The sequence below is a fragment of the Larimichthys crocea genome, chromosome XVI, assembly GCF_000972845.2.
Source record: "Larimichthys crocea isolate SSNF chromosome XVI, L_crocea_2.0, whole genome shotgun sequence".
Lineage (NCBI taxonomy): Eukaryota > Metazoa > Chordata > Actinopteri > Sciaenidae > Larimichthys > Larimichthys crocea.
In genome coordinates, this window is record NC_040026.1 from 4,451,225 (window position 1) to 4,519,977 (window position 68,753).

Genomic DNA, 68,753 nt, shown 5'->3' on the forward strand with positions numbered 1-68,753 from the left:
ATATATCATTGTAGAAAGATTAACATGTCAAAGATCGATGAAGACTACATGTTTGACATGTTGTTGTATTGATGACAGCCATCACTCATCGCATTTGAACTGTTTTCTGCAAAAGAAACACATAATATCTCACCCGCTCTCTCACAACGTCAGGCATCGTAGCAAGGTCCTCTGATGTCACTTCCTGTCTGTCAGGTAAAATGATCACCTTTACATCCTCCTCATACTGCTCCTGCTCCACATCAAAACCTCCTTCAATCCCTGGACAGACCAGAAACAAGAGGGGACATAGACTGACCTGTCAGTCTAAAAAAAAAAAAAACACAACCCCCTGTATACTCTGTGTTTGTGTCATCTCGTGCTCTCACCTATCGCCAATCTGGTGGGCTTTTTCTTAGGTGGGTGTCCAGATCCGGAGTTGTTGTCATCTTCCTTCTGTGAAAACAACACAGGATATCAGTTGTGTGACAAACATGGTTTAGACATGTGTGACGCCTTAAGGAAAATAAACCATAAAGCAGAATAAAGTCTCCACCTTGGCCTTGCGAGTCCGGGTGATGTGGAAGTAAGCCCTCTGGCCAGACCGAGCATGATGCCTGTCCACATACTGACTGCCAAAACCCAGGAAGCTGTTCATGCACACATACAGGCCTCCTTCACTCTCCTGTAAACAAGACACAAGACATGTTAACTCTCTCTCCATCGTGTCACATCACTGAGAAGTTAAGCTCTTAACCATGTCACATTATCTGTGTATTTTTTTAGCCAACTAGCTCTCCATCCAGGCTGCTAAAGCACTGGTTCAATGTTATCTGTCCATTATGGGACAACTAAGTTAAAAAGGCACAAACAGGCGAGGAAGCCACTGGCTCGCTAGCTGCTTTGACAGCATACCCAGTTACACAAACGCAGCTAGCTTGAAGAAGCTAGAGCAGCTAAGTTTCCATTACAGTGCATTATTAGCTTAGCTTGACGCTAGCTCGCTAGTTAGTTTAAATGTAGGAAGCCAGCGCGTCAAAGCAGGACAAAACGTCACGTTAGACAAAGACAAGGGAGGCTGGAAAACAATCAGAAATCATTGTAAACACTGTTTGCGGGCTGTCGTTTTGATTCGTAAAGGGGGGAAGATGGCTCACCGGCGAGGAAAATGACAAGGCGCATTCGTCTTTGTGGACACGGTCCCCGGGCTTCGGAACCCGAATTGTGGACAAAACCGACATCAAAACCTCACCAACGTCCGCCATGGCGAGCTCGCTAGTTCCTCCTTTTCAGTGGGACACTTGCTCCTCTTTAGTTTGGACCCCCCAGCCTCTTGATTTCCCCCGGCTCGGATGAGTGTCCGTTGTCTTTAGCCCGTCTTCTGCTGTCGGTGTTTGGCTGAATGAATCATGAGGCCGAGCGAACTCAGTCTGCGGCTCGTTACCGTAATCTTCAGAATATCGCCACCCCCCGTTTTGTGATTTTATGCGGTGAATTTACATTAAGTGTATCTATCGAAGTGAAGTCGCTGCTTAAACAACGTCTGCGTGTGAGGATTTGAACGAGTAATGACTAACACGTTTACAGACAACTGATAATGTCTAATTTCCGTTCACACTGCGTGTTTCTGTGTCTGTATTTACGGTAACGTCCGTTGAACTCAACCAACGGCTTCCTCTCGTGGCTGCATAGAAGCATTGCAACTTGACTCGCGACCGTTAAACACGTAGTTAGCATTAATTAGCTCAAAACAAGGCATCTTTTTTTAACATTTATCCAGGTTTAAACAAGCACCATTACCAACTGGAGTCAGTGAATACATGATATGCCCCAAACTTTCCTCAAATGAGAGGAAACTTTCCACCTTCAAGCGTTCCCCCCTGGTAGTCCCTCCTCTTCTCCCAACTCCCGTCTCCTCCGTGGGGTTTGTTTCTGGGACCATGGCGCTCCGCTCTGGTTGTACCTCTGTATACGTGGCGTTTTATTTTGTTTTTACAACATCAGTTAACTTCACTTTAGTAACCCCAGTCAGTGTCAGCGCCAATGCTCTGTCACTGCTGCAGCCGTATGATTTTTTGTATTACAGTGGAGTACGTGCATATTTTGGTGGGGAGTGGGGGAAGGCTGCGGAGCTGCTGGAGAAATCCGTGACCACCAAGGAGTCACTGTTCAGAGTCCGCAGACAGTGTTATGATGAGTGTGTGGCAGCAGGGAAAGAGGCGCTTTACAAACTCGGTAAGTCATGATTGATGCAATATTGTGTGTTTTGAGATTGAGTGGGTGTCAGGGGTGTGCCATATTTATTATGGTCTTCTTCATGTCTACATGAACAATGAATGAATACAATGATACACAGACATGCAACATGTTCATTAAATGTAATACTTTCATTACCTCTCCATATCCTACTTGTTGATATGGAAAATCATGTTTACTTAAGACCCCTCATATCATGAGCCTGAGTGTGTACATCATGTGTCAGCACAGCACTTTAACCAGAGAGTGACTTTTTCCTGCTCAAATTGTGTCCTTTGAAGAATAATTAGAGGCCTGAAGAAAGGTGAAAGCAATCAGTGTTGCTGGAGAAAAGGGCAACAGTTAAAGAAAAGTCAATAGATATAATTCTGTGTAGCAAAAATACTGTCATTTCCTTTTTTCATCTTGTGACTCATCACATTTATCTTGGGACCCCTTGAACCTACAGGATAGATGCATTTATTAACATATTCATGAATTAATAAAAAAAAAAACAATTACAACATTTTACCTTAAGTATCACATTTGGCTTTTATTGTTGTTTTAATAGCTAATTTAACACATGGCCGAAGGGCATCAGTTGGGGCAAATTTAGCTTCAAACACGGTTCCATTTAATTACAGTGATGTTTTAATTAAAGTGAAAATTAATAAATAAATAGGAAGGTTTTCCTTCACTTTTTTTTACTGGAATTAGGCCAGTTAGCCAAACTACGTGCGCTGGATAAAACTTAATTACAGGAGGGAAACTATGAGATTACTATGAATTCACTGGCAGCTTCCCTGACTCTCAGTTTCTCAGTGTGTGAGTCTCAAACATGAGACTGACCTGAAGAGCAGAAAAAGGGTGTGTTACAAAATCAAAAAAGGAGAAGAAAAACATAAATATGATTGTTTTTATTTGTCAATTAATTATCATTGTAGAGAACATAGCAGTAAAACACAAGATAGGGCTGATATATGTACAAATAGTGATTGTGAACAATGTTCAATGGTGTATTTCACTTCCAAAAATGATTCATGTTTTTTGTATTGTTAGACTCTGAAGAGGGGAGTCTGTGGGACCTCTGGGCCTTGGATTGGATGCAGCAGAAAGCTGAATGTATGAGGTTCTGCATCGGACGCTCTGTTACACCTGCAGGGCAGCTCCCTGTTTCTACAGACATAGAGTATGAATTTGGCAGTCGCAACCCATACAACTTTCTGCAGGTCACATACTACAAGGTAAGCTATTCTTCAGGTAGCCATGAACGACTCTATGACATAATAATTGTCAATTTGTCATCGCTGCTGATAGACTTGCATATTGCACTCCTGTCTGTCTATGACGAGCTTCATTCACTCTCTTCCTCTTCTTGCACTTCAGTTGGGAAAGCTGCAGAAGGCGGCATCTGCAGCTCATACCTACTTTGTGGCCAACCCCAGTCACCTGGAGATGAGGAACAACATTGAGAAGTACAGACGGATGGAAGGAGTGACTGAGGAGGCCTTCCAGGACAGAGAGATTGAGAATGAGAAACACTGGGTGAGAAGGGAGGGTTTATGTCTTTGTAGAGGAGAGGGGGATTTAGTTTGTACTTTGACTGCTGCAGTAGGTACACATCCATACCCTGAAGTGTAATGTTCATAAACTGCACTGGTTTGCTTATTCATATACCAATTAATGCTAAAGACTACTTAGTCATCAGACCATGAATGTGGAAAGACAGCCATGGCCTGAGGGACTAAATTCCTCTCTCACCTTCACTTTTTTCCCTTACCCAACCATGAAATCCAAACCTGATTTTACTTATTGAAGACTTCTGCCTGAGCTACTCTCTCTGTATATTCTGACATGCACGTTATGACATGATTAGGCTTGTTTCAAATAGGCTTAAGTTAGTGATGGCATGCAATCATGTCTCAAACTTCTCAAACATGTCTCATACTTTTATTTTCTTAATCCAAAAGCCAGTATAGCAGCATCTTCTTCTTTCTCTCCTTTACTCACCATCAAAACTAGGTCCTGTATGATTCTGCAGTTCAGCATGAGGCCTCCTCTGACTGGGCACAAGCAGCAGAGAAATGGAAAGCATGTGTGAATGAAACACTGCGGCAGACAGATGAGTGCAGGTTACAGTGTGAGGTGGCTTTCCAACGGCTGCCTGAGGACAGGGGAGTGGACACTGTTGACGGCGCATATGAGAAGGCTGCAGGTAAAAAAACAAAACAAACCCCCTCAGACTGAAGATTGACTTCTCTGTTTTAAATCAGATAGAAAAAGAATGAAGTACAACATGAAGTTTTTCTTTTCTGTCTAGATCTTTCCCTCTCCCTGCTCTCGTGCCGACAGTACTGTGTGACTCAGATAGCCACAAGACCCGGAAGGATTTCAGCTCAGGAGGACTTCCTGCCCTCACAGCTGGAGCATCTGCATATTGCACAGTTTAAAGGTCAGGATTAGGAGTCAAACTGAAGATCATTCAAGCTGTATAACATGTAATGATGCAGTGTACCTCATTAATTTTAAATCCTAAAGTACCACTTATTTTGCATCCCCGCCTTCCCACAGCTGGTGATATTAGTGGAGCAGTACAGACTCTTCGCTCTCTTCTCCTGTTTTACCCTTCTGACAAGGACTCTTTAGACAACCTGCAGCTCTACTCTGAGACACTAGGAGGAGTCACAGAGTCACAGGGCCTACAGCCTGCGCAGGTACCACTTAATGTCCATTACATTAAAATCACCACTGTGGTTTTAATAAGTTCTTTTTGTGATTTTATTTAATCCATAAACAAGGATTATTTCTTACTTGTGTTCATGTTTGTCTTTATTTGTCATGCAGGAGATTGTCAGGTACGTCAGTCGCTCTTTGCAGGAGAAGAAGCTGCTGTACTTTGGGATGGAGAACCTTGACTTCAGTTTTATCGACCCAGTAAGTACTGAGGAAAATATACATGATTGTGATCCACATACATGCATCCACAAATTCAATAATTGCTTTCCATTTAGGATCTTTGGACTCCAGAAGATGTTGTACCTGAATCATTGAGGAAAATCTGGAGGTGAGAAAGACTGAAGGGAATCAGTTCAGTGCCAAGGGTTTTTGTAAAGATTAATGTGAAGTCAACTGTTTTTGTTTGTGTTTAACTGTCAGAGCTGAAAAAGAGAAAATGAATGATAAATTGAAAACGGGAGAGCAGCAGGAGGACGTGGATGACAGTGGATTTTTTGCAGGTAAGATCACTCTCTTGTTTTTGTCTGTGGTGCTTAAGGTTGCAACCAGTTAATTCTCTCATTGTTTCTTATTTGTCCTCTCTCTAGGTGGTGCGGTCCCTCAGGTGGGTGTGACCATCACCATGGATGACGTGGTTCTGAACGGGACCAATCGCGTAGTACTCGACGGAGTCATGACTGAGAAGGAGTGTGGCAAAATACTGCAGTTAGCAGCAGTAAGTTCAGATTGTTAAAGAGTCTTCTCAGTTAGAAACAGCAACGCTCACCTACCATCTCATCTCTGATAGGCTGCAGCATCTGCCGGAGACGGTTACCGGGGACGACGGTCTCCGCACACGCCGCATGAGACGTTTGAGGGTCTGACTGTCCTCAGGGCTGTGAAGGTGGGTAACAGGAGAAATATGACATGTTTTGAGTCAACATAAATAACCTGTACTCAAAATGAATGAAGTAAACTGAGTATCATATTATCATATTATGTGTGTGCAGTCGGGATCTCGTGCTTCATCATAATCGTAACTTTTTTTGCAGTTGGCTCAGGATGGCATGGTGAACCAATCAGATGCCAAGTTGTTACATGAGCTGGGCGAAAGAGTGAGAGTCCTGCTGCACTCCTACTTCAGGAGTCCCTCGGGACTCTTCATCTCTTTCACACACCTGGTCTGCCGCAGTGCGATCGCAGGTACTGACAACATTATTCATATCTCTCATGGGGGAGATCATTATTACTTGTTGTGAGGGCTGACCAGGTGGAACTACAGCTACATGTTTTACAGATTTCTAACTTTTATTTTGCGAGCTCAAGCTTGTCGTATTGGAAAATATTTTTTTATGCCCTTAGGCGACCAGGAGGGCAGACTGGATCTGTCTCATCCTGTCCATGTTGACAATTGTCTCCTTGAGCCGGAGACCAAGCAGTGCTGGAAGGAACCACCAGCATTTGTACACAGAGATCTCAGGTACAACAAGAATAATCAGTAAAAGAAAGGGCAGGGACACAGCAGGGAAAAAGAGAAATTGTTTTAGTAATGCTACACAAAACTATAGCGATATCATTAAAATCTATCTAAGTAAGTAGTAGATCATTTAAATTCACAGCTTAACTGGCATAGAGCATAATGGTTAGTTTTTATGCCTAGGTGACCTCTTTTTTTTTCTCTCACAGTGCCGTTCTCTACCTGAATGACAACTTTGACGGTGGAGAATTATTCTTCACTAACAGGGATGCAAAGACAATAACAGTAAGTCACATTTTAACCTCAGGTCTTAGTGATTTTTAAACCTGCTTTATTGGACTTTGTGACCCTTTTCATTGTCCCCAGGCTCGAGTAAAGCCCAGCTGCGGTCGACTGGTGGGTTTCTCCTCAGGTCCAGTAAATCCACATGGTGTTACTGCAGTGACCAGTGGCCGGCGGTGCGCGCTGGCCCTCTGGTTCACAAAAGAGAAGCTCTACAGAGACATGGTGAGCACTGTGACAATAGCACACAGCAATGACCTCCCCCTTAGGTCGGACCTGTCCTCTGCAGTCATGTGGTTGTTGATGTCGTGCCACCGGTGTTGGATAACAAGACCAGCTGCAATGCAAATCTGTTTTTTTGTTTGGGCATTCGCAAAGCCCGCTCTGTGATTGTATCACATCATTTCACGTTAGGTTTGAGATATTTGCTTGGATAAAAGTTTGTGAACAAGGATGTTTAAAAATTATAATATAGTGTATAGTGTATCGCAATTAGTTAAATTATTATATAAATAATAATAACTGAGATTACTGAGTTAGTACTGATTTTGTTTCTCTACCTCATGTTTTCATATTTATAATTATCCTACAGTTGTTCAGCCAAAGCTACAGAGGAGGGCCAATTCAATATTACTTCCATAAATCAATATTTGATCTGTTATTTGCTTTTGTTTGTCTTCCTCAGGAGCGAGAGGAGGCGGAGGACATATGGGCTGCAGACGGGCAGAGCGTGGTGAAAAAGGACAAGGAGGAGGGAGAGGGCAGCCCCGCTCGGAACGCCCGGAGCCAAGCACCGAAGGAGAGGAGCAGAGGGAGAGGCACAGTGACAGGGGGCAGAGATGAGCTGTAAGAGCCAGAATAAACCTGACAGACTGAACCAACCAAAAATGGAGTAATATTCCCATTTGCGTCCACTCTAATGTACTGTACCACTCAGTCATCCCATAACAGGACCATCACAACAACCACAGACACATCTATGTTTAGATTTCTTTTGTTTTTATCGACACAGTCGCTCTTCATCTTGCTGCCTTCTTATATAAAACTGCTTGCATGTGTGTATATGCTGTATTTATACTATATGATGAAGGTAAGTGAGGGAAACACTGTCCTTTCCTCTGTCCTCTGTTTGAAGAGATTAAAAGACAAAATAAATGTGACTCTTTACTAGTGTTGAATGAGTACTCCATATCTACTAGTAGGGCCTAGAAGAGACAAACCGAGTGAGAAAGGGGGGCAGAAAATTCAAACAAGGCTGTGTAATCTATTAAATGATACAAGAACAACTAGATGGTTAATACTTTTCACTTTAACTTAACTTTTTATACTTTTAATACTTTTATCAGTCTGTTCCTGTCTGTTAAGAATGTGATAAGATATGCGATTAGACAGCAACACAGTAGGTAACTGTAAAAGTAGCATAGTACGTCAGAAGCTACATTTGGAGGCAGTAAAAGGTAGAAAAGGGAACAGAGCGTCAGAGAGAGAGAGGTGCACAGGGGAAAAAAGGATAGAAATAGAGAGATTACTGTTAATCCCTCATAAATGAGTGCATTTGTTTATGAAGCTTAAAAAATCTCCCATTTAGAATATGGAATAGTAATCCAGCGAGAGATCATTTAATCATTCATGTCCAGTGGAGCGACACTCGACCACCCACTTGCCTCTTATCCTTCCCATTACAACCAGTGCCTTCCTTTCAGACCCCTCCCCTGCTTTCATCTAGTGCATTAGGTACTGAGTCAAGCACTGTTTATGGCCCATATTAACACTCTCACTCCCCCCCGTGTTATAATCCGCCACCGCTGCAGAATTGGGTCGGCAGGCCCGTTTAATGGAGCCTTGATTTTAACCTTTTCCCTCCCTCACACGCTGAAACCATGCAGTACCCTAAAAGTCTGCATTAATCTTCCCTTAAGTAGGTGTTATGTCTATATAATACATCTTAGATATCCTCATACTAAGTGCCCCGGGCTGTCTACTGTTCCAATTACACACTTGGCAGAAAAGCATGAAATTTACAGCTGTGTGATGTCATCTTTCTATATTTTATATGGTTATCAGAAATTATGTAAGGCGTAATTATAAAACTGAAATTACAGCACCCTGTTATCATTAGAACTGAGTGCTGCGTCTAGTCAGTAGTTGACGTCACTCATCCCTTATGTTGCACTTCCATGCATTAGTTATCCTACTATTTGTGGCTCAAACAACTAATCAGGTGTCTGCTGATGATTGACTGACCTGTCCTTCCTGTCTGGTGCTTTACGTCAAGGCTCAGTTTTGAGGCTCAAAATTCATGCTTTTACCCTACATTCATGTCACAATAGATGTTTGTGACTGACTGATATGTCATTTAATCCGGTAACCCCACCCCTCTCCACACACTTACCCCATTTATTCAAAACAAGGTTGACCCTTGTCAGGCATTATAGACTAAAAAAAAACTCTCTTAACAATGACTTTAAAAATACCAGACGAATTAAAGCAATGCTAGTTATAATCTAAGCTACAAATAGTAAAATAAAAGATTTTATAGTAGGGATCATGCAAGATAACCCAAAATAACTCCCTCTCTCTGTCTGTCTTTATCCTGGTCTGCGCCTGTTCGCCTGTTAACAAATCCTTTTTTTTCTCATTTTGTTACACTCCATCTCACAGCCTGCAGTGCACCGTCTCCATTTCTCCACAATCCAGGGTCAGTGTGGCCCGCTCAGGCTCAGTCAGTCTGCTTCTGTCGTCATCGTGCTTGAGTGACCAGAGGTCAACACTTTTAAAAGACAGAACTGTGTTTCTCCACAGAAAGTAGGCCTTTTCTCGGTTGTGTGCGTAGGTGTATGCAAATGTGTAAACACACAAACACAAGTATGTGATCCTTGTAGGGAGCTCTCATTTACTTTTGCTCCTCTTCTACAAAGATGTCAAAGGTCATGATCGGCATCTCATTTCATCTCATTTAAATGTGTTTTCTTCAGTTTTCCACATATCATCTGGCATCTGCAGGAGGCAGAATTAACTCCAGTATACCAATGAAGTCAAAATATTAGCAATATGTAAAATACATGAACTCTATTAACATTTTCATCACTTGTTTCACCCTATGTTTGTTCCCAGCACGCTGTTACTATGTATTCTAGACAGTATCCACATCACATTATACAATAAGTAAACATAGCTGCTAACTCATTCTCCTGACTGCCAAAGGATCCATGTGAAAACGCAGCTTTTTTCATAAAGCCGAAATGTCGTCTCATGAAAGTGAGTGCAACCTGTGCTGTTTCATAACCAATACAGGTGAGTTACATTGTTAGATAATGCGCAACAGCTGTGACATGCACACCCTCTAATAGGCAAGAGCGGAAATTGAAACAAGAACCAGGAAGTTTAGAGGCCTCCTTTTGTAACAGGGCAGTATTTAGGCCAAACAGAGTGCTCCTTAGAGGTGACGTTAGGTGAAAAATGAGCAAGGAAAAGAGAGATTTTGACATGGACTATACTGCACACGTCCTGTACACAAGTATATGTCCATGCCTGGTGGTATTGTTCGCATAGTAAGAATGAACCAGAAAGACCCCTCTCCTGGATTCTGCAGTTATTCTCTATATCACCACTGTACCCTGCCTGATATCTGCTCTGCCAATCTCCCTCTCTGCCCATAAACTTTCTAATATTAGCTTCACCTCAGGTTTACAAAACACAAACCCTCCTGCCAGTCAGAGATCTTTTAAAGACTACCTCAACACCATAAAAAGTCATGTTCCCAGGTCCTCTATTTATCTTCTTTCCCCTCCCCTCCATTATTTCCATCCCTTAGTTTTTGATTTGGATGTCTTGTGACCCCATAACCACGCTCTGCACCTTGTTTGCCCCCCCCCACACTGTCTACTCTCGCTTTCTGTCTCTTTCACCACCACCGCACACCACTCACCCCCCTGGCCTCCCTCCCTCCACCCCTCTTTCTGTCCATCCCAGGGTTTATCCCCTCATCGCTGATCTCCCTTCATCCCTCCAATCCTCATCTGTTCCTCATAGGAGCAGTGGAGAGAGTGAGTGACGGAGGAATATCCCACTGTGTGTGATACTAGAAGTGAATGAGCGGGAGAAAGTGTACTAACAGGCGTGCTGAACTTATGACAACGACCAGAGGGAGACCGCTGGAGGAAGACTGATTAAAGATCTGCCAAAACACCTTGAGAAGAGTCTCCTAATTGGTGAGTAGATGGTTGTGTTTCTGTCTACTTTTGTTTGTGGACGTGAAGTTGTGCCATGCTGCTCAAATCATGGATCAGATTCACATAAAAACTGCGCTCAAGGCTGAAAAGACATTTATCAGCTTTAATAATTTGACATGCTTGAAATAATATTTTTGACTAAATTTGCTGTTTTCATTTACAATATCATATACTTGTGATCTTTCAGTTTATAGGACGTTTTTTAAAACAAATATTCAGATATATCAAATATGGAAATATTTTTCAAAATGTTACAGATAAGGTAAACACAACAGAGAAACATGACATTTACATAGGATCAGTATAAAATGCTCTGTAATCTGTCAGACATAATCTGCATGATATAAACCATGTTAAATTGTTGTTCACATTGATGTAGCAAGCATGTGTCAAAGTTAGAGTCAACGTGGTTAGAAATTTGTGACTTTTACTTACTTTTAAGACGAGCTTTTCAGTTTAGACTAGGCTTGGGCCTCCATTACAATATATGTAATGTTATATTGGCAATATGATATTTGTGATTATAGAGGAATGTCTATTGAGAAGGTGAATATAGATAAAAGACCGGTCTGTTTTGGCTAATCCAGTTGCTTAATAGAAGAGGTATCATCCTCACAGTGAATGCAAAAATCACCTAAAAATACAATATTACCATGAACCAGTCCTGTTTATTAATACACAGCAACAGTCTTATACACCCAAAGATGATAAACAGCTATACAAATGTATTCTGTCTCACAGTATACAGTCATATTGTCCCACTCTAGCACAGATGCTAGTTTAGTGTCTGTGCGAGGTGTTAGTTTAGTGTTTTGGGAAATATAAGGAGCTACTACACAAATGGCATCATTCTACAATCATTTTAATCAAATAAACAAGAGCCATAATCTAAGATCATGCTTTGCAAGTAGCAAGACTTTCAGATGTAACTAATCAGGAGTTTTCAGCTGAGGTAATGATGCAGACTGCAGAGCATCGCCGGTCAGACTCAGGTTCATAGGCCCAGTGCCACAGACAACCCACCACCTTTCACAGGCACCCATTCTCACATCCACCTCCTCCATCTGCCCCCTCCCTTATTTTCATCCCACTATCTGCCCCTCCTCTCCCTCCAACCCCATCCCTTTCTCCATCTCTTATCCAGATGCAAAGAGCAGTCAGTAATCGGATGAGAGCAGATTTGATTCAAAAGGCTTCCCTTAAAATCTCAGCCAGTAGGATTTAAAACTCACTCTCCTGCCTCGCCTCTTACCCACCACCCTCCCTCCCTTCCTCCCCTCTCTCCCCTCCCTCCCTCCCTCTTCTCTCTAGCTGTGTTAATGCACTTCACCATCCAGCAACCCCCTAGCAGTCATTTAATCACATGGAACAATGGCAGGGTCCCAGGAACAGAATGGCAAAAGGGTAATAGCATGACTAAAACACTCAAGCATTCATTACAACACTCATTATCAAAGCAATTTCCCATCTGGAACAAAGGCCTAAAATCCCCTGTTACCAACTTCAGGGACAATGTAGCCATCAGTAGTTTAAGGCAGGGGACCCATACTGTTGCTTCTGAGGTGCTTGGAGCACTGCACTACTATAAAGGCCATAAATCAGCACTCTAATTTCATTTTAAAACATCTTCAATTCATTTTTAAGCATTTCAGATGGATAAAAGACAGAACCTAGTGGCGAACAATTAAAGCAAATCTTGTTCTTTTACAGAGTCACTCCCTCCTTCACTCCCTTTCTCTCCTTTCACGTCAAACAAATTAGAGGCAAATCCACTTGGTCAGGTGTTTTGACAGGGACACTCATTCAAATAGTGAAAGCGAGAGAGAGATTGCTGCAGGGACACATGCGATAAGATCAACGCAAGAATTCCTTCATATCACCTTTCAAGGTAAGATAAAGGAAATAGCGTTGTGACTGCACAACGGGGAAAAGGTCATCTGTAGTATCTGCATGTGTAGAGCAGAAGGGAGCAGAGTGTTATTGATTAAGTTAGTTACTGAAGTTATCGTCATGTGTCGTGTCTCTTTGAACTACTCTGTGTCCGTGACTCCGCCTTTTAACTTGTGCCTTGATTACATTTGTCACACTGTATGACTTTGTCCATTAGGTGATTGGGTTATTGCTAAACATTGCTCTTTTAATCATGACATTACCAAATTCAATAGCCATAAAACATTAGGTGGGAGCTCACTGGAGTGTTAAATGGCACAAACCACCTGTTAGTGTTGTGAATTTGTTCAGGAGTGAGAGCTGATAGACTGATGACATTATTACAGGACATACTGGTTTGTGTGTACATTCAGGGTGAGGATTGTGTGCTCTAACAAGTGTCACATCATCTGAAGAGCAAACACTTTCTCTGTTAATGTTGGCCTGAATATTCATCCAATCTACGTGTGTGTGTGTTTGTGCACACGTACCCAAATATGTGTGTAGGTGTGTTCTGCGGGTTTCTGTGTGTGCTCCTGCGTGTTTATGAAAGTTTGCAAAGTAGATGGGGGCCATTTTGACTTGCAAAATAGCACTTATTTGGAGACGGGAGATAGAGAGGATTAGAAACATTCAGGTAAGCGCAGGGAAAAGTCAAGCGTTATGTATTTGTATGGCTATTTTCTTGAATGATGTCTTCAAAATTCTGTTTTGTTGTCTCTTGACTTCTCCCTCTTGTTGTTGTTCTTCTTCTTCATTTCAGGATTATCAGCTTTCCTGCCATCTATCCCTGTCTCCATTGGTGACAGTGCCTAACAACCATCACCATGGGTGAAATCGAGGAATTGCGAAAGGAGGCAGACAGTCTCAAAGACCAGATCACTGTCAGTAGGCCCATCCATATCACCTTTAAGTAATTAAGAAAAAAGTAGTTTCCTGCAGTGTTTATTATCATCATTATATATGTATACTATTCATATACTACGGTATATTATATACTACTACCTGTGTTTGTGTCTGCTCCTCAGGCAGCTCGTAAGGCAGTGCAGGACACCACACTGCAAGAAGCAGTAGCTTCGATCACTGTGGTGGGCCGTGTCCAGATGAAGACCAGGAAAACACTAAGGGGTCACCTTGCCAAGATCTACGCTATGCACTGGGGTGCTGATGCCAAGTAAATACACAGCATATTTTACACAAATTGAAAGAGCATCTGCTGTTTTATTTCACAGCCAAGATATAATAGGTTTATATTAAATTAAGAACAAAATTAGAGTGAGTTAATGAATGCAAGAAGGAACTCTGATTGGTAAATTCAATTTGTGAAGTACACTTTTAACTGGGTGAATTGATAGGAACATGGCTTACGCCTGATGTTTATTGTTCAGCTGACACAGCCTCTCCTTCTTTCTGTCTCATTCTTTGTTTTTTTAATTACTGTCAATCATTATTACAGCAACAAGCTGTGTGTCAGTGCCTCACAAGATGGAAAACTCATAGTGTGGGACAGCATTACAACCAACAAGGTAGGAAAGAGCAAAGGAAAGTTTGTCATGATTACAGTTATAGTAGTATAGGGGCGACTGTTGACCACAACAGTGACCACAAAACCTTTCTGTGTACTCAGACGCACATAAATACACATGTAAGGTCACTTCTTAAAGCCCCAGAAAACTTTCATCATCAAATATTAATGTAGTGACTAAGTTGTGACTATGGAAGTAACAATTATAGTTCAAAGGTCCAGTGTGTCCGATTTAAAGTGCTTTATTTACAGGATGACGCAGAAATGGCAACATAGCACTCATAACTGTGCTTTCATCAGTGTATAATCACCTGAAAATAAGAATAGTTATGTTTTTCTCCGCTTAGAATGATCCTTATATATTTACACAGCAGGTCCTGTCCATGGAGTCATGTTTGCCATGCCATGTTTCTACAGTAGCACAGAACAGACAAACTAAACACTGGCTCAGGTTTTTTGCACCTTCCACAGAAGTTTGACCATGCTAAGAAGGAGGCAAGGAGTTGCAATGTGTAACTATACAGCCAGGTGCCTACACTGGCACTCTTTTGAAAGACATATTTAAATTTAATGAGTTCAGCACTCAAAACTACACCAATCTGCCTCTTCAGCACTGTGTGGGTTGATCAGATTCAATTGATTAAATGTGACCAAATGTCCCACCAACTGTCATTAGATTCAGATTCAGGTGTTGCTAAATCCTCATAGGTGCACAGAAGTGTGACCTTTTTCTAACTGAGCCCCACCCACAAAGAAAAAAACCCACAAATCTCTAATGTTACATCACCAAAATGTTTCTAACATTGGCAGAAAATAGTGTGTTCATGATGGACCGAAATATTTCGTTTTCTGGGACTTTAAGTGTGTGTAATTCATGTTTAGTTTCAGTGGTTGAGGACAGGAGTTTCACCTGCCTTCTACATGTCCCCAGGTGAATGCCATCCCTCTCAAGTCATCATGGGTGATGACTTGTGCCTATGCACCTTCAGGGAACCTAGTGGCTTGTGGCGGTCTGGACAACATGTGCTCCATCTACAACCTCAAGGGCAAGGACGGGAACGTCAAGGTCATGCGTGAGCTGGCGGCACACACAGGTAGGTTGACAGCTTGAAAATTAAGTCCCAGACGCTCTTACTTTGGACTCAATAGAGATGGATTTCCTTTTATTCGCTTATGTTGTGTCTTGAGGTTCCTCATATTGTATTTCTTGGGTTGCCTAGGTTACCTCTCCTGCTGTCGTTTCCTCAGTGACAGTGAGATCATCACCAGCTCTGGAGACTGCACTTGGTAAGAATACAGTATGATTAACTGAACTAAAAAGCATGTTGCAACTTCCTTAAAGTGAAGATAAATATTGTTCTTTGGTCCATCTCCTTCTAGTGTACTATGGGACATTGAGACAGGGACCCAAAAGACCATCTTTGCAGGACACCAGGGAGACTGCATGTCCCTGGCCGTCTCCCCAGACTTCAACTTTTTCATCTCAGGGGCCTGTGACTTCACGGCCAAGCTGTGGGACATCAGGGAGGGCCAATGCAGACAGACCTTTGGAGGCCATGAGAGTGACATCAATGCGATTGGGGTGAGGATCACTTCTGTATCAGAGCTCTGACCTTTTGTTTTTACTCAAAGAGGCCGAGTTTCTAATCACTCTTCTTTCTTCCAGTTCTTCCCCAATGGTAACGCAGTGATAACAGGGTCCGATGATGCCACCTGTAAGCTTTACGACCTGCGAGCCGACCAGGAGCTCATCACCTACCAGGACTCCGGCATCATGTGCGGGGTGACCTCACTGGCTCCGTCCTTTTCTGGACGCCTGTTACTGGCTGGTTACGACGATTTCAACGTCAACATCTGGGATGCGCTTAAAGCTGAGAGAGTGGGTGAGTACAGGTGGAAAATGTGGACAGTAAAGTTGGTTTTAAAGCACTTAAAATTTCCAGTGCCTGTTATTGGATGGAGAGTATTGCATTTGAGTGATTTCAGTTGCATTTTTAATGGTATTTTGCTCAACTGACATTGTTTTTTCTTCTGTGCTGTGGTCCAGGGGTGCTGGCTGGTCACGACAACAGGGTGAGCTGTATCGGAGTGTCTGCAGACGGCATGGCCTGTTGCACAGGATCCTGGGATAGCTTCCTCAAGATATGGAACTGAGCCTGTTCCTCACCAGCAAGCAGAAAGAGAGCAGTTAACATCTATCTGGGAGAAAGTGAAGAAGATTTAAAAAAAGAAAAGAAATTGGAGTTTGAGGGAGGGATGAGGGACGAGAAGAGGGTATTATAATTGTGCCAAGTCCTATCTAATGTCAGAGAGGGGTTGTAATGTGAAGAATTTCTCCTCTCTCTGCCACATCATGCTCTCATCTTTCTTCTCACATTATGGGGGAATTTGGGGTGGGACAAAGGGGTGGGAGTCTCCGAAAAGATCATTCCTCTTAATAGATTATTATATTGCGGTTCAAATCGATAACATATGCACATTTAATCGCAGCAATTCAGAGATCACCCAATGAGAACAGTTGCCAAATGGAAATGGTAGCACACTGGATAAGATAGAAATGAGAATGTGTCAAGTTACAGCCTGTGTAGGTTCACACTAGCTATACTAATATGTTGTGTTTTATATCAAAGCACAAGTTATGTCATATGAGTAATATGAGAATTTGCGTTTTTGTTTGAGACTGTCGTTTGTTCTTAGTTTTGGTAGATTCCCTAATGCTTACATTTACTTTCTTTTTATTTTCTAATTTTAACTAAAATCGAGTTAGTTCGCAGACGTCTACATTAGTATTTGAGTTGTTTTTTTTATGTGATTGATGGACAATAGGATTTGGGGTCTCATCATTTGCCCTATAACCCTTCAACGCCAGTAGCTAGACCTAAAAAGTGCTTTGGGTAAACTGTTGAACTGACAGATGGGATAATGAAATGGTTCACTAAGCACTTACAAAAAAAAAAAAAAAGATAGATGACCTATTTGTCTCAGGACAGGAGGACTTTTTGTATGAGTGGATGAGATAAAGTCTATTGTGCATATATGAGCAATACTTCTGAATCTGTATATGACTGCTTTCCTTTTCCTCTGCGGTGGTACAAGATAAACTTGAAGGACAGTTTGTGTACATACAGAAAAAAAGGACCTCTGAGTTCTGACTCTTTTCCAATACTGGATACATACAATGTTCAAAATACAGCAATACTACCTTTCTTAAAGACTGTCTAATAAACATGGGATTCTGCTTTAAGCCTGTAGTGTTGTCTGACTTCAATTATAATCTTACATGTTCAGAATTAAATCCCACTGGTATGGAGTATTAAAGCACCATTTTTAAATGGTATCTGTGCATGAAACAAAGAAATTTACAGTACTTTCACTTAATGACGGAACATTGCATGCTTGGATAAAGGCATACCAACGTGGCACCTTTTACGGTGCAACTTTAAATGTTATGTCATGCCTATTAACAGGCTCCCCCTAGTGTTTTATTATTGAAACTTCACTACAAAATTAGGAAATAAAAACTAAAAATGAGGAAGAAGATGGTGTCAAAACTATGATTCAAATGATCAACATTTTTTAAATGAACAAATACTTAGTGTTGAGTTTTTAAATTCTGTTTGAGCAGAAGACTTAAAAAAAACACAATTTAAGTGTTAATGACAAGTTATTAAAAAAGTATGTCAGAAAAAAAACATGAGCACAAGAGAAACAATAGATAAACTAGCCTACAAAGCAATACAAAGATTTAAACCTGTAGTACATGCAAATAATTTTATTTATATTTACAAGAGGACAATACAGGATAGAAAACAGCTCAAAGCACAAAGTAATATACACGGGGCGGAAAATCATCATTTTAAGAAAGCTGTACACATAAAAGCTTGTTTTAAGAGATAAGTGGTGAGATGAATTATGTACACATTACAGCGGTGAATCATCTATTCTCCTTATCCAGAGACACTGCCAGCACTCTGCGATCCATCTGTCCTAGCCTCTGCTTATCTGGGGTGGAGACCTTCAGCTTTGTCTGCAAAGTGGGGAGGACACATTAACTTAACAGTTGATTTTGAACAAATAAATAAGCCAATATCACCTTAAAAAAAACCCCTCAATATATGGTCATTAAGTTTCAATAAACAAGGAGCATGTATGTGTGTATGTTTGTACACAGTACCTGAGAAAGCTGGTCCCTGGGTGAGTTGGTCTTAAGGATCTGCAGTGGGGAGCGGCCCTCAGTAGTACCTTGAAAAGAAAAACAAACATGAAGTAACAACATCTTGTAATCAGATACGAGAAGCCACAAACTTTCCACAAACCTTTCTGCTTCCGCTTTCCAGACAGTCCCTTGTTTTCATTGGTTGCATTCTTTACAGCCACGCGGACAGCGAGAGGAGAGGAGCCTCCTTTTCCAACGTGCCCCTGCACTCCTCTTGCTCTTAGCCCAGTGGCGCCAAAACCTTTTCCCAACCACTGCGGCTTGAACACCACCTGACTGGGGCTCTTGGGGTCGAAGGTGGGGCAGCGGATGCCGGGGGCAGCCTGTGGCTGCTCTGGGCTAGGGACAGTGGGTGGCTCTGATGAAGCAAGTGCAGAAGGCAAAGATGATTCTTTAACATTGTCTTTTGTTTCCTCAGAAGATGGCGCTTCATCTGAGTCAGTGCAGGGGGACAACTGAGCTGGGGAATCACCTGGATCAGTGGATAGAGGCTCAGCAGGAGACTCTGGTTCAACTGTGATAGACGGAAGAGCATAAGAATGATCCACACAATCTCCAAGTGGTTCCACTCCCACACCAGGCACTGGAGATGAAGTACTGTCACGGTGCACCTCAGCAAAGATCTGGGATGAGGTTGCGCCCTCATGGCAAGTTATCAGGCTCATGCTCAATCTCTTGTGAAGAGGTGACTCTTTTGCTTCTTCCGCCTCCTCCAGGCTAATTTCAGCCTCAGTTTCTACCTCCACCTGCACTTGGGGCTCATCAAGGAACACAAAGGGGCTCGAACTGCCCATATTTTGGAGAGGGGGCAGCACAGGAGTGTCGAGAAGGTTAGAGAGTTCAGCCAGGGAGCCGAAGTTGCGGTAGGGCTGAGGAGTCAGGAGGGGCTCAGTGGAAGCCAGCTCTTCGCCCTTAAATTCCTCCTCCACGGCATCACTCAAGTGTTTCTGAGGAGCTTCGGGGGCTTTGCCTTCAATCTCATTGTGGAAAAGCATGCCCAGGCGCCGAGCAAAGGATCCAACTGTTGCTGTAGCGGTAAATAAGAGTACAACATGTTACAGGGCATTGTGCAGGTAAGAAAAACCAAGCTAAAAGTTCATCTTTAACCAAATCGTTACCTCTCATGACTTCTCTGGCAGGGGTGCGGGAAATGCCGACAGTAGGTGAGCGAGGATCCGTGAATGCCAGTGGACACTCAACAACAGCTTTGAGTCCAAGCCCACCAACCTAGGGGAAAAAAAAAAATGAAACGGTAAACATGTTTTGAAACCCTTCACCCAGTTAACAGTATGTCCGGTCTGCCAGGTAACCTACCTGAATGGGCGTACGATCGATTCCCGTTGAAGGCGAGCGTGGATCAACGAGATGATTGACTCTGACGTTTTTGATGGCTGGTTCTGGTTTTATTGGTGCACATATCTTGCTCTCACTGGATCCCATGATGCTTATTTAACCTGAACTGGCACACAGGTCAATTTCTATCACAGACAAATAACAACAATGCAACAGAAAACATGACAAACAAACCTCGCAAACCAAAAATAAATAAATAAAATAAATATAATACAAGAATAAAAAAAAAAAGAGATATTATCTAAGGATTTTATGTAATTTGTAAATAAATGCACATTTTTATATGGTTATAAACTTCCATAGAGTTACTATCCCATGCAGTGTTACAGACAGTAACATAACCAAGTTAAAACAAAACACTGTGGCGCCTTGGGCGTGAAATTATCCAACTTAACTTGTATAATATGACACAAAGGTACACGTTAAAATTAATATTCATACATGATGATGATGACAACATGTTTTCAAGTGTGTTCACATATTACTACGTCTGCGTAATGTTTAAAAACGACCTGTACGTTAGAGTAAACAACAAGCTAGCTTAGCTTTAGCCACTTAGCTTCAGTTTCTCGGTTTCATTCATAAAAAAAACACGTGAAGACGAAACGTTCTGTTTGTAACCGTTAAACCGCAACGAGTTTGAGCGTGCAGGCTACGTTAACTTAACACGAGCTCCGGTTTTAAATATATTACCTGGCTTACCTTAAACGAGACGAGTTGTTCAAACGTGCTGCTGATCTCTCTTTTCACTAATTCACACTCGGGATAAACAGGGGACACGGACGACTTTTAAAACATTTAAATGGTGCGGCTGCATGCGTGTTATTTTTGAATGAACCAATCAGCGTTCGCGTCCTCTCCGGCTCCTTGCCGCTGATTGGCTTAGAGCACGGTGATCCAGATATGGGCGTGGCGTCCTGTTGCTGATAACGCATTTGAAAGTTGCAGAAAATGCATGCGTTGTTTTTTATCACGTGAAATATGAAATGTTATAACGTTGAAACACGTGTCTCCATGACCAAACTGCCTAAAGAACATATAAGATTCAGTAAAGTGATACTATTTAAGGACATCATGGAGAACATAGTACAAGAATATACCATGAATTTATATATTATTTGTGGAAAAAGTTGACTTTGTAACAGATCATGACAGAAATATGGACTAATTAGACATTTACTGCACAGTTATAGTTACCGTATAATAAAAAATTCAAACGTTCAAAAAGCAATACAAATGAATGAAAAATATGTATTGATAAAGGTAAAGTTACCTAAATTGTTTTTCAATAATTCTACTGTAAACGCTTTTTTGGAAAGGCGTTTAAGTTTAATTTTTGTTATCTGTTTACCTATCTATCATTTTATCTCATAATGCATTTGTTTTGTACTTCCTAAATTTATTTAACATTTTGCGATCATTTAAATTTTTAGGATGTCCAACCCACACAGACAGCAGCAGCAGGAACTAGAGTAGTAAAGTTCCTCAAACGTCCACTTGAGACAGAACATTTCAACCTCCATAAGCTCCATTAATAAAATGTCCAACTTCACAGCAGAAACAAACATGTTTACAGCCTGGTACAGCAAACGGGTTTAGTTCATTTCCTTGCTCATGACAACTGTATTGAGTCAGATTTTTCTTTGTAACTCATCGATTCAAATCATATTAAGGCTTAAAGTTATGCATAATGGTTTGTGCTGTTACAGGTAGCTTGTTTGAGCAACGAGTTGTCATTCAGCACACTTTAGGTCCACCAATGATGACAGGTCCTTCATTCCAACAGCTGTCAGACTCTTTAACACCAGCATGACTTTTTCTAGAGATTTCTTATTTATGACTACTATTTATGACTGTGACAAGTGAATTTCCCCAGTGTGTAATCATTTAAGTCTATCTTATCCAGTCTAAATCCCCATGTAAACTAAAAAGAGCAAATTCAAACAGTTTAATTAAGCCTATTCTACAAAATACTTGATTTATATTCTTAGTGCGAGAGAAATTCATACCACCATCTGTTATTTGTTATCAGATTTGTTAAGCAAGTCTCTGTTCAGCTCTCCAAACCACCGGAGCCAAGTCATTTTGTTCACTAAATCAGAAAACAAAAATCACCAACAGATGTTTGGAATCAAAGCTTTATTGCTGAATATTATATTAAACATTGCAGTCAGGATTTAACTAACCTGAAAACAATTATAGTGCAACAATTATGTTACAATACACAATATGGCATTTAGCATTATTTTACAATGAAGCAAATTGTTTTACAAGAGCAATATGAAAAAAGAGAAAGAGAGGAAGGAGCCCAGAGAAATCATTCTCAATGATATTACAATTATATGATCTCGTCATCTGATGCACGATTAATAACCCCCTGCCCAACCCCAAACACACACGCACACATACTGTACACACACACACACACACACACACACACACACACACACACACCGAATCATAACAGTAACAGTCCCGCTGGTTGTCAGTTCATCATCCTGGCTGATAATTGATTACTAAAAAATTAAATAAAGTATAAAAAGAAACAAGCTGCTGTAGAACTTCTTATTAGTGTATTTGTACACTGGACCGGCCTAATCCTTCTCTCAGGAGCACTTTTGATAAAAAGTAGTACTCTTTTCAACATTACAGCAATATTGTACCTTTAATCTGCGTAACCGTAACCGTAATGAGTATACAGTTCAACCTACAACCTTCTGTTAAGAAAGACTGTGAGCGCATTGAGTCATGATAAACATATGTCCACACACTGAATACAGAACCGATTCACTCAGTCTTCATCATTTACATTTTTCGTCAAATCAAAGTTACATTTCATTGATCTCCAGATCGACACAGAAGGAGGAAATGTGAGGACCGTCAAAAACATAAAATGCAGTGACATGACTGTATTACTGCTTGCTGCGTCTTCCAGGTAGAGACTAATACTGTAATGTTCAATAAAAGTCATTTAAGTGCACATGACCATGATGTTGATGTCTCTAGGATGTTGGATAATTCACAGTGTCTTCCTCCTACTTTTCTCTGGAACCGTTACCACTCTGATCGCTCTCTTGTTCACTCAAGTCACCCAAACATTTACCTCCCAACAAAAAACACTCACACTCAATAACCCCCCTCCCCCCAGCCGGCCTTCATTCAGTCCCACCCTCCACCTCTCTCTGGCAGAAGTGAGCCAGCAATGTGTCCAAGTCCCGACGGTCAGCAGCAGCATACAGAGAGCTCTCTCCCATCATGCTTAGAGCCATGCGCAGGGTGGACCAGATGTTGTCAGACATCATGGTGGCTGCGGCACCTCCAGGCCCCCTCACAGCTCTCGCTCTGTCCCCGGCGGCCTGGCGCTGTAGAGACAGAGCTTCAAGGAAGTGCTCCACTGCCTCTCTGAGGATGAAGGAGAAAGAAAGCAAGATGAGCCACTCACTACACCACTATTTATTTGAGTTTCACCGATGATTACTCTGACAATATACTATATAATATGTAATAATCAAATTGTTATTGTTTTTTTTTCCTGCCCTGATATATAAATGTGGTGGACAAAATATTACAAACACCACAGCTCATATGATACGATACAAAGTGCAGCCTTTGAAATTAAGTTAAATCATCACCTCTCTTTACATTACAACCTTAATAAAAGGTAGGGTTTATTTCAGAGCTGTTTTACATATGTATTATGTAGCATTGATTTTAGCTAGGTGTACAAAATAAACTGGAAACTCAGTTTATTTTACAAAAGTGCTGTTGCCATCTAGTGGAAATAAAAGCTATTACATTGCAGCAGGGTTCGTAAGGTTCCTATATTACTCCAGATACTGCAAGAATCCACAATCCAAGCAGACAAGTAGAAAGATAATTTGCTGGTATTACATCCCTTAATTAAAGCTTATACACATCTCCAACCCTCCTTCACCTGTGTGCTCCTAGGTTGACGCAGCTGATTCCCAAGTTGTAGCGACTGCGGACAAAACCGGGCTGCAGTTCCAGAGCTCTCCTGTAGGCAGCCACGGCCTCCTCTGAGCGGCTACCATTAGCGAGCGTAGCACCCAACTTATTCCACAGCAGGTAGTCCTGATGGGAGACAAAACAAAAAAAGTGAGAGCCCCGAAACAAACAGAACATGCAGTGTGAGGACAGATGTTAGGATCTTAGCTCTGACTTCTACTCTAACCTGTGGTGTGACAGAGAGAGCGGCGCTGAAACAGTCCACCGCCTTATCGTACTCCCCGCTGAGGTTAAAGAGAACTCCCAGACCACACTGCAGCTGTGGGTCCACCTGGGAGGGATCAGAGTTGGCTGCATGCAGGAACAGGGACTGGACATCAGTGAACAAAGATCTGTGCAGGAAAAAAGAAAGAGTCGGAAAACATTACACTATTTTACAACCCGTGAGTTCTGTTTTAAATCATTCCATGATCCCACGTGTGTGATACTCACTCTGGTAGCAGTGATCCGAACCGCTCCCTATCCTTGTTCCTGTCTCTGGCACCTTCCTTTTGGCGCTCGAGTTCATTCTGCTCCCACACAGAATGGTATTTTGGATTGTGTTTCAGCCAGTCGCGAAGAGTCTCACAGGCCTGCCTGTGCAGCGATTCGTTAGTGAAACTGACAGCCAGCGCCATCAGAGCAGTCAGGTTGTCGTTCTTTAGCTCTATACATCTGACGAAAAAAGAGGAGACAATGGGAAGGGGGAACATTATCTTGTTGTTAAACAATGACTCACTTATTTGAGACAGCAAATGTCAGAAAGTGTCTAACACTTGATTCATGGGTGGAAAATGACACAGGCACAAAAACCTGAGCTGGAAGGCTGTGTACACTCACACTGATAAGGTGAAAGGATGGAAAGTATTTCCATGAATGAGTCATTGTGCTTTTCATGTAACTATTTTTATCATTGTTTACTCAAGAGTCAGTAGAAAATTACCTGCATACGTGTAGCTCATTATTAAACTTCTAACAAATGAATCAGGACTAATCCCAATACACAAAACTACCATCATAACAATTGTGTATTCATAACACATATTTCCTGGTGTGACAATATAAAAAGATCCTCCAGAGCAGCTGTAATTGCAAACTCTGATGCACTGATTGTCGTGTTCTCTCCAATTATTGCTAAATACAGTACATATATTTTGCCATTTTGATTCCCACCTGCGGAGGGCGCTGATGGCAGCAAACTCTTGTTCGTTCTCTGCCTGACAGGTTCCCAAATATTGCCAAGCCTGCAATTTAATGAAAAGAGATGTACACAAAGCACAGCATCAGTACAACTGCCTTTTGTGGGGAAACACATATAAAGTAAAACTATAAGTAAGGTGAGTTTTTGGGGCAGTTTTTACATTTATTAATAAAATGGCGTGCAAAAACAGGCTGGAAGAGGCTTACCAGCTGGTTGTCTGGTTCTCTCTGTACAGCACTTTCAAAGAACCGTACAGCACCCGGGATGTCGCCTGCCTCCATCCTCTTCACTCCCTCTGACAAAGGGTCCGGGTGGGATAAGTAAGGGTTGTCCTCTTCAAACTGATAGCCCTGGAACAAGCATCAGGAAAACATACAGGCTGCTCAGAGCATCATGCAGATAGATCAGGTACATGAGATGCAGCAGCACAGTGCCTGTCATGTAATTTTAGAGTTGTATGCGCAAAAAATGAACAATTTCAGCAGATGCCTGCTCTCAGCTGGTTTGACAGCTACCTTGTCATAAGAAGTGCTGAGTAGCTGATCGAAGTCAGACAGCCAGGGATGGCTCTCTGCGTCCCTCTTTGCCATCTCCTCCCACTCCTGCTGCAGCTTCTCCCAGAAATCCACATCACTCTGACAAAATGACAGATACGCACCATTACTTCAGCCTCCTCACATCATGTATCACACTCTATAATAGACATGTTTGACCTTTTCTTTCACCATGGATTGATGAGAATGCACTGATGGCATTTTGTCACATAACTAAGTAAAAAAAAGACAGACAGTTTGTTTTTTCTCTCAAATAGGATCAAGTTCCTTTATCAAGGGCTTGTTAAACTATTAGTTTAGGCAAGTCCAGTAGAAGCGGGGTGATGTTCCACGTCTGGCATGAGAATCAGCACCTCTAAGTGGAAATGGTTCTCTGCTGGAAAACAGTGGAATAGTCCCTTCAGGTTGGGAGTGAGTTGCTGGTCCCAGCAACTATCTTTGAGTCTTTTTTACAAGTGATGGGAAAATTAAGTTTTTCAGTCCACCTACAGTCCAATACTTACCTATAGTCATGAGCTTTGGGTAGTGACCGAAAGAATGAGATCAAGGATCGGCATATGATTAGGTGCCTTCCTTTAGAGGTATGTTGAACTGGTAGGAGACCCGGGGCAGACCCAAACTCCCTGAAGGGACTATATAGCCCATTTGGCCTGGGAATGCCTCAGGAGGAGCTACTAGACTGCGTTGCTGGGGGAAAGCGGCATCCTTGCTAAACCTGCTGCCACTACGACCCAACCCCAGATAAGCAGAAGCAAATGGATGAATATCCAACTTACTTTGCTCACAATTAATATGCAGCACTTTGGCTTTAGCTCATTTATTCTTCCCTCACCTCGACTGCAGCTTTAGCTTCTTGGAAATCTGGTCCTGCTGTGGCAAACTCATCCACCCAGGCCTCAGCTGAGTCCACTGACACCTGAATAGCAATGAAGAGCAATGACAATGACAGTTGACCTGAGTCAGCAGGTGCTTGCTATGAAAATTGTTATTAGAGCCAAAGATGGGGACATTAAAACTGGAAAATTATAGAGGAAAGTGGATGAAGAAGGAAAAGATGAAAGAAGAAACAACACAGAAAAAGCAAATTGTCTCCTACTCCTTTCTTACATTGCTTCCTAATTAACTCCTGATTTTTTTAATTAGATCAAAAATGCAGTAGTCAGCAACAAAATAATTAAATGCAGCATGTATCATATGGTTTACGTGTAGGACCAAACGGAGTACAACACTAGCTGCAAAACTTAAAATATAGCAGTAACTGCAACTAAAACTGAAAAACCTATCGCTGCCACGACCACAGAGGTCCTACCTGCCTGACGACCTTGGCCCACTGCTCTGCTTGTTTAGCTTTAACTTTCTCAATCTTCTGATCCCTCTCTGCGGGTTCCAAGGGAAGACTCCCTCCCCCCGTCTCCGTCAGGAACTATGGCAGGAGGCGAGGAGGGGTTGGCGGTGGGGAATGGCGCAATGTTTTGAGGAGGAGGAGGGAGCGGTTGGTGAGGAGGTTTTTTTTTTTTGTTTGTTTTTTGAAGAGTTGGGTGGAGTAGGAGTAATTTTAAGTGGAAGGAGTAGATGAATGGCGGTTGTTAATTTGAGGGAATGGCAAGCCAAGAGTTCGAAAGGCAGGTCAAAAAATGGGAAAAGTACATGTCAATGTTAGAGGGCAAAGTACAATGGAGCCATGGTGAAATAGATAGTCATCAAAAACAAGACCGAGAGCGACACATGCACAGCATAGTATGGAAGCCAATTTCCACCAGGATAGAAAAATAAAAAATTAAATAAAAGTCAAAATTTTGTATCTCAAAATTTTGTCTTAGTATCTCAAAATGTTCATAATGAATTCATTAATGAAAACATTTGAGTTACCAAGTCAAAATTATGAGATAATTGGCCAAAAGAATAACTAAATGTAGAAGCTTTGGACTTAATATCTCAAAATTTTCAATTAGTAAGTTAAAATTTTAATTTATTATCTTATAATTGTGTATCATGTCATAATTCTGACATATCATAGAGGTAAATTTTGTTATATATTTTTTTCCTTGGCAGAAATGAGCTTCCATAGTATTTTAAGTTTTTAGGGGACGATCTAGTTAAAATACAAAATCTGGCATCAGCCTTTTCTCTGTCTGCAATGAATGAATTTAAAGTAATCACTTCAAAAACAAGATGGGATTAACCACTGCACACATTAAAAACTTAATGCATAAGAAGAGAAGCAGAGTCGACTCTTTGCAGAACAAATTCCATCTGCAACGCTGTGCAGCCTTGAGCTTCATATTACAGGGAGCGGAGTGGCTGCTTTTGGTTACATTTTTGGAAAATGTTACTCTGCATCAGATACTGGGGTGATGAGTCACAAGGCATCGCCTATACTGTGCAAAAGTGAACCAATGTGCTTTCCCAATGTATTACCAATTGCAACCATCCCTCCTCAGTGGGCAGTGACTCGTACCTGGTTGAGGTTGGAGGCCCAGTTCTGAGCCTCCTCGGCCTGAGCCTTATCTGTGAGCTGTTTGTCTGTTCTGCTCTCCACTGTCACACTGCCCTCGCCAATCTGCCTAATGAATCGCAGGAACTACACAACAACGAAACACATGACAGCAGAAAAGGATTTACCATTACCATTACTAATTGGTCAGGTTCATACTAACATACTGCTACTTTCTTTCCAAACTAACGAGTTTGTCGTAACCACAATAAAAATTAAGTCATCAACATTACCAATATGCTCCCAAGGAACTACTCTACAAAAATGTTAAAGAAAAGGAGAAAAGATATGATGATAGATATGTAAAAAGAATGACACATGGTATAATAACGATGCAACAGCTGTCAGGGACACACTGAGTCACTGCTCACCTCTGTGTTTTGTAACTTCGGGTCATCAACCTTTGAGACGAGCTCATTAGCGGTCTGCCTCAGCTCCTCTCCTGGTTGATATTCTTTTGTCCTGTCGGATTAACAGCAAAAAAAGAAAAAATTAATATTATACTGTAAGGAGATATAAGATCAGGAACACTTCTATTTCATTTTGCATATGTAGGCTGGAACAAGTTAAGGCTGAAGGCTATACTTTGTTCATCAGTTTTCACTTCCTATTCAGACACTTTTGATGGAGCTTCAACAGACGCATCCACTTAAGAGGTCAAGAACATTATCAAGGTTAATTCAAATCTTCTATCTTTTATCTACCCGTGTCTATTCTCTATCCCCCAACAAGTGCCTTGCCTGTGCTCCACATTTATTGCAGTGAGACTGAAGTAGGGACTTATATAAGCCATATTTCAGCAGCGTACATTCAACGCTTTCTATCCAGGTCCCCCATTCCCTGCTCTAACCATTCATTCTCCTTGTCTCCCAGGTCTCCCAGCCACAACTTCTCCTCCGACTGTTCCAGATACTCTTCTGCCCAGCGTCCAGGATCTGGAGCACAGACCAAAAAAAGGCAAAAATTAGGTAGGCACAATGTAAAAATCACATACAATGCAAAAATAAAAAAGGATCTATCCAGGGCAAATTTCACGTTAGTAAAAATCGATGACACGTGACAGAAAAATTGTGCACATTTGAGGCAAAATACAGGACAGCAAAACAGAGTGACTATAACAAACTCAAGCTACCTGCAGCCTCAGCGATGAATTCTCTCGTCCAGTCGGCATCTGCTGCATCACCGAGAGCGCTGAGGCCCGGGGCGGATGCAGTGTCAGGACCTGAGACGAACTCAGCCGCCCAGTCACCAGAGAGGGCCAACGCTGCCACATCTGGAGCTACGACAGAAATATGTGCTGCTTTAAATGATGTGCAGACTTCAGCAAAGCCATACAAAACACAAAAGAAAATGTCTGAATCTGGTATGCAAAAATACATGACAAAAATAATAATAATAATAATAATAATGACGTGTACCTCTCTGAGGAGCTTGTCTGTAGCTCTGCTGGTCAATCTGCTGCATTTCCTCCAACAGCTGACCCATGTCAAATGTGTGTGGGGGACGTGGTGGTGCCTGAAGGAACTCATTCACCAGCTGGAGCAAAAATAAAAACAAGTTACTACAACTGATTCTTTACCAGTTTTTTTTTAGAGATTATATAAAAATGCTCCCTGTATACACAGAGCTACATGCCTGAACTTATTATTAAATATTATTTAAATCAACACAAAATGCTGAACATAGAAAGGAACATAAGCACTGACCTCTTCTTCAGTTGCAATTTCTATAGCAGTGGGGGGAATCTGAGAAAAAACAGGGACAAATTAGTTAACACAACTAGTGTCGAGCAGATAAGACTCAAATATTTACAATTCATAAGAAATGATTGGCTGAAAAATTCAGCTATTTGAACTATTATTTGGATATCTGCAAATTAACTGACTGTAGGTGTTGAGCGGTGCCGCCATGCCCCCCCTTCCTTGGTCATGTGACTGGTCAACTTCATGAGGGGATTGGTTCCCCCACATTCTGCCTCTACCAACTCCCGCATCGCCATGGCAACACAAGGATGAGGCAAACCCAATCAGACCACCTGAGAACTGAGAGGAGAACGAATAGATAGATGCATCACTCAGATTTTTGTTTTTCGCATGATTGCACACCATTCGACCCTGTGTTCGAGAAAAAAAACTGAAGCACAGCGTTCAACGGTGTGACAAGTTAAAAAAGACAAAGAAGTAGTGTTTATTACCCAAATGAAGATGAAGATCAGGCTTCTTGAAGTTTTGTTTTAGTAAAAAACAAAATACAAAGATTTCCGATGACATTTACCTACTTTAAATATTCATTTACTTTTTTAATTCAGCACCAAAAAATAATATAAGCACTTAGCAGGTAAAGCGTAGTATTATAAACATCGTTATATATAAACATCGCCTAAATAAAAATTAAAAAAAAACATTCCCTAGTGTTGCTGTCCCCTTCAAAAGGCAGACAAGCCAAGCAAGGTTAAATTCACACTGCACAGATAGACTCATGTCACGTAACCGAATTCAAGCTCCATCTGCTGTTTTCCGTGTCATTTCCTGGCTGAGAATGAACCATTAATAATGTGGATATGATGGCCCGGCAGGCACACACACACTGCATATTTCACTCTGCTAGTCTGGTAAGTTCAGAGGATTTTAGCTTTTAACTACACTGCAGCATTTAAACTGAAAAAAGACAAACCAAAATCACAGACAGGGCTGGTTAACGAACTTAAATAATTATTTATCAGAAGTCTTGTTAATCTTGTTAACTTGTTCTTTTACTAAATATTTCCTAATTTAAATTACATTAAATTAAATTTGTTGAGACAAGATCTAACATTTGGGCTTATTTTGTTAAATGCCATAAAGGGTTTTGTATTATTTCCAAGTAATACACTAAACAAATAAACTATCAAACTATAAAAACTGACATCCAAACATGGTTATAATGCACACATATACCACTATATCATATCACATCACTCGCCTGATTCTCCGAATGTAAATTAATAACCAAAGAAAAGTCCTTATGACGACGATGTCGTCACTAAGTACAAATACTGAGAATAATTATACGTGGTTCATGAGAAAACCCTGCTGCTCATCTCACTGACCTACATCCAGGTCCAGGGATGAACAGCTGACAAACTGTTGTACATGCTGCCCTACTCAACTTCTCTAACCCCCCTGGAGGGATATGTAATGGTGACAATTTCCATAATGAGCAGAAAGGGATAGAAATTTAAATCCCTGTCCTGCTACTCCTGCGGTCCACTATAGCAGCAGTATTCACCTAAAAACATAAGAGAGCCTCTTCCACAGGTGGGCTGCCACATCGCTCTCTCATGGTCTCTAGATGGTAGATTTAAGAATATTTTATTGCCACAGCTGGTGTATGATGATTAGGGTCAAAGTAAGAGGATTAGATAAAGATATTAATACACACACTATCACAGACAGGCCACTGTGACACCTACTTACTCGCTCACTTAACTGTTACATACAAAACCACTATTACCTGTGCAACAAGGTGCATCCACCTCAGCACATATTCCACTTTTATTGACAATTATTCTAAGGTCACATAAAAGATATTATGCCGTGCATGTAAAAGCAACTCACTACCAGCTCTCACGCGTGTTTTATTAGCTGTCAAGCTGCTGTCATGTGTCAGAGACCAGTTAACCAGACTGAGCAGCACACTGATAGCTTTTGTTTTTGCACGAAGCTAACTGAGGCTCCAGTCCAGCCCCCCCAGAAACAGCAACCTTAGCTCACATTAAACGTAACGTATATCTCAATGTGTACTCAACAACAAATAAACGTAAACAAACGTAAACAAATAAAGAGCCTTTCAACAATAGCGAGTGTGGCTAAGCGTGAGCTAACGGTGCTAGCCACGTTAGGGCCGGTGCAGAGGCATGAACAGACGGGTAGCATGATGCTCATCTCACCGCCGACAGCAGCTGCTGGAGCCGTAACCGACAGCCTCTCTTCTCCCGGTGGTGTGGTCCTCTCCGTCCGCTTTTATCAGAGCAGTGTCAAACCTCCACTCCCGGTAAACGTCTGAAAAAAAAACCCAACAGCCTGCTGTGTGTTTATCAGCGCTGCTCTTTTATTTACCTTCCTCCTCCATGACCCGCACAAAACCCTTCAACCACCACCACCGAGCGGTTGGAGTGTGGCGTTACGTTTAGTTACGTATTCTCCAACGGCCGTACGTAAGAACCGTTAGGGCATGAAAAAAATAATAAACGGGACTGTTTACGTAAAAAAAAAAAAATAGCGCAGGAGCTCAAAGTCCAGCAAATCAATGTCAGAGTTAAAGGTGCGGTGTGTGACATTTGGGGACTTTATTTTCAGAATAAGGCAAACATGAAATATAATATTCATAACTATGTTTTCATTCATGTGTAATCACTTGTTATTGTTACTTAGAAATTAGCCTTTTATATCTACAGGATGAATATTTTATTTATTTAATTCATTTAATGGGACCATGTACAAACATAAACATAAACGATTACATTTGATGTACTGCACCAGAGTTCGCTTACAGCTACTTTTCATCTGCAGTCCCTTCGGCAGACATAATTAAAACATAAACAGTACAAAGCAAAAAACACACAGAAGACATAATACAAAATACAAAGTTACACACAATAGCACATAACATACACCCACAATGTCAGTGGCTACAGAGCTGAGTATCCTTTAGCAGACTTTTTAAATGTACTGATGGAGCTGCAGCTCTTTATATAGTCAGGTAGGGCATTCCCCTGAGTTGTGGCTTTCACAGAGAAGGCTGATTGCTCAAATGCAGAGCCACGAAATGGTATGGTACAGAGGATATTCTGGAGGATCTAATAGAGCTTACTGAGCGAGTATACACAAAGTCACGTAGTGGAGGAGCTGCAAAACCTTTTAAAATTTTATAAACAAGGCACAAATTTGAAAATAATCTAAAATTCTCAAAGCTCAGTAATGGTTAATGGTTACTCAGTACTTGTTAGTAAGGCCAGTGATGTTGTGGGGGTGCAGATGGACTCGCTGACTGTGGTGTTGGAAAGGAGGATGCTGTCTAAGGTGCAGGCTATTTTGGACAATGACTCCTACCCACTCCATGAGGTGCTGGACAGACTCACCTTCAGTCAGAGACTGCTGGCACCAAGATGCTCCACAGAGAGACACAAGAAGTCTTTCCTGCCTGTGAGCATCAGTCTCTACAACTCCTCCGTCAAAATATCAGACACTCCAAGTCAAGTCCAGTAGCCATCGAACTGGCTTGTGCAATACATAAGTGAAATCTTCCACGCATGCATACTGCACTTTAAACATCAGTGTATTCTCTGTCTCTTAAAGACTAAATTTCTTTATAAGGTTTTAGATTTACATATTGTATAGTTCACTGTTACTTGGCTTTTATTTTCTGTCACTGGTTTTATTTAACTGTTATTTATACATGTGTGTATAGTGTTAAAATAAGATATCTTATAGGTGTATAGTGTTAAAGTTTTGTTTTTTTGCTATTACTTACTATCTCACTCACCGTTTGGGAGCTGCTGTAACAAACACAATTTCCCCGCAGGGATTAATAAAGTATTTCTGATTCTGATTCTACAGTGGGAGCAGGTACTCTTTCATGGAAACATATGTTTCTACAGTATCCCAGAACAGACAAACTAAATAGTGACTCTAAACAGGGCCTTTCAAGTGTTGTTTCTCCTTTACACTAAGAAGATGAGGGTGATGTGAGGGGACTGCAGTGCAGTGATTAGACCACTAGATGCAACTAAATACTACACACTGAATTTTTAAGTTAGAAAGACAGTACACGTTGAAAGTGTGGACATTTTATTTTTTATTATTTTCTGTATTGTAGATTAACACTGAAGACATCACAAATATGAAGGTGTGGGATTATTAATTATATACTGTTATTATTATTATATACTGTTATTAACAATACCACTACCATCATATCATCAGTATCTATCTAAAGTTTCAGTGTCTAACTTTTAGGGTGATCTATCAGCAGAAATGAAATATAACAATGCGCATAGCAGTAAAAGAAGACGTAGAAGAATAAATATTCTTGCTAACGGCTAACTGTTGTGTTTGGTTATAAGTTTGAGATGTTAAATGTAGACAAACGAAGGAGGATCACATATTATTTAGCAAAAGAAGAGCCAAGGGAGCAGGAATCTTTGCGACTCATGATCAAACAGGACTGCTGTTATTGTACCAGGAATGATACTTTGTACAGGGCTCTGTATACACATTTTCATATAGTATATAGAGTATATCTTATTATAAAATATAAAATTATACATATTTTATTTTATTGCATTTTATTTGTTTAGCTTAATTTTTATCTTTTATGTTTGTCGCTGTTATTACAACTGGTGCTCTTAATACTAAACTGACCTGCTTTTCTCACCCAACACATTTCATTCGACTGTTGTGTTAACCCACATTTGACAAATCAAACTGAAACTAAACAATGATGAAATATAGTAATATAAACCTATAGAGCATTCTGCATGAAGGGAATTTTATTTTTGATATTTTAAATGTATAATACTAATACTTTTGTACTTTTATTTGAGCACAATTTATAAAAACAGTACTTTTACTTGAGAAGGAGCATTCTTATAATATAGTAGCTACTGTTACTTCTACTTCTACTGTAATCAACGTTTTATTGTTATTTACTACAGATAAATAAATAAATAAATAAATATGGATCAATATTTCCTTCTGAGGGTGGCACGGTTTTGCAGTGGTTAGCACTGTTGCATCATAGGAAGGTCAGGGCCTTGACTTGGCCCTATCTGCGTGGAGTTTGCACCTTCTCTCTCTAAGGATAAATGGTTACAGAGAAGGATTTCCTTCTGAAATGTAAGTAGAGGTATGAAGTAAAGGCTTCTACAGCGCATAGCAGAAAAAGAAGATGTAGAAGAAGTATTGTTGTTGACTGTGCAAAGTAACATAAAATGGAAATGCTCAGTGCTCCAGAATTGATACTCAGTTGTCGTAGCTTAGTCTGTAGGGACTTCACTTGGGGAACCAGAGGGTGGTCAGTTCAAGTCCAGCTTGAACCAGAATATGGAGTGTGAACTGATAGCTGGAGAGATTCCAGTTTGGCTCCTGGGCACTGCCGAGCAGGGTCATATCTCCATGTTTGCATGTCTGTAAGTATGTTAATATAGTTGCATTCCACCACTGTACACAGCTACAGTTTTACAGTGTTATTTCAGTGAGCACCCTCCTCTAACAACAAAGCTCTCTCTGGAAACGTCATATAGTGTTTTTATTATGAATTTTGTAATGTTTTCTGACAGTTCTCAATAACAATTAGTCAGCATAATCCATGTCATCATTGTATCAATAATTACAGGTAATGTTCCAATAGTAACATAGTAATAATATAAGTTATTAATCAATGCAATGTTTATTCCTTCTTAACATCACACTCATAAAACGACAGGCTTTATTTACTGACAGGTTTAGCACTGCACATTGATAGGCTACACAGACAGACAGCAAGAAGACACAGAGGGAGAGGTGAAGGGAAAAGGCCGAGGGGAAGGGAGGGAGGAGGTGAGGAGAAGCACACAGTTGTACATTCATCGAACCAAAGATATCAGATGGAGTGAAGAAATATAAGAAAAATATAGTATTGAAATGTGAAAGAATTACCTGGAAGTGTGAAAGATAAAATGAGTGAGACGTATCTACGTATCACAACAATGTGCCCTCCATTTTCAGTGATTCAGATATTGACAAGTTCTTAAATTACAACAATATTACACACAAATTAAGAGACACTCATCAAGCCAGGAATTATCATCCTTATCACTACTATTATTATTATTATTATTATACTGTTTTCTGATGCTGGGAAGGTGATTACTCAAATGGGGAGAAAAAGGAAATGATAATCTGCTCCCTCTCAAAGTGTGCAGAAAAAAAGAGTGGTTGCAATAATAATAGTAATAACAATAATATCATAATATTCATCATTGTATGTACAGAAAATTCATTACAATCAATACAATCAAAACTGCCCAAGCTGAGCTGACATTCTGGAAACAGCAGGGGTAGCATTATGAAGTGTACGTGTGTGTTTCTGTGTGTGTGTTTGCATGTGACGTCTTGCAGTTATTGTAAGAGCGGTGTGCAGTCATTGAGAGACATTCCAGTGGTCACTGTGAGGGGGAGGTCAGAGGTCAGGTTTATTGTAGATGTTTTGATGTTTTGTCACTTACTGGCACAAGCTGGGACTTTGCAAAGACTCCGATTTGAACCACAAACCACAGAGTTAGCAGCCTTGAGGCTTTTACTCTGTATCTTTGGAGCATTTAAGTAGTACCGACTTGTGTAAAAGATGAGGTGTATGGTTGATAGTCCATCAGCCCCAAGTAAAATATAGTCAGGAGCTGAAGCACTGCTGTCACACAAAAAAAAAAGAAAAGCTGCAAGCATAGTAGTTTTTATAAATAAATTGGCTGTAATGTCTGACCTCACTGTCTTCACTCTGTGGTTAACGGTGGTCGAAGGATGTGTGGAAGAGAGGATGCAAAGAGGGAGAAAAGAGCTTGTGCACAGACTTCTCAAGTCAGTCTAATAAGAGAATGCAGAGACGATGTTGGGATCGAGGCTTTGTGTCTTTGCCTACAGATCTATTCAAGGCCTGCATGTTGCGGATTGTTCCAGTTTTCATTGTGTAAAGATTTCAATAACAAAAGATAGAATACAATCTTTTCAAAAACAAAACAAAACAAAAGCAGTCTCATTCAAACCAGTATTACACTATACAGACACATTATCATCTTGTGATTTAGAACTGGTGCGCCACATACAATTTTGGTGGGATTTGCTCAGGCGGTTAAATTACATTAACTGTATACATTGTGCCATAGAACATTTAGGTGGAGAACAACAGCCCGTTGTTTGGCTATAGGTCACATATGGCGCTGAGTGTCAAGAGTATTACAGTGACTGTGTTGTGCGTGTAGTGTTTGTAAGCATACATTCCTTATACTAGTGGTGTCAGCAGTCGTTGATATTAAAAGTGTTGAAGTGTGTGACTGGTGATCCGGTTTGTGGTTTCCATGAGAACTGGTGCAGAGACACATGTGGCTCAGTAGCGACGGGCGTTGCCGTCCCTCCCCTCCTTCTTGATGATGATTCGCTGGTCGTCGCTGGCATCATCAGGTGACTCCGCTACCTCTTCATCCTCCTCCCCCTCCCCCTCCGTGTCAGCGGAGATGCCCATACGAGACTCATAGGACTGCGTGAGACAGTGATGATGCGCGGTGAGTTTAACCGGTGTGGTCGTTCATTACGTCAACATCAATAACTTGTTTTTATTTACCTCCATTGGGTTGACGATGATGGTGAGGGCAGAGTCGTCCCATTGGCTGCTACCCTCCTTAGCCCCGCCCCTGGCACCTTCACCACGGCGATGGATGGAGCGAATTCGGAACACACCAAGGATTACCATGACAACCAGGAAGCCCACACACACCATTATGATGACGGTGGCTGCTCCTGGCACCACTGCAGAATAGAAAAACAGAGTGGTCATTATGTGTAATAAAATCCCATTCAAATAACAAAACAATCGCGAAAGCAAGTATCATCTGTGTAGCCAAAGCCTAATGTAGCTTACTCATCTGTGCTATCGAGCCCCATTGTTGTCCAACAACTATTAAAACACATGAGTAAGCCACACCGGTGCACTGGGTGACCTGATCTTTCATAACAATGAACACAGACACTGTAGTTTATTTGAGAGGACCAAATGTGTACTAATCCACGGCTGAAAGCCGCCCCCAACAAGTGTGTCATTTTAGTCCTGTTTGAGTAATCACTGAGCTGTGAATTGTTTATCTCGTCTATATATCCTCTTTTGAAGGAGTTACATTGGACAAGTAGGTATGGGGCTAAGTGCTACAGGAATATTATTTACATATCTGAGTACACACTCATGGATGCCCCTTTTTTTCCAAAGCTAAATGCATGATGACCCAATTGATTATGTGTATTTGTGTATGTGTATTTGTGATATGAAAAATAGCTCAATTATCCAAACTAACCACCTCCTAAATTCAAATTTTAAATCTAAGATTGTTGCTGTTAGACTGTGTGCACAACAGGATTCAATATTCAATTCAATCATAATCCTACCAGCTGCATGACGTGACAAAATCTATCCATTACACTGTTAACCTTTAACTGCATTGTATTTTGTGTTTCACTATGCTCAGTGTATCAGTTTGCAACTTTTCTATCTCGCTACAAGTGCCTGCTGAAAGTTGGGTAGCAAACTATGTACGAGGAGTTCATGTGATAACCTTCAAGACTAAAGATAAGGGTCAGAGTCCCATCATGGGAAAAGTGAGAAAAACAACTGAAATTCTTGTAATCAAGCTGAAGGTTTCTGATCATGTCAGATACAGGTCAGGTTAGTTTTAATATTCTTTGTCAGACTCTGAACCACCTTGACTGAGTCTGACCTCTGACCTATCAGCTAAAATACTTGTGACAACCTGTCCAGTTGTATGTTCATATTGTTCTTAATCTTTTTTTATTCTGTTGAATAAAATCAAAGACAACATTAGAGTAACTTTGCTGACACTGTAGTTATTGCACAAATGAAACTGCAAACCATAACACAAGTATTGGTTACACTGCCCCACTGTGCAGGTTTGGAGCTCTGCATGTTCAGGCGCTTGTCTGCATTTCTGTTCTGCTGCAGCCATTTATCACCAGTAGGTCTCTGGGGTCTTTTGTTTAGGGTTTGTTGTTTGTTCCTCGCCAAAGGCATAAAACTAAAAAAGACCTTGCCTTTGAGTTTGCGGCTCCCAAACGTTGAAATTCTACAATTTCCAGTAGTGTAATTACTGATTGCAACCCCTTCATTTCACCGTATCCTTCTTCGTGTGAAGGAGGAACTATGGCGGCTGTGAGACATGTGAAAAACATGAAAGGTCCTTTCTAGAGCGAGTGTTTGGTTTGCCTGTTTTGTGCTAGTGTAGAAACAACATGGCAGACTCCATGGAAGAGGAAATGCTAAAAACATACCAATTCTTATTTTCAGGTGGTTATACACTAATAAAAACACACATATGCATATAATATTCAGTTTTTAACATTCAAAATCTGTCAACACCTTTAAAAAGCAGCTTTGTTTAGCCTTGTTAGTCTCTAGTCTTGTTATTTATTTTAATTTCTATTTTGTTTATTACTTTTATCATATATTTTTTGGTATTTATGTCTTTCACAGTGTAGAAGGAGACAAGAAACAAGGTGAGAGACATCCAACAAGCGTCTCTGGTGAGTAATTAAACTCTGGACGCTGTAGCCATGTGGCGCACACCCCGACCATTAGTCTGGTCTAGGAAGGTGCTGTAATAATAATTGTTACAGGGCAGGTAAAACAGTGGGAAATGTCACCTGAGTTGCGGTGTGGATTGGGCAGAGTGTGTCCACTCAGCTCTCCAGCGTGATGGGATGGATGGAGGAACTGCTGCTGGGAGGCCAGCAGGTGGGACGGGTGGTACAGACTGTCCAGAGAGTGGAGGAAGTTCACCTGCAGGAAGGAAGAGAAAGAAGCATGACATCCCTGGATATATGGCTCAACTATCTGCAATTCTCATGACATAACCACTTAAGAATATCTAAAGTCTAATTTCTATCTTTCATACAGTATACTGTTCCCAAAGGCTGAACTTCCATGCTCAGATCTAAAGGATATGCGTTATGTGAATGATGCGTCTTCTAACCTCCAGAGTCAACTCATTACTGGTGTATCTGCCATTCATCTCAGAGCATGACAGGCGGAACCGCCTCTCAAAGCGGGCTGAGCCTTTGGCAAGTCGGTAGCGGACTGAGCGAAGGACGTCCTCGTACACAGAGATGGATTCGGCACCTGGAAGGAGCCCAGAAATAAGAGAGGGCAGAACAAAAAAAAAAAGACAGAAAGTCAATATTGAGACGATGACTGTCGAGACAAGGTGGACGAGGGGGAGAGAAAAGGAGTCTGTGGCTACTTATTCAAAGCTGGGAGTGGCTTTACGTGATGGATGACATGGATATTATATAAAACATTATATTGGATTTCAACAAACTGAATGTAGAGGTTTTTAAAGACCCTGAAAACCTTTTTCCAAGAAAAAGAACAATGGTTATAAGATATGAACATAACATCTTCTGAAGTTAAAACCATTTTGGTTGTTTCAAAGGAGAGATTTTCTGTTTTTAACTGGGCAAGACTCGTTGAAAAAAGGTGACCTCAGGTATTTCTGTGCAATGTTTGAATCAAAATGTAATGATATTTGTCCTGGTGAAGGTTTTGACGATTAATCGGTTAAAATGATCTATAGTTGGAAGGTTTTGACGATTAATCGGTTAAAATGATCTATAGTTGTGTGTAACTTTTCTACCATAAAATAAGAGATTTTAAATCATTTTGATGCTACACTAACTCATACTCAGGGGAAGGTGTCATTTGTATGCCTGTTCTCGCTCTATGTAACTTTGTGCTCTGGGTTCAGTCGCCTGTGATAAGGATGTAACGCTTCACGGTACCATCAACTATTTCACTGATGTTGGTGAAACTGGATCATTTTTTTAATGGAGAAAAAGTTTTCTGCCTTTCCTCTATCCTCTGGCTGCTCTGCATCAACTCTCTGTGATCTGCAGAGTTTTCTGGTGGACAGTAAAGTAAACTTCTGTGAACTATAGCTGCTGTTAGCTAATGTTAGCTCAGTTTGTTTGCCAGGCTGCTGGTCTGTGACCTCAGAGCACCGGGGGAGTCCTAGTGTTTGTACCACAGGTGTTTTAGACCACTGAGAAGAGGAGGTTTTTAAGGCTCAGTGCATGTGCAAATACTGATAGGGAGCTGACGTCATGCCAGAACCGGAGCTGGGCAAGCTGGAAATGTAACTGAGCTCAGAAGCCTCTATGAACATAATGACAGAGGAGAAAAAGACCAAAGAGTCGCTGACAGAAGAAGTGACCAAGCAGAAGCCGCCAGACAAGAGTAGCCAATGTCATTTAGTTGTTGGCGAGAGCTTGGTGAAATAAAAGGCTGAAAGACAGACGCCGAGCTGGGCTTCTTGCTGTTGGACTAATAAGTTATATTAGCTGGCTGCTATGGCTTGTGTTGTTGCACTTATTTGGTGTTTGGCTTTTATCAGAGTTGTCGACTCACTAGTTTTTGATCACAAGTAATATAATCCTAACAAATACAGCTGTCCATAACAGTGATGTTGCACTCTGAAAACTGGGGGCACTAAATAACAAAAATAACAATTCACAGAGACACAAATAGACAATCATGAACTATTAAATTCAGATTTCCTGATTTTGTAGTATCTCTTTCAAGTTTTCTCTATATAACTTATTGTTATTGCTGCCTATCTAGGCCAGAACAAGATGCTCTCCTTGTTAAATAACAAACAATAAATGTAGCAACAACAATAAAATGGCACAATATCTTTATACACGGTACCTGTGATGGCAATATAAGCAGTAGTATTGATGATTTCCAGTCCTCTCTCTCGCACAACATCCATGTCTACCAGAAGCTCCTCCCTCTCTGGGTTTAGCTCCTCCCCCAGCGGTTGGACCTCACAGCCGTCCAATGTGTGAGCTACGGCGTCGGACATCAGCGCTAAGAGGCGGTGGAAAGGAGACAAATGGGAGACAAATGAGAAATCACACAAAGGAGGAGACCACAGATGGTCTCTTCAACTCAAAGTGTTAAACAGGCTATGTGCTAAACAAATACAAGAAATCTTTCAAATCTTCTCAAATTAAACGAGCCATCAGGGTTATTTAACGAGTGACTCACCTCCACCCTCCATCCCCTGTGCAGCTGTGTTGACAGCATGAGACAAGGAACAGACAATCCGGAGCTCAGGGAAAAGGGGAACACCACGGGGGCCTTCAAACTCAGGAGCAGGACGAGCCAGATGAGGGCCGACCCCAGACAGAGAGATCTGAGGGGCATCAGGCTGGAGAACAACCAGGTATCCTTCCAGCTGCTTGAGGGACAGGCAGCTCTCCTCGTTAAAACATCTGGCAGTGAGGAGTAAATATGAGAGATAAAAGGAGAAAAATGTCATTGGTTAGATGACTCATGTGTCTGCAGTCTATGCCGAAACAACTTGTTTTTGTCTTAGTCTGTGGTCCAGACTGAGATTTCTCTGCAACTTTTGGATGATAAATCCTACTGACGCCTTTCCTCAGAAGCAGAGAGCCTTCTTCCTTGTCAAAATGTGTTGCCTACATTATCCAGAATGGAGCTCAACCATGCTACAGTCTGCTCAGAGATTCAAGTGTGTTATACTTGTATAAGCTAATGTATCCATGACTCATTATCCTCGAGCAAAGATAAGGAGTGGAGGTCTCACTTCTTTCTATCTCAACTTTTGTCAGAATTGGGGTGTACCCACTTCTAAATACACTCAGATGTGCATCATTTGGTAGTGTCCTGCAAGCTGATTTATTTTTCATGGCAACAGCATTTCATAGCTGTAAGGCATAGTTAAGTAAGGCACACTTTACTCAAGTCTCACGAGTCTTTGGTTCAGTATTGTTTGCAAAATTTGCAAATCTTCTATGACTAATGTTAATTATATAATTACCTTTACTCCCTGAAGTCAAGCACTAGAAATTTATGTGCAAACAGTGAACTAAATATGCAAGAGTAGTCTTACGTTTCACAGTTTATAACACAGGGTGTTTGTACTTTGCTAAACCGGCCTCTTGAAAACAAAATTAGGGGATAAATTAAGAGTATACCCACTTCTCCAGGACCCCACTGTTTCAGATGGTAAGTCCTTAGATGTGTAACAAAACTGTGATCTGTAAAGTCTGCACAGTTCCCTTTTAACTTTTCATCCAGCGCCACCATCAGGTCAAATTTTTAACTCATCCAGCACTTTATAAAGTAGCTGCAAACCATGAGACATTTATATCAGCGCCACTAACATGGCTGCAGACTCTTAGTCTTGTTGTCAAATGAGCAACATTGTGACCGAGTGATGTTAAAAAAGTTGGCTCTGTGACTGTGTACAAAAAGCTGTAAAGCCACTGCAGTGTTTTCTCAGTCTAGTTCACGGATTTCACCATGACTGGGGTTACCGTCAGTTGGTTGTGACACTGAAAAGCAGCACAAGTCAAAGCGCAGTAGCTCTGCTGTAACAAATGTAATTTTCCTGCCAGAAAAGGGAGAACAAATCAGATTGATGACATGCCGCTAACATATATTTATTCATCTGTACTATAATTCAGGATCATATTTGAAAGAGGATTAAGCAAAGTTGTGTGTGTGTTTGTTTGTGTGTGTGTTTGTGTTACATTTCCACTATCAGAGTGAGCAGCTGCTTCTGTCGGCCTCTCCAGAAGGGCCTGCTGTTCAGCCATCTGGGTAACTCCTGGCCTCAAATCAGTCTAATCTTCACACACGCAATAAAACACGCCGAAGAAAAAAAAAAAAAAAAAAAAAAACTCTGGTGCAATTGAGCTGAAACCAAGAAATATAAATCTGTCCGTGACCTTGAATCGTTGGGAACAGTCGGGTGGAGAAAAAAACGAGCAGAGCAGCAGCGACTTCTGGTCTGGTAATCATTCTAATCTTATAAACATGCGACAAACAACAGCCCCAAAAAAATCGAATTAGACTATCTGCACAGGCTGAGAGCTTGATGAGATCTGATTTTTTTAGCCAGGCACCTAGTTTAAGTATGAATACACAATATAGCACATAGTATATGCGCTGGACTGCACTTCCCAAGGTGAATTAATATTTCATCAGCTAAAAGTGACTGCTAAAGCCAGAGAGCCAGTTCGTAGTTGTTAAGCATGGTTGATCATTGACCCGGAAACAGAGTTTGTGTGCTTTTTATTCTCACAGCAAGGTGATTCGTTGCGATGCCCACTGAACCGGGGTTTCAGGGATTGTTCAGGAGCTGAACAGCTTTTTGCTGTCAGTCTGTTTGGCACCATTAAAGATACAGAAAAACATCCCTAAGCAGTCATGCATTCATGCGTTTTATTTCCTCCATTTTCTAGTGATAACTTGTTATGTATCTAATTAGTTTTCTTTAATTATTTATGTAATTATCTTGTCATATGTTATTAACTAATTATGTTGTTTGTTTTAAAAAAATATGTTTATTAAGCAAAATTCAAAGCATGTTGCAAACAGTACACAGATGTAAGTGAGAAGTCTGATATTTTATTTTTTTTAAAAAGAAGACTGATTAAGCCCATAAAAGAACATACAGGCAAAATATAATGCACCCAACTCCCCAGATTCACCCTCCACCCACCCTAGTCTGAATGGGTATTATGTGCACTTTCATGTGGTAGATAAAAGGACAAAGAAAATAAATATATAAATTCATAATACTAATAATAATAATAATAATAATAATACACAACAACAAAAGTGGCTATGAGGGCTGCAAACGCAACAAGGTCAGCTTGATGTTTGTTAAAGCTGCCCATAGGAGACATACCAAAGATAGCAGTTAAAGGGGCACGGGGTCAGGTGGATGTCCAGAACTACAGAGAGGGAGTTGAAGAAAGACGACCAGAAGGAGCTTTGGCCAGGAGAAAAATGTGTGTGGTCTGCTGGGGAGAGAGAGTGCCTGATACAAGAATCATCCGTGTCAGGAAACACTTCCTTTAGCAGTGGTAGTATAGTGGATCCTGTGAACCACGTTAAACTGAATAAGGCTCATATGAGATATGACGACATGATGACATGAAGTGTTTGTGGAGCTGTAACATATGATGTTATCCTCCAATGACGACATAATTAATTTGAGATCAAATCAAATATGACAGGCCTGAAATTTTCATCACACGTGACGTCATGCAGGATCTCTATTAATGATGTTGTTAGAGAGCAGCGTAGATCCTTTGGGGAATAGAGCAGTTCGTGAGGTGTGAGTGGCAGGGATAAGCGGAGTAAAGTGTGTTGGTTAGAAAGAAATTTACAGTGTGTGTTGCAGTACACGATTAAATAAAAGGCTACAGTGTCAAAAGGTCAGCTCCGAAGCTCTGGTGCGTTATTTCACTGCTGTGGGAAGTGACCGGCCTGACCACAGTCTGACAGGAAAGGTTAACACCGGACAAACAAGCCCCATTATCCCAAGATGGTGAGAAAATAATCCCATTATCTCGCACTTGTTATTTCAAGATAATAACTTGTTATCATGAGAAAACAGCGGAAATAAAGTGTAGGAATGTATGACCGCTTTGGGCTTCCATACCTCTCTAAAGATCCAAAACCTCTGGAAGGATGTTATGAAATGTTTGTCAGACATGTTTAATACTCCCCTTAAATTCCAAGCTCCGTGCACTTGGACATTAAAACAGACAACTTTTGGACTTTCTACAATTTTGATTAGGATTTCTATATGCCAGGACAGCTTGTAGTATAGCTGCATCACTGAAGCTTTCGGATTGTATTGGTCTGGAAAGACAAGCTCTGGGAACCAAACATGAATATTAATAAATATGGAAATGTGGCTTTACCTGAAGGGAAACTGTAAAATAATAATTTATTTTATTTGTATTAATTTTGACCTTGTATTGGTGCAAGTTAACTGGGTGTGTGTCTTAGTAATGTACGTATTTGTAGTCTCAGTTTCCTGATGAGATGTTATAAGAAAATGAGAATAAACAACTTTAGAGACACTAAAGGAAACAACCAGCAAAACAGTTTATCAGTCACGCCCTCAGTTACTAAGCAGACTGAAATTTATACCCGCAGTTCACTCCGTTAAAGCAAAACTTAGAGATAAGATATTCCTCGTTATCTGCCTCACTTTGACATATTTTCTGCATAATCATATCTTTCATGTCACACCATTTCTCATCAGAGCCGGGGCAAGGTCCACGTTTGATGAGTTCAATGTCAAAGGAGTAGGCGGCGGCGGCAGAGTCCAGAGAGTGAGCCATAATTTCACTGCTTCAGATGGACTCTCAGATACTCAAGTGTTAGCAAGTCTCTGATGTATCATTTGTGATGTCCAGGGATTTCCAGTGTGATCATTTAGATTTCTAGTTTCACTTTCCTTCAGCCTGCTTCAGTGAGTTTCCTGCATTTCATGCAATGACTTTCAATCAAAGGACATACATTAGTTACTGAAGTTGTCTTTGAATATTGGGGCATGCTTTTCTTTGCAGTTTTGCGGTTGTGTTACAACCTACCGCTGGTCATGAAATCAGTATCTCCACCTCTTCTATTTTTATCTGTATGGGTTTTGACATACAGCCACAGTAGTGCAAACAGCCCTTATCCATTGGTGTATGTGTGTGTGTGTGTGTGCTTTTGTACCTGAGCGAGGTGGTTAGTTTGAGCGGTCGGACTCCGGGGGTGGCGAAGCGTAGAGAGTTTCTGTAGGTGACCTGCTGCACTGCACGGTTAAAGCTCTCAATGTCGTCTCCCTCCAGCACTAACACTGACTGGCTGGGGTTCACATGAACCTGCAAGGTGAGAGGAGAAGCTCCCATTCATTTACAGAAGAAGACATCATGATACCAAGGCTCAAGACAAACTTTAGAAAGAGTTAACCTTCTTGAACCAAATTCATTAGCAAAGAAAAAATAGTTTGATTCCTTTTACACACAGAATTAATATACATATACCAAAATGTTGCCTCAAACACACCAAACCACCACTAGAGGAGGTTAGAAACACATTTGGCAACATGACAAGCTGCGTTTGCATTCAAAGGGTTGGTTCATTAATATTTAAGTACGTCTTGGTGTCTATATGAAGACTGAAACAGGCTCAACTTGTCCTGTGACAGGACAAATTGTGAAACTATTCTTGAATGTATAACCCATAAACAGCAGGTATGAAAACAGAAATAAACTATTAATAATTTAAAAAACTGAAGACAGATTTGATTAGGACTCGTCTCTCTTCTTATACCAACCAAAATGGTTCTTTCAAAAACACCTCATATGCATAAAATACCTAAAACTGACACTATGAACTCTCAGTTTGTAAAGCTATTTGCAGATATGGAACAAGTGATGATGAGTTTATTGTTAATTAAAACTGTTCTCCTGAATAAAGGGGGTGTAAAAGAGGTGGGAGATCTGAACTCACACATATGAAGCTCAAATAATTTCATTAACATACATTTTTCATTAAATACATTATATTACATTAATTACAAAGCTTTGGATCTAAAAATGCACATTCCTCTTGTAAATGTATTTATTACGGAAACAATCACAGAAGAGTGTTTAAATGTTAAGGGGAAGAGGTCGTAATTATTAAACGTGTATTTCTGAGAGAGATCTCAAAGAGACTTCTTCCTCTCTCTTTACAACGCGGCAGTCTACAGCTCTCTGAGGCATTACCTTCATGCCAGACCCCAGAGTCTCCAGGTCTCCGAAGTCCAGACCCTCCCTGCAGGCGTAAAGACACTCCACCACACTGTGAGGCTCCACGCTGCCGGGACGCACCGTCACCCCCGACAACAGGCCATGATAACCACCCACATACTTCACTAAAGACCGGAGACAGACCACATTTATATTCTAATGTGCACATAAATAATAGGCCAACAATGACACAGCAAAAATAAATAAATAAAGAGACCGCACACTCTCATGCTGACATAAGTGCGAAAACAAAGGAGGTCACCTGAGTCTTTACCCTCTGGGATGGTGTTGTTCAGTATCTCCTTCTGCTTCTCTTCAGGCTCTGCAGGGAAAACCAGTGAGGGGGCAGAGGGGATTAGACAAAGAGAAAACAGTGAGGCACACACCGAGGAAGATGCCTAGATGTAGTAGGGTATGAAAAGAAAGTAAGAGGAAGACTAAAGGTGTCAGAGATTGACAGGAAGAATGAAAAAAACAAGAATAATAACACGAGCCAGCGCGAGTGAGAAAACGTAAGCAGGAAAACTGTGGATGATATTCAAAAATGCACCGACTCCTCATTATCTAGCAGCAGCTGTTGCCAAGCAGGCAAGATAGCGACTTCGACTGAGGAGTGGAAGACTGTGGATGTGTGTGTGTTTTGTGTGTGTGTGTGTGTGTGTGTATTTCACTTCTAATTGGCAGCCAGCGTTTCCCAGTTTAACCAGCGGTTCGGGTATAAGTGGCTGATAGCTGTCTGCCCCTTGTGTTGTTCTGCTTCCCTGAATAATTGATAAGTCAGTTATATTATTAGCCCTCAAAGACAAAATGCATCAACCAAATTATAACTGAGTGGAATGAGGGAGTGAATGGCGCGAGGCAAGATGTCTCGGACGATCGCCTTAAGGTGCCTTCTGAGGATACGTGTGTTGCTGATGCTTATGCCAGAAATGTCAGCCTGCTCTCTTTGATGATATGTGACATTTCAGTGACGGAGGAAGCAAACTGCACAACTGCTGCTCATAGCATTTAATGGAAAAAAAAAAAACTTAAAAAAATGATTTCTCACTCTCTGCTTGCATTCATTTCTGTCAAAATACATCATTAAGCTGCAATGGAATATATGTCAGTTGTGGATTCACTGCGCATAAATTTCAGCATCTTACCCCAGCAGGCGCCGATGAACATCCTCTGGCGGGGGGCAGGGTTGGGGATGGCTCCATTGTCATGGATCAGGGCGGGGTCAAAGGTCACACCATCGACATACAGGGTCACTGATGGGAACTGGACGCTGAGTGAAAGATGATGCCACTCACTGTCACACACCTGTTGGACAGAGATAACATGACAGAGTCAACATGAGGCCGAACAAAGGAAACAGCTGGAATATCTAGCACAGGGTGTTAAAGGTGGGTGGAAGTAAACGCATCAACACAAACAACGATGTACAACTCACATTCATTATCCTACTTAAAGGAGCAGTGTGTATGCTGATGATTGTAACCCTGTCACATCACCCTCTCCTTTTGAGCATGAAGAAGAAACTTCAAAACGTGAAAGTTCCTGTCTAGTGTTTAGTTTGTCCGTTCTCATGGCGGTTTAACATGGTGGACTACGTTAAAGAGGACCTATGGTGTCTGTAGACATAAAAAGCTCATTCTAAGATAAACATGATGATTCTTATTCAGGCGAAAATAAAAACGTAGTTATGTATATTATATTCCATTTCTCCGTTAGCCGTAAGTAAAACAGGTATTAGCACTAAAATTTAGTTAAAGTGAAGTTAAAATACTAATTTTTCAGACATTATAGATCCTAGTACTAATTATCACTATATATTACATTACTGGTTCCCTAAAAATAGGGCCACAAGGTAAATCTGAGGCATTGTGAGATGAGTGATTAGGTAATACGAAGAAAAAAAGTTCTCAGATACAAATTTGCTTTACTTTTTGGGACGTTTCTTATCTTCGCTTGATTTTTTTTCTTTGGGGCATGATCGGGTATTTAAATGAAACCATCTGAGAAATTTAGAGACATCATAGACATCTGAAATGTGCCCCCAACTAGCTTTTTATTTGTAAAAAAAGGTTTGAAGCCATCTTGATTAAACGAATCAAATCATAATCTGAAAGGTATTATGTATCTATAGCTGTGAGCACTGCTATACACTGCTGAATATTTCATCTATTTGAGCTTTCTCTATAGAGAGGGTGACATCAGAAGGAACACAAAGAAAGAAAGATGAGGGAATTATACTGACAGAGGGGCAGAAAAGAAAGGCCGGGGTAATAAGACATCGTGGTTCAGACAGAGGGATTTTTACAAATCTTCTCCCCATCAGCTCAGCAACCTTTAATCCACACTGCTTCAATCTGTCTGGGACCAGTCGGTTCAGACAAAACAAACTCCATTCAGACCCCGTCCTCCCCAAAAAAAAAAAAACACTCATGTGCATGCAGGTATGTACGTTTGCCACATGATCAATATATGCAAAATACCTCACTGAGAAGCGTTTTAGATACACATGTTTAATGTTTTCTGCGGCACTGCATGTCAACCCTTTCATGATAAGATGCTGAGGATTGTGGAAGAAGATCTTTGTGTAACCAGCTGAGATCGGATATTTTATACCGTCTGAATGAAAAAGAAAATTAGTCTCATGTTGTTTTCTATTGTTCTCCTCTCTACTGGGAAATGCATAACACTTAATTTAGTAACATAAAAACAGAAATTGATTTCGTGAATATATAACACACAAAGACTGAGTTGGCTCTTCAGATTTAAAGTAGTACTTGAAAAAAGCCCGGAGATGAGAATAAAAGACCTTTATCTGGATACACTTTGAGCTTGTAGCAGCTCTTTTTAATGCGTTTTTCCCCTTAAATATATAATTTGAAAGCACATAAAAGTACTTATAATAGAACTGAAATAAAACCCTTCTTTGTGCTTTTGTTTTTGTTTTTTTTATCACATCTCCTCCATTTCAGTTTAATTTCCAGGTATAAATACGAAAGAAAACAGTAAGAACATCAAAGCTAAGAGTTGCGGTTCCCCCAGTACCTGCTCCAGTTTCCACAAGAACTTGACGGGCCGTGCGGCTGAGACGTCGGGCCAGTAGAAGAGAGAGAGGCGGCAGCCGTGGACGGAGAGGGAGTAGTGGGAGAAGGAGTCATCTGTAGGAGCGGGAGAGCACGGGAACAGAAAATAATTGGTGGGTCAGTGTGGTCTTGTCAAACTGTCTCAGTGTCAGCAGGTATTTCTTCAGAGAATAGCCACAGTAACAACTAAAAAAAAAGTTTATTATAGTTGTATATACTTGTGAATTATATCGCTGTTTTAACCAAGGGGCAAGGTTTGCTGAGCACGCTGCTTTTTTAGCACTGCAACCTACAAAGTTATGCGGTTCACATGATACACACAATATTCTGCCTGGCAGGATTACAATGTTTTACCGTTCTTCTTCTGTCCACTTGGCTGCTCAAGTGGAGCAGCTGGATTTAAGTGTCTCTCTCAAGAGCACCTTGATCGTAGTTGTTGAAGCTATAAACAATTGAACTTTTTTTATTCCGCCTGCAGTACTGGGGATTTGAGTGGGTAAATGTATGGAGGTTTAAGTGAAAACTTTCCTTTGCATAATAGCCTCCACACATCCTTTAAATCCGATTAAAGCTGCTGTAAAATATAACGCACCGTTCCTGACGGTGCTGCACACGATAGTCTCCTCCTCCTTGCGACTTCCTCTGGTCTGAGTGGTCGTAGGCTGAATGTTGGCGCCACCCCTTCGCATCCACAGCTGGAGGGTGAAGTGGTCGCCCGATAAAGCCGTGACGACCGAATCCGGCACCACGGCGACGTGGTTGGACCCGTTGAAGGAGAAGACCAGAGATGAATCAGACGAGGGGAGGGTGGGCAGTGCTGAGGTCCAGTTGGCAGCAGGAGATGGAGGTGGGAGGAGGTCTACTTCACCCCTGACAGCACCTGAAGAAAGAAAAAGGGAGGATATAAATAAAAAGGTTCCTACCCTCTGAGTATTCACCTGTGTTGATCTGTACTCACCACACAGTCGTCGCACGGATCTGTCAGAGTAGCTGTCTCTGTCACAGCCCTTCCCGATGTGGCCAGTCTGGAGCTCGACAGTGGCCTGGATGTTCCACACAGTCTCTTCGCAGGTCTCCAGATGCAGGCTGGGGAACAGGGGGATGCTACCTGACCCAGGTGTGTACTCCACACGCTTAGTCCATCCTGAAAAAAATATAATATGTTGGGAGCTTTATGAGATGGAACAAATAATAAACGCACTGAGCAAAAACAAATGAAAAAGACTGTCAATAAATGTGCATGCTCATCCTGTAGAGGAAGCTAATGTCAGGGAAAGTGTAGTAGTAGCATGTACGATTCTATAAATATATTGTCACAGTTTAATGAATTGCCTTCCCTTGATGTTACTTAGCGTCAGCAGTTCCTCTTTAAACTCAGCTCCTGATATAAACATGCAAAGGTGAGTCATCCAAGCGGCAGCCCACGCTAATTCCAACAAGAAATGATAAAAATGACTAAAACACATCTCTGAATCCAAAGATCACAATCAGGACAGATATGTAACATTGCTTACCGATCCAGCCCGGTTTGCAGGACGGCTTGACCGTGACGACAACCTGGGCATCAGCCTGAGCACGGTTCTTCCCACAGTCGAAGGCGGTCACCCAGAAGGTGTGAACGCGCTGACGCTTCGAGTCCAACGGCTCTGTGTTCTTAATGTTGCCTAGGAGACGGAGAGAGAGACAAAGAAAGAAAGGACAAGAAATAATGAAACAAAGAATAAAAGGGGAAAACAGAAATAGAAAGGGTTAGTCATCGACAACAAGCTTGCGTAATTGAAAGCCCGGCACGAACGAACACTCATTGATAAAGCGTCTGCACATTCGCATTAACAAGGCCACTACGCTGTTCAGTGCTCCACACTCAAGAATAGAAAACGGCAAAACAGAGGGAGATAAATTGCACAGACAAAAATGAAAAGTGAAGGGTTTTTTTCCCTCTTTTTAGAGATAAAGGTAACAGCGAGTAACTGTGATAGGCTGACAGCACGCAGCATGCCAGCTGTCAGACAACAGGTAAGACAGAAGAAGCTGTGACACGGCGGGGGGGAAAAACAGAGGCATGAAAGAGATAGTGGTAGCAATAGAGGAGACATAGTAAGGAAGAAAAGAAAATAGACAATGACAAGCCCAAAGCATCTGGAAAAGGTTGGAACAAAGGGTCTCTGTGCTGCTGTACCAGTCTGACCCAAAAAAGAAAGAAAGAAAGAAGCTGCTCATCCTATGCAAAACCCCCCCACGTCCAGGACAATTCTGCAGAGTCATACGAAAACAGGGTCCTCCTCAGCCGCTGTGTCACATTACAATTGATCCCCCAGCAGCCAGTCAATGGATACAATAACGACAAAGAAGAATTTAGGGAATCTACGTGCAGCCAGGAACAAAAGGATGCTATATTAAACCAAACAGCTGCTGCAGTGTTTATGCAGAGACGGAGCAATAGTCCGCCCACACGGAGTCTATTTTAACATCTTTTGGTTTCTACCTGTGACAGGCATTAAATACCTTCAATTCACTCTGTCGCTATGCAGACATCAATATCTCAGCAGTGTCTGGTGTGTGTGTTTTTCATGTATTGAGGACATCCGGAGCTTAGGAGTTGAATACTGAACTGAATATTGAATTTGGTGGTTCTACAAAGAGCAGACAGTGCAGACAGCATAACAGGAGAATAATATGGTGACTGGTGGGGATATTGTATTTCTGTTGCAAGAGAAAGACAAAATATTAATAGGTCTGAGAGTCCAACACCCTTTAATTCGCTGCTACAAGATAAAACATATCTCACCATCGTTGTCAATAGCGAAGGGCACATTGGGAGTGATGATGTCATAGAAGCAAATCTGGCTGTACTGCGGGGAGCAGTCGGCATCCAGAGCCTCCACACGCACGATTCGGTCAAACAGACGCCCTTCTGGGACTGAAGCCTCATAGCGACGCTCGACGAACACAGGGGAGAACTCATTGACGTCGTTTACACGAACATGTACGGTGGCCCTGAGGGAGGAGTGGGAGACAAAACACAAGCAGAGAAAGATGGATTAGTCTAACAACGGGAAGCAGAAATGGCTGGATGGTCTTTACAGCGCACAGTTAGAAGAACCTCAGATAGAGACTGTAATTATTGTGAAAATCATGAAATATCTTGTGTAAATCAGGAGGAGGAGGAGGGAGGTGACTGACTTGTGGGATTTCTTGCTGTTGACTCCATCAGGTCCCTCTCCGCAGTCGTAGGCCTGGATGGTGAAGCTGTGTTCACGCTGGCTCTCACAGTCCAGGGGCTCCTTGGACCGAACCAGACCTTCACCAGTGGAACGGTCCAGAACGACAGCCTCAAACTGGACTGAACCGGAACCAGAGGGGCCATTATGAACCCGGAAACCACAGATTTCACCTGGGAGAAGGGAGAAAAATAAGTCAATGTGTCAAATTGTAAAGACTATGACTCCAAATTTACTTCTTCATATTGTTTAAGAAATGATATTATTTCTCTCTAACTTGTGGAAAGTTATTTATCCTTTTGTTTTTCTCTGAATTGATTATTCTAACTCAAGTGTGAAAACCTGTTTATAGCTTTTACAGAATGCTGCAGCCTTAACTCACAAACAAGAGATTATACAGCCCCAAATTTACCCTCTTTATATTGGCTCCCTATTGATTTTTTTTTAGGTTTTACTCATTACTTTGAAAGCACTTTGAGTTTTATGCCCAAACACACTTGCACTGGCCTGCTGCAAAAGTGCTGCAGGCTAGACTAAACTAAATAATGTTGTGTATTTCCTGTCAGCATCCCCAGTATTCCTATTAAAATTCATCTTGCTGCCTCCTTCCTGTTATTTAAATCTCTACTAAAATCTCCAGAGTTTAGAAATCCGTCTGTGCCATTTTGTCTTTTTATTGTCCCAATAATTTGTTATTTGTTCTGTAAAGCACTTTGTAATTTTGATTTGAAAACTGCATTATTACAACCAGCGACATATCCAGTCACTCGAAATGTCTGCAATCTAAGAAAAGAAGAAGGAAATCATCATGATTGAACTACTAGTAATCAGTTTAAAGAGTTCTTTCAGAGTGCAGACAGATATCTGGAGGATTCATTTAGGTTTATCTTATACAGACAATCATTACAGGAACAGAATAAAATTGATTGGAGCTGAGACTCAAAATTAAAACAGCTGATCCAAACTGCTGATCTTCCCTGGCCGACATATGTCGCAGATAGGGAAGGTTCTTGCCCAAGCAGCTAATTTTCTCTTCCTTCTTGACACAGGACCTATAAATTTCAGGGAGCGCTGGAGTAATTCTAGTTGATCTATTATAATTTGACTGAACACGGTTATTTCCAGGAGTGCAAATATGATAACCTTATTTTATCAGGCTGCAGAGGCAGAGCGCTGCCGACTGCTCCTGAGATGAAGGGTTGAATTACACTATGATGGTCTAAAAATAGTGGACTCTGTGACTGAATACACTGCATTTAATATTCGGACCGTCTATTGGGAAATATGGTTGGAAATGGCAGCAATCTCGTAGCCTCCAAAATGTCTCTTACAGCGGCATGTTTACTATTAAAACCCAAGCGAGGCCTGGTGAGATAATTTTCAATTTGGCGAGGCGAGTGCCTGATTTGACCTATTTTCCACAGTTGCCAATTCTGTGGATGTTCAGGCAAAATCATGGAAATATTTTTGAGCATGTTTTTTTTTTTTATACCAGCTCTCTCATCCTATATTGCTATATGAAGCAATATAAGATGAGCTGGCAATATAGTTGCTGTTGGTGTTACCGGCGTAGTGTAGTGGAGCATCTTTGTCCAGGGCAAAGAGAGGGGGATTGAGCAGCACAGTGTTGTCGTTCTCCATGACAATCCCCTGGTACTCTGTCTCGATCCATGGCTTGTGCTTATTGGCTGAACGGCACAGAGAAGATGAGAGACCGAAGAGGCTTTGGGTTAAACGGAGCAATTAGAAGGAACCAAAGTGTCTATTTTTAACACTCCATTATGGGCAAGGACATGGTGAGAGTGTGCACGAGTGGAAAAATACACAATGTATGCGTGTGTGTGACCACAAAGACACAGTTTAATCACATTCGCACCCTCACAGATTTCCCCCCTTTCTTCCTTTTCTCCATACAGACCTCCTTGTGTGCGCACACCTCCCTGGTTGGCGGTGTAATTAAAGACAGTCAGATCTCACCTTATCACACACAGAGAGGTATATTGCTCATATCAATCAGGCAAACTGACCTGCCACAGGCGACGCACAATAACGCACTAGAAAAACAGCCGAGTCCAAATCAAATGCCGGGGGTTTAGTGTGAATTTAACCTTTAATTGCGAATTAATTATTCATCCCTGTGCTGGATGTTCAGTGCTGAATGATCAAAGGCCAAGTTAATGAGCCAGAAGGATGACGATTTTACACTCCAGCGAAGAGCAAAAACAAAAGCCTCCCCTCTGTTGTCCTCAATCTCTTGACGCTGAAGCTGCAGAGTTTGGAAATCAGACAGAGGCACAAGACTTGTGTTAAGCAATTGCTTTGTTGTCTACACAGTGAATTTTCCAGAAGAAATCTGACTGGAACTAATTTCGCCGTCTCGTCTGTGAGAAGAGAGTCAACAGAGGAAAATGCTGCTGTTTCTGAATCTGATCAAACTTCTCTCTCTCCAAACACAGGGACTGTATATCCTTTGAAATGTTACAATTATAGAGCCAATACCATAAACAACACGCAACACTTGTTTTTGACACCTTTGACACATTTTTCCGTACCAGAACAACTACTAAAGTACTGTAGTTAAGCAGAATTTCGAGGTATATTACTTGGGAATTTCTGTTTTATATGATTTTATACTTGTACTCCACCACATTTCAGAGAGAAATTTGGTTATTTGTCTGTTTTATTTGACAGATATAGCTACTAGCTACTTAGAAATAGCTCAGCCTCAACCAGCTACAACATTAAAACGCTGCTTACACAGTATCAGTAATAACAATCCAGTAATGTCTCTAAAAGAGGCCATTCTGCAGCCTGATTGCTCTTTAAGCAAATCTTGCAGATAATACTCATTTTGCATGCAGGACTTTTACTTGTAATGGGGTATTTTTACATCGAGGTACAGCTGCTTTTAAAGCCAAAACAATTAAATGATAGATTGACAGAAAAATGATGTGACTATTTTAATGATTCCCTCGTCGTTTGCATCCTCAGATGTGAAGATTTGCTGCTTTATTTGTCTTATGTGATGAGGGAATAAACATGGTTTTTGGACTTTTGGTCATACAAAATAAGCAATTAGAGGATAAAAACTGTAACTTTTACTCTTTTTATGAATCAATAATCAACAAGGAAATTAACTGTAACTGACTGCAGTTGCAGTCCAAGCTCTTTTACTTGAGTAAAAGATATTAACACACTAAAATTTATCTCTACAAAGCACACTTAGCATTCAACGAAAGAGGATAAAACTCTCAGATCTTGTCAAATGTCCAAACACAAGCAGCTGTGCAAGAACTTAGCTTGAATAGAATAGTCTGAAATTGGCAAATTCATGATTTGAATGTGGAAATATCTGATTGCGGAATACGTGAAGAGGACAAATCTGTTTTTAACATTGTTTTTGATGGATTTTGTCTGCTATAAAAAAAAGTAGTTGATGTTCAATACGCAGCTCCTATCGAAGGTATTCATCGTCTCCTCTCAAGGTCCAGCCTGACACCGTCTCCTCCTCCTCCTCTATTTCCACAGTCCACTGCCATGTCTCTTTTTTGGTCATTTATCTCCCGCCCTCTGTCCCCTCGGCTGATCTCCTCCCTCCCTCCCTTCCTCCACTGCTCTGCTATATAGCATTAATCTGAGCATCAGGCCTGTGGATTACATCCGGGATTACAGATTGAGAGGCATCCTATTCCATGTCTGTCTGTCTCTCCTGGCACTCTACCTCTCTCTGTCACTCTATCGCTCCACAGTCTGTCTCAACCAGTACATATATAAATATATATATATATATATATATATATAGTATATACACAAATGGTCTGGTATCTCATGCTTTTTCCTTTTCCCTTTCCCTCGTGTCACCTGATCTCAAGTACTCCTCCTCCTCCTCCTCCTCCTCCTCCTGCCTTATCGCCCTGCGTCTTTTTCGGCCACGTCCTCTCCTGTCACGGCTCCTTCTCCTCTGCCCCCTCCTCTCTGACACTCCATCTCTCCTTCAATCTCCTCGTCTTCCCTGCATCACTCTCCTCTACCTCCTCCTCCTCCTTCTCCTCTGACATTCTTCCTCCACACTGTCTGTTTCATTTGCCTTCGCCCCCCCTCCTCCCATATGATAATCATTGGAACAATGATGTTGAATCAGAGTCATGGTTATCCAGGATGATAAATCTGCTATAGAGGTGGAAACAGATGTATCATCCTCTCAGAGTCACAGTGTCACGAAACAGGCACATGCACATCGGGTCACGAAACACAAAACGTATGCACACGTATGTCTCAAACGCACTGTTTATGTAATGAGGGGACTGAAGCTATGTCTGGTGATTCCACTCATGAGGGTTAGCAATAAAGTCATCAGGAGCATTTCAGGGCAAAACAGCCACGGCCCTCCCTCCATCCCTCCCTCCCAACCCCCGAGCACCTTGACAGGTCTGTGTGCTCCCATGACAAATCTAAAGCATCACCTCGAACACTTTCACAATTAACAGTCAAAAGGATGAGGAACTGACCTTTGTTGCCACTGGCAACCGAAGTCAAGCAAAGGAGGAAGAAGGAGAGAAAATTCATTCTGTCCATCTGAGGGAGGAAAGGAAAGGAAAGGAAAGGAAAGGAAAGGAAAGGAAAGGAAAGGTAGAGGGGGCAACAGGGTGGGGTGAGGAAAGGGAAGGAAAATGGGGGAGGAGAGGGAGGAGGGAGGAATACAGCACATGCATCAACAACTGATCAGCACTGGAAGAGACAGGTACAAGACAGAGAGACAGAAACAGATCAGGCCTCATCAGATGACGCCTGTGTTTGTGCAGTGAAACACATGTGTCATGTATGTAACCTCAAGAGCCACGCTCCCACCACACACGCCTCACACAATGAACTTTAAAGCTGCAGATTGAATCCGCATTAATAAACCAATGATCCACAATTTGTTCTCAAAGACACAAAATCATATATGCAGAATATACTGAAGCATGCACGTACCTGGCTGTGAGTGTGTCACCAGAAAAGGTTTTTGCATGTGGCTGTGTGGGTGTTTTAATTGTGGTTTGTTGGTTAATAAAGAAGAAGAAGAAGAAAATGCAGCTGCTGTCTGGTGGCAGTGGCCACAACTGAAAAATGAGTCCTTGGGGGGTTTTCAGCTCTCACTGACATAACAAGCCTCTACGTTTTTTCCATTGCTGCAGTCCTTCATAGGCTACACAGCACAACACACACTGTAAATCACATTTATTTAACATATAACAGGAGACTCCATCTGTTCACAGGTTGTTCGGGCTAGATCCAAAAGCACAGAAACATGCTATGCGACAATAATCAGCCGATTTACATTGCAGGCTTGGATTGACACACATTGGTGTGTTGAGCTCCATGACCGCCTATAGCCATGTTGAGACTCGAGTAAAGAGAGGACATGTCGCAGATATGAAGGTTAGCTGAAGCACTTGTATAAATTTATATATATATATATATTGATGGGGGGATATTACCGTTGGTTAGTGCGCTGATGCTCCTGGTTGGTACCCAGCCTCTACGCTCCTCGCAGCATCCGCCTCTCACGCCTCTCACGCCCCTGCCGCTCGGCTCTGCGCGGCAATCCCCCGCAGGCTGCAAACAAACCTCCAGGTAGAGAAGGAAGAGAGGACACACGGAGACACTTCTGAGGGATGACAAGGTGTGTGTGTGTGTGTGTGTGTGTGTATCAGCCAAGTGATGAGATGTGAGGAAGATTCAAGAGACCGATGGATGCCCTTGTTTTTTCGGCTCTGTACGGAGGAGAAAAAACGGTGGGAATATTACGCTGGCGTCCCCTCCCTCTCGACGTTTCTTAACCCGCCCACACTGCGTCCTTCTCCGCTCTCTATCTCTCTCTCTCTCCGGCCCCCACCAGCTCTCTACCAGACTGCTGCCCTAGCTGTTTTTTTGTTTTTTTCCCCTGCTGCACATTGAGTGACTCAGACCTCAACACAGCAATTTATCTCATCACATTACTTTCCAACCTTTTTTTTTTTTTGATGACTTGCTTGACACCTTATTCTAAAAAAAAAACACAAAAAAACTAAAATGTCCCACTGTTTTACCCCCTCCTTAAAGTACACTGCAAAATGACGTCATATCACCCCTTTATTTTTAACACATGAAGTCAATGGGACACACACACACACACACAATAACTACACAAACTCCTTGCTTGAAATGCAGCATTTTTAATGAACATTATAAAATTGTATTTGAAAATCACCCCACCCTCCCATCTCCTCCTCCTCCTCCTTCTCCATCCCCATTTTTTTTTTTCCTTTTTGTACATTTGGTAGGAATAAGGCAAAAAAGTAGTCTCTTGAAATAGCAATTCACATCAATTAATAATCACCATGTCATGTATAAATATTATTAAAATCTGGACTGTTGCTACAGTGAGGTTCATCCATCTCCAACATGTGTGTTAACATCAGCGAGAGGGACGGCAGCGGCAGCAGCAGCAGCAGCGCTGGGCCTTTTCCTCCAGCATGCCATGGATCAGCCCTCCCCACCCCAATAACAGATACAATTAAACAAAATAAACATTCCCATCATGAGATGGGATGCTTTTACTTCACACTCTTTTTTTTTTTAAATCATCGCCAGAATAGCAGCCATAGGTGGAAACACATGTTTTGTTTGAATCCAGTTCAAAAACAGCCTATTTATGGAGATCAGAGTGAACCTAAGATGTTATGTTTGGGCAGTGTGCAAGTCTTCTTCTTAGATTTATTTTCACTTTCAAATCTGTGTATGTCAGAGCTGAGGGCCAGGCTTCAATCAAGGCCGACGGAGGGGTGGCGGCGTAGAATAAACTGAAGGAGAAAGAAGAAACACGGCAAGAAAAATAAAAATGAAAATACTCAGCAACATCAAACGAGAACAATGCTAATTCTTTTCATGAAATCTTATCCAAAGCTACAAAATGTTCTTTTATCATAAAAGCTGTTAAAACTCTATAAAACCAAGTCTTTTTTTTCTTTTTCTCCGCATCACAAATTAAAATGTACTATAAAAACATTCATTAATACAAGGCCATTTTGAGTTGGGGTTAGTGTTCAGTGTGTGATTTACAGTGCTTGTATAACCCCTGGCAGCCATTTTTTTTTAAGAAACAACCCCCACGATTATTATTATCACTATTATTATCTTTCTTTTGCACAAAGCCGTATGCATTTTGTATTATTACATTAGAAACTGCCACATATGCTGGCCCTTGTGCTTAAACCTCTTGTGAAGACTTGCTGCTGCTGCTAAATGTGGGTGCCAGACATGAGATAGAAAAAAAAAAAAGAAAAGAAACAAAAAACACATCAGAGCCAATGACAAGACTCTGAACCCGTGACTGGTGAGTGCAATTCTGTGTCGACAGCATGTAAGTCTCTCAAGTTCACCAAATTTCTTAAACAAAAAGAAAATCTAAAACAGGAAATCGCCCGATTGGCTCACAATTACCCCATGTGGCACGATGGTCATTTCCTGTAAACATTTCTCCAAATGTTTATAAAAACACCCTCCCATTTAAAACACAAAAATATATAGAAATTTATTTTTACATGGACACAATATATATATATACATATATTTGTGTATATATATATATATATAACTAAAGGCCTTAAAATATTTTCCATTCTGCTCCTTGAAAGTCACAGTTCCCTTCAGTGGATATTCAGCCTTAGATGGACCTGGAAGGAAACAAAGATATTTCAACACTTGTAATTTGTCTCTATAACAACATTATCGACTGAAAGTGGTATCCACTCTCTCACCATGCCAAGTCTTCAGTACCAAGTTTTAATCCTGCTTCACCTGGCTCCGTTCTTTCTTAGGCACCAGCGCCTTACGGAGGTACGGCATGATTAAAAAGGCTACGAGGAAGAATACGTGTCCACAGAAATAGACGGACGAATACACCTGAAAAAACAAAGAGGGGACAGAACAGTCCAATTAAAATCTTTGTTCACATGTGCCAGTGTTATGACACCTGTCCCGTGATCTCCTCACAGAGTTTCAGTGACATATATTTACAGTCCTGTTCAGTAGTTTGACCAACTGCAGGTGCTTTAAATGTGCTATTTAAATAAACCTGACCTAAACCATGACCTCGTCATAAAATCCCTTGTCAAACGTACAAAATACCTGCCACCTTAGCATTCATCTAGTTCACCTGACACCTTGTTCCACCCATTCCAGTTCCAGATCCTGAAATCCTGCCTATTATTTTTGGTCCATGTTTAAGAAGACCTTTTTTTCCTTTTCTTTTTTTTTTTTAATTTACAATTTCTAGTAAGCTGCCTTTGCATAAAAAAACACAGTCCTCTCATTATTTTCACTGACACAGACACTTATTGAGTGCTGCAGCAACCACAACCAAAAAAACAACAACAACAAAGCACTGCATTGTCCAAGTGTAACATTCCTGGTAGATAACTTTGTAACACGAACACTGGATTTCTGCTTCTTTAGTACATATATAAAGTAAAATAGCTGTAGTAATAGTTGTAATTTCACTGCTACTATTTGAGTTTATCTGGAAGGAGCATCCTCCCCCTGTTGCTCTTCCTGAGGTTTACCCTGTTAAAGGATTTTTTTGGGGAGTTATTTGAATCAAGGGCAGAGGGTGTCGTATGCTGTACACATTGAGGTAAGTTTGTGATTATATAAATAAAGTCGACTGGGCTTAATCTGTCATGATGAAATATAAAATGAATATTGAGTTATAAAATCCTCTCTCATGGCATCATGAACAGCTGTGCAGCATCTTGATATCTGATAAGCCTTTTAACTCAAACCAGCCTTCCTGTGGCCTGTTTCACTGAAGTGAACACTTAAACGCAGATCTGCGATACATGAATGGTGGCAACATCCTGTTTCACAAATAATTGTTGCTCTCAAACACATTTGCGAATCCTAAAGGGTACTTGGATGCTCTTATGTGGGTAGCAAGCATGCTTTTTGTATTGTTTGTTTTGAACACCATCCATCTTCTTTCACTTATGCGGGGTTGGGTCGCGGTGGCAGCAGGTTTAGCAGGGCGTTCCAGATGTCCCTCTCTCCAGCAGCGAATTCCAGCTCCTCCTGGAGGATCCCGAGGTGTTCCCGGGCTAGATGGGCTATGTAATCCCTCCAGCAGTTTCCGGTTCTGCCCAGGGGTCTCCTCCCAGTTGGACATGCCCGGAACACCTCCAAAGGAAGGCGCCTAATCAGATGCCAAAACCACCTCAGCTCGTTGCTTTCAACGTAAAAGGAGCAGGGGCTCTACTCCGAGCTCCTAAACCTCTCTAAGGTTGAGACCAGCCACCTGGCGGAGGAAGCTTATTTCAGCCTTGTTTCCCTTCTTTCTGTGCCTGACAACCCAGTAAATCAAACTGTGTTGTCTGCATTTGAGTCCTCTTCCCTGTTGCCTCAAACCTGGACTATCATACCCAAAGCTTACAAGGGTGAGCAACCACATTTATCCTACGACCTGTGAGGTCTCTGAGCGGTGTGTATTACCTTGAGCCATTTGTCATAGGTGAAGAGGCAGAATGGCACCAGGGGGTAGCCCATGAAGAGCCAGTGGATAAACTGCTGGACTACATAGATGAGAGGGTAGAGCGCGCTGTTGGCCAGCTTCGTCAGCAAGGGACTGTCCCTCACTAGTGCCAGGGCCTGTCACACACACATAAACACACACACATATATTCCATAGTGGTTATAGTAATGCAATAAAAGAATGACTATATAAATAACAGATGCCAAATTGTGACTGTAGTCAATATTTAATTACAAGGACAGTCTGCAGCATTTGATCAATAGTGTTATGCATTTTTAATAATAGTGTTTTTTTTATGACAAAGCAAAAAAATAGCTTTTATTGAGCAAATAAAAAAGGCACCCACTGGAATAAATACCAAGAAGGTTTGAGCTTGATTATTATTAGATAATAATTATCATCAGGTAACTAAAATCCCCACTTTTCTATCTCTGCTGCATACCTGTCTCTCAACGGTAATGATGAAGAACTCCATGGAGAAACACAGGATGTATCCGGAGTGAAGGCCGTGCCAAATTGTCAGAAAGAGGAGTGTGGTTACATGAGACAGGGTCTTGTTGCCCAAGAACTTCAACCGCTTGAAGACATGTCTTAAACAAAAAGAAGAAGAGAGAGAAACACAAGTCAGGAGTCATGGATCATCTCTTTTTTGACTATGAATCTGGATAAAGGCAGTCAGAAATGCACCCGCTTTGACTGCCTACATGGAAAGCACTCACTTACCTGGAAGTTGTTGTTGCATAGCAACTGAGGTTATATTAAAACGTTTCAACAACTTTTCATCCTCTACAAGGGTACTCATCAATTCAACGCTGACCCAGACACTGTGTTATAATATCTTAGACAAGCGAACACGCTGTTATGTTTTCAACCCCCCAAACAAGTGTTTTAGTTTTCTTACAACACACTGGCGACACTCGGATTAGCTGTAGAGAGCAGGGTCAGACAAATATGTACACAGAGCTCCGCTGTTTAAAGCCTTGCTCGCGGCAAATCATCAGTATGAAAACAAAGCAGAAAAATTTGACAAGCACAGACTCTCGGACCAGGTACTTGTCTTTCCTCATAATGATTAGTCGAACCTCTCTAATCCACGCTGGTTTATTCGTTACTGCATGTTGCATGTGTGCAAATCTATCCAGTCAGGGCTTCCAGAGGAAGAAAACTATAATATCAAACTTAACCTATTTAATGCTAAACTGCTTAAATGTGTGCTGAGAGAATCATAATTCAGAAGCGACGTGTATGCAACTATAAATAGACTTTTCTTTGTAGGTCAAACAATGGGAACATTTTAAGTGTCAAGTCTGTATTTTATCTAACAAGGGCGTGAAAACTCTCCATCGACGGGCTATATAATATAATCCCAACAGTTACTTGTTGAGAGGTTTTTTATTTCCATTTTGGAAAGGTGTCACTCGCCCTCCTCCTCCGCTCTTTGTGCCTCATGCAGTTTGGGATAATAGAAAGTGAAAGTGAGCTTAGGTAGCTAAAGCATTCAACTGAAATGGACCATGTAATAAACTGTACGTTCAATAATTTGCTTTGCTCACTGTGGTCGTCATCAAATATCACATGCTCCTGCTGGAAAACTGATTTTAATTGTCTGGGAGTGAAAACTTGGCGTGTGATATGTGGCGCCCACTTTGCATTTCCTCATATGCATATTGGATTGAACTATCGTCACCCTCTACTTCACTGTTATCATCTATGTAAATATTTAACTTAACTTAACAAGTCAGAGAATTTCAGATTTAGACTCGACGCTCACCTGGCAGCCCAGGCGTTTGTGTTGATGTTGAAGGAAGAGATTGTTCCTCCGAAAAGCGGCGTGGTTTCAAAGAGCCACACCTTCATATTGGCACAGGCATCCCACCGGTGCTTTCCATCCACCACACCATTGTAGCCTAGCCCAGTTAATATACATACACCCTCCTGTAAGAGAATAATACACATAGTTTGTTCATGTAAGGCCACACTATGAAGAAGAACCTGATGAACTGGGATTGTACCTATTCGTGCGGGCTGATCAGGATGTGCCATGAAATTAATAATGCATGTAGGAGTGCTTGCATGGGTATGTAGAGGGCATGTTGTACTGTGTTAATGCTCCCTCACAGCAAGTGTAGACTCGGTACTGTAAATACAACTTTCTACAAATGAGGTTTATTTTGGGTACCAAATCAGTAGGCTGCTAGCTGTTTAGCATCAGGTGACAACTTCATGCACATATTTGCAGATCAAGAGGTTACTTACCGCTATAACCCAGCAGCTGACATATTTATATAAAATGACTTTAGCCCAAAGCAGAATAAACACACAACGATACCAGAAGGGCTGAGCCTGTGGAAAGGACACATTGGTACATTTTAGACAATGAGAAAGATGTCCCCGAAATACTGAAAAACGTAAGCAGTGATTGTAATGTCGTTCTCACCTCATACTCATCGGTTAAGTAGTAGCTGTCTGGATAATAAGGACTAAATATTGCATATATCACCAGGCAGAGGAAACCTAGAGCAAACCTCTTTATAGCCGGTATAATGCTGGAAGAGAAAGGAACAAGATGAGGATGGGAAAGTAAGCAGGGCTTACTTTACAGAGATAGGTCATTTTTCTTTTCATCACTCTTCATTTTCACTCTTTTACCTGTTCGGAGGCTGTCCGGGACAGTCAGTGAGCTCCCCCGCCACCAGCTTCTGGTAGCTGCGCAGTGTAAACTGGGGCCCCACCAGGAAGCCTCCATAGAAGTAGGAAAAGCCGTACACCTCGAGCAGGGAGGGCACAGACGGCAGAGCTGCACTCTTTTGTTCTAGACTCAGCTGGGACTGAAGTTTAAGGATGTGAGAGGAGAAAGATGATGAATAAAATAAAGAAAGAAAGAGGGATGATAGGAGTAAAGGAGGACAGAAATGTCATTTTAAAAGCACATTGATATGCTAAGGATGTATCTAGTTACAAAGGATTTGACCACAATCTAGACTGACCACAAACTCAATATGACCACACTAAATACTGGCTTTTAACTGGAGGTACTGTGACCCTTGGCTTTCATTTCGATATAGATAAGAGCAGGTGTATACATTTTTTAAATCAGATGAAAAGTTAAAACAGAATTTAAAAAGCACAGCATAAACACTCATTAGAAATAAAGCAACAGAAAGGACATTTAGCTGCTGTCACAAATGTGCTAGCTGGCCTAAAAAGGAACCAAGTGTGCTGCAGATAAGCTCAGTGAAGGAATGGGAACAGGAAAAGCTGCTCGACAGACAGAGTTACTGGAACTAAACTAGTAAAAGGAAGCCAGGGACACAACAGTGGGGGCAACCTGACGATTCAAATTTGTCGACATTAAGAGATTTGACTCTACAGTTCATACTGTAATATATCTCTGGTTGTATTCTGCCTAATGCTGCAAGTCAATAAGTTGGACCACATTATGTTTTTGCATAGAGTAATATCACTTTTAGGAATCAAGTGATGGATTAGCCGAAAATAGTTACTCTTATAGTATCTGGTTACACCCTCAATCAACATTTACTGCATCATAATAGATACAATATTACATAAACCGTGGGGGATGGTTTTATCCTGATTTCCCACACCTATTTTAAAACATCTGCTGACATTTCTTTGCCCTTTGTTGCATAGCTTTAGCATAAAAAGGAGGAAAGGTCGAGTAACAGGGTAGACTACCTCCTCACCAGCATAAACTCTGTTTGTTATGTTGATGTTATTTCACTGCCCTGGCTTGTTAGTCGTCCTGTTTTCAGTTTCTTGCTTGGTTTACTTTCGGACTGGTTTTGAGCTTGCTTGGGGTGTCAAAAGACCCTTTTCTAAGTTGTTTTCTAAGTTAGCACTGTTTGCTTTGCAGTGGAGCATTGTTTAGAGTAACCTAGTGGTGTAATATGGTCTGTTAAAGTAACAAAAGCTGCTCCCACACACTGCGGATTTATAGTATTAGGTATGTTTCCACACCAACATAGCAACACCTGCTTGAATACATGTGCAGGGCTGATATGAATTGTCTATTTATCAATCAGTTAATGGACAAAAATCAATCAACAACCTTTTTCACAGCTGAATCTGACTTTGTTCAAGCAACAATACAAATATTCTCTGGTTTCAGCTCCTCAAATGTGCAGATTTGCAGATTTTCTTTGACTTCTATGATAATAAACTGAACATCTTTGTGTTTTTAACTGTTGCATCAGACATATGTCACTTGGGTGCTAAGGTGCTATAACTATTTTCTAAAAATGTATAGACCAAACAATTGATTGATGAATTAAGAAAATATTTGGGTGATTAATCAATGATAAAAATAATGTTTAGGCACAGCAACGCAGGCGTGAAAAGATCACTTTCTTGTGTGGTTTTTGCCTGAGATATTATCGATTTAAATATCGATCTCTTCCTGTTTCCTGTATGTTCATCTACTTGTTGGTGGTGAAAACTATTGAATCGTTTCAATAAAAAAGTCTCCTCTAACTTTCTTTCATACATGACATAATGAAAAAAAGAAAGTGACAAACAGGAGCTAACAGAGGGAATCAATAAGAAACTCAGACAACACATTGATGAATGATCAACAAGGCAAGAGCAAGAGAGATCAACCAACTCACTGGGTCCTTCCCGCCGTCATAGTAATCAAATGACAAACCTGTAATCAGAAAATGCAACTGGTGTCAGCATAACTATGTTATGGTGATTAACGCTGACGTCATCATTTGAATGAACACCGTAAAGCATGAAAAGGCCATGTCAGCAGTTTATCAGTGTGTTAATCGTTCACTAGAGTACAGAGAGAGATTGCAGCAACAGTAACAGAAGGATATCAAATCAGATGCAATCTGCTTGAAAACAGGGGGGTGTACGCAACTCACCGACGAGTTTGAGCGTGAGGACACAGTGAGGCATTGTCCATTTGATGTCGTACTCCTCTGTCGCTGTGTAGTAATACCCTGCCAGCAGGTATACCTACAGGAAGACAGAGTGAGACGGTTAAAAGTCAAAGACATTTTAAAACTTCCGTAGAACATAATGACAAAAAGGAAATTGCCAAAAACAAAATCGCAGGAAGTGTGCTGTTAAAAACAGGAAATCCAAAGTGGGCATATTTCTGGTTAGAAACTTGGTTTCGTTGCTGTATTTCTTAAAAAGTGTGCGCAATAAATGCAAGAGCATGCAAAAATAAAGTGTGCAGCATTCCCACAGGAAGCACGTGACAACGTCACAGGATTATTGGTTATAAGTGGCCCCTTTTCATACATGGTACAAACTGTGTGTAGGCATTAACAAGGCA

The 68,753-nt window shown here is 41.3% G+C and overlaps 7 protein-coding genes across 17 annotated transcripts in view; 2 read left to right on the top strand and 5 right to left on the bottom strand.

Annotated features, from left to right (window-relative positions):
* Positions 1–1,379, bottom strand: part of usp5 (ubiquitin specific peptidase 5 (isopeptidase T)) — a 10,536-nt gene extending 9,157 nt beyond the window's left edge. For both annotated transcript variants that reach the window (XM_010735005.3, XM_019261244.2), the window contains exons 1-4: positions 1,137–1,379; positions 536–664; positions 369–435; positions 134–261 (exon numbers count right to left, since the gene is read on the bottom strand). In XM_010735005.3, the coding sequence (XP_010733307.3) occupies positions 134–261; positions 369–435; positions 536–664; positions 1,137–1,244 (432 nt within the window). In that variant the 5' untranslated portion in view covers positions 1,245–1,379. The remainder of the gene's footprint in view (positions 1–133; positions 262–368; positions 436–535; positions 665–1,136) is intronic.
* A 187-nt stretch (positions 1,380–1,566) lies between these two features.
* Positions 1,567–7,856, top strand: p3h3 (prolyl 3-hydroxylase 3). The gene is made up of 16 exons (XM_010735004.3): positions 1,567–2,214; positions 3,274–3,458; positions 3,601–3,759; positions 4,237–4,429; positions 4,535–4,666; positions 4,786–4,928; positions 5,059–5,148; positions 5,226–5,278; positions 5,371–5,450; positions 5,538–5,665; positions 5,738–5,833; positions 5,982–6,132; positions 6,292–6,409; positions 6,616–6,691; positions 6,773–6,913; positions 7,374–7,856. The coding sequence occupies exons 1-16, from the start codon at positions 1,800–1,802 to the stop codon at positions 7,536–7,538; spliced, it is 2,325 nt and encodes a 774-aa protein (XP_010733306.3). The 5' UTR covers positions 1,567–1,799; the 3' UTR covers positions 7,539–7,856.
* Positions 7,857–12,655: 4,799 nt separating this feature from the next.
* On the top strand, positions 12,656–17,618 carry gnb3a (guanine nucleotide binding protein (G protein), beta polypeptide 3a). Of its 2 annotated transcripts, none has more exons than XM_010735001.3 (9): positions 12,656–12,808; positions 13,613–13,733; positions 13,878–14,023; positions 14,306–14,375; positions 15,306–15,468; positions 15,595–15,661; positions 15,755–15,956; positions 16,041–16,257; positions 16,422–17,618. In XM_010735001.3, the coding sequence occupies exons 2-9, from the start codon at positions 13,677–13,679 to the stop codon at positions 16,526–16,528; spliced, it is 1,029 nt and encodes a 342-aa protein (XP_010733303.1). In that variant the 5' UTR covers positions 12,656–12,808; positions 13,613–13,676; the 3' UTR covers positions 16,529–17,618. The 2 variants fall into 2 exon arrangements, with proteins under 2 accessions (XP_010733303.1, XP_010733304.1); XM_010735002.3 differs by lacking the exon at positions 12,656–12,808 and adding an exon at positions 13,375–13,486.
* Positions 17,619–18,131: 513 nt separating this feature from the next.
* On the bottom strand, positions 18,132–20,778 carry cdca3 (cell division cycle associated 3). Of its 4 annotated transcripts, XM_019261268.2 has the most exons (7): positions 20,646–20,778; positions 19,905–20,049; positions 19,709–19,817; positions 19,063–19,617; positions 18,691–18,948; positions 18,549–18,616; positions 18,132–18,401 (listed from the first exon to the last, which is right to left on the bottom strand). In XM_019261268.2, exons 2-7 carry the CDS (start codon positions 20,028–20,030, stop codon positions 18,309–18,311), a joined length of 1,209 nt encoding a protein of 402 aa, XP_019116813.2. In that variant the 5' UTR covers positions 20,031–20,049; positions 20,646–20,778; the 3' UTR covers positions 18,132–18,308. The 4 variants fall into 4 exon arrangements, with proteins under 4 accessions (XP_019116813.2, XP_019116810.2, XP_019116811.2 ...); XM_019261265.2 differs by having other exon boundaries at positions 18,691–19,617; XM_019261266.2 differs by having other exon boundaries at positions 18,691–19,617; positions 19,905–20,068; positions 20,646–20,776.
* Positions 20,779–22,951: 2,173 nt separating this feature from the next.
* Positions 22,952–32,384, bottom strand: pex5 (peroxisomal biogenesis factor 5). Of its 4 annotated transcripts, none has more exons than XM_019261249.2 (17): positions 32,126–32,384; positions 30,083–30,239; positions 29,904–29,942; positions 29,616–29,733; positions 29,330–29,476; positions 29,048–29,132; positions 28,569–28,659; positions 28,162–28,284; positions 27,013–27,126; positions 26,536–26,619; positions 25,665–25,784; positions 25,356–25,499; positions 25,122–25,192; positions 24,402–24,623; positions 24,136–24,301; positions 23,878–24,035; positions 22,952–23,345 (listed from the first exon to the last, which is right to left on the bottom strand). In XM_019261249.2, exons 2-17 carry the CDS (start codon positions 30,194–30,196, stop codon positions 23,099–23,101), a joined length of 2,043 nt encoding a protein of 680 aa, XP_019116794.2. In that variant the 5' UTR covers positions 30,197–30,239; positions 32,126–32,384; the 3' UTR covers positions 22,952–23,098. The 4 variants fall into 4 exon arrangements, with proteins under 4 accessions (XP_019116794.2, XP_027145523.1, XP_010746086.3 ...); XM_027289722.1 differs by having other exon boundaries at positions 32,295–32,375; XM_010747784.3 differs by lacking the exon at positions 27,013–27,126 and having other exon boundaries at positions 32,126–32,382.
* Positions 32,385–35,468: 3,084 nt separating this feature from the next.
* Positions 35,469–59,808, bottom strand: clstn3 (calsyntenin 3). 2 transcript variants are annotated; one of them, XM_019261243.2, is made up of 19 exons: positions 59,382–59,808; positions 58,410–58,476; positions 55,467–55,589; positions 53,864–54,074; positions 53,469–53,677; positions 52,195–52,344; positions 51,639–51,824; positions 51,273–51,560; positions 50,643–50,755; positions 48,746–48,905; positions 47,875–47,922; positions 47,577–47,725; positions 46,540–46,688; positions 42,037–42,263; positions 41,695–41,856; positions 39,965–40,110; positions 39,636–39,771; positions 37,552–37,736; positions 35,469–37,467 (listed from the first exon to the last, which is right to left on the bottom strand). In XM_019261243.2, exons 2-19 carry the CDS (start codon positions 58,474–58,476, stop codon positions 37,318–37,320), a joined length of 2,859 nt encoding a protein of 952 aa, XP_019116788.1. In that variant the 5' UTR covers positions 59,382–59,808; the 3' UTR covers positions 35,469–37,317. The 2 variants fall into 2 exon arrangements, with proteins under 2 accessions (XP_019116788.1, XP_010746088.1); XM_010747786.3 differs by having other exon boundaries at positions 47,863–47,922.
* Positions 59,809–60,492: 684 nt separating this feature from the next.
* Positions 60,493–68,753, bottom strand: part of lpcat3 (lysophosphatidylcholine acyltransferase 3) — a 13,091-nt gene continuing 4,830 nt past the window's right edge. For both annotated transcript variants that reach the window (XM_019261258.2, XM_019261260.2), the window contains exons 4-13: positions 68,335–68,428; positions 68,074–68,111; positions 66,098–66,276; positions 65,886–65,994; positions 65,705–65,791; positions 65,220–65,383; positions 63,891–64,038; positions 63,409–63,564; positions 61,683–61,827; positions 60,493–61,598 (exon numbers count right to left, since the gene is read on the bottom strand). In XM_019261258.2, coding sequence (XP_019116803.1) covers positions 61,708–61,827; positions 63,409–63,564; positions 63,891–64,038; positions 65,220–65,383; positions 65,705–65,791; positions 65,886–65,994; positions 66,098–66,276; positions 68,074–68,111; positions 68,335–68,428 — 1,095 coding nt within the window. In that variant the 3' untranslated portion in view covers positions 60,493–61,598; positions 61,683–61,707. The remainder of the gene's footprint in view (positions 61,599–61,682; positions 61,828–63,408; positions 63,565–63,890; positions 64,039–65,219; positions 65,384–65,704; positions 65,792–65,885; positions 65,995–66,097; positions 66,277–68,073; positions 68,112–68,334; positions 68,429–68,753) is intronic.

Excerpts from the sequence above, each read along its gene's own strand:
- p3h3 (XM_010735004.3), top strand. The coding sequence starts at position 1,800 with ATGATATGCCCCAAACTTTCCTCAAATGAGAGGAAACTTTCCACCTTC. Across the intron at positions 5,279-5,370 it reads TCATTGAGGAAAATCTGGAG|AGCTGAAAAAGAGAAAATGA; the intron begins GTGAGAAAGACT and ends TTTAACTGTCAG. Across the intron at positions 5,451-5,537 it reads TGACAGTGGATTTTTTGCAG|GTGGTGCGGTCCCTCAGGTG; the intron begins GTAAGATCACTC and ends TCCTCTCTCTAG.
- gnb3a (XM_010735001.3), top strand. The coding sequence starts at position 13,677 with ATGGGTGAAATCGAGGAATTGCGAAAGGAGGCAGACAGTCTCAAAGAC. Across the intron at positions 13,734-13,877 it reads GTCTCAAAGACCAGATCACT|GCAGCTCGTAAGGCAGTGCA; the intron begins GTCAGTAGGCCC and ends TCTGCTCCTCAG. Across the intron at positions 15,469-15,594 it reads TGAGCTGGCGGCACACACAG|GTTACCTCTCCTGCTGTCGT; the intron begins GTAGGTTGACAG and ends TGGGTTGCCTAG.
- cdca3 (XM_019261265.2), bottom strand. The coding sequence starts at position 20,030 with ATGGGATCCAGTGAGAGCAAGATATGTGCACCAATAAAACCAGAACCA. Across the intron at positions 19,818-19,904 it reads TCGATCGTACGCCCATTCAG|GTTGGTGGGCTTGGACTCAA; the intron begins GTAGGTTACCTG and ends TTTTTCCCCTAG. Across the intron at positions 18,402-18,548 it reads CCAGGGACCAGCTTTCTCAG|ACAAAGCTGAAGGTCTCCAC; the intron begins GTACTGTGTACA and ends CCCACTTTGCAG.
- pex5 (XM_019261249.2), bottom strand. The coding sequence starts at position 30,196 with ATGGCGATGCGGGAGTTGGTAGAGGCAGAATGTGGGGGAACCAATCCC. Across the intron at positions 29,133-29,329 it reads ATTCATCGCTGAGGCTGCAG|ATCCTGGACGCTGGGCAGAA; the intron begins GTAGCTTGAGTT and ends TCTGTGCTCCAG. Across the intron at positions 24,302-24,401 it reads TTCGGATCACTGCTACCAGA|ATCTTTGTTCACTGATGTCC; the intron begins GTGAGTATCACA and ends TTTCCTGCACAG.
- clstn3 (XM_010747786.3), bottom strand. The coding sequence starts at position 58,476 with ATGGACAGAATGAATTTTCTCTCCTTCTTCCTCCTTTGCTTGACTTCG. Across the intron at positions 55,590-58,409 it reads GGTTGCCAGTGGCAACAAAG|CCAATAAGCACAAGCCATGG; the intron begins GTCAGTTCCTCA and ends TGTGCCGTTCAG. Across the intron at positions 41,857-42,036 it reads ACAGGGGATGGAGGGTGGAG|CGCTGATGTCCGACGCCGTA; the intron begins GTGAGTCACTCG and ends ACCGCCTCTTAG.